Below are 58,102 nucleotides of genomic sequence, written 5' to 3'. Positions count from 1 at the left end.
TTAATCCCAGGAAATCTCATGTTTGAGCCCTTGTTCCTTTATGACTGGTCTCTGGGCTATACATAGCTGTAGTAGAGACTATTCTTAGCAATGGAGAGGCAGCTGTCGAGGCAGATTCTGACCAATTCCCACCACTATACATGCAATGCAACCTTGCTTGTGAAACTATGAGAATCTCAGAGATATTGTTCAGATATAATGCCTCAACTTTTGTTTGTCTCAAATTTTCTTAATGATAAGTTAGAATTTTTCAAATATATCATGAAATTGAGTGTCACTATTGTTAACTGATATGAGACTCCTTTCTTTGCTGATTTTTCTTTGAATATACAGAGTTGAGGAACTGTCTTTCAGGATCTACACTTGGGTTAGATTTCCATTCCTATGACACTCTGTAGGAAGAGATCTCACAACACAGATCAAAATCTATTGGTGCAAGGGGAGGTGTATCTGCATGCATAATTTTCAGTTCTCCTCTAGGTAGGAATTGGAATCTTCTTTTATACAATTAAAACATATTATCAGTGTGTACAGTTGAGTATTCATTTTGTATGTTGTTTTTAATCATGATACCAAATTATGTCTTTTCTTTTACAAACCATTCATTCCATCTGTAGGAGACATTAACTCTTAACTGTAGAGTTCTTGTACCACAGCCATACACATGTGACTCCAGGAACTACACTGATGTGCAGTGAGGTGTAGGTAATGTACCTGCAGTGATGTGTGTATACCTTGTCACTCTATGTCTGATTCCCTACACATCACGAATGAGGATGTGGACAATCAAATGTGAAATTCAAATTTTAATGTGACAACTACTGCCATGCTGATATAAGTTGAGTTTCAGAAAGCATATTTCATGTATGTATGTATGTATGTATGTATGTATATGTATACATGTATATACATATATATATATACATATAATATATATATATATATATATATATATATATATATATATTCTTAGATCTATTTGCTGAAGAAAACTTTTATCCAAGACTTGGGAGGCAGAGACAGGTGGATATCTGTGAATTTGAGTCAGCCTGATATACAATGTTTTCAGGGCATCCAGGTCTGCCATACCTGGAAAGACTTTGTCAACAACTAGTCAAACTAGTAAAGTCACATGAACTGTGGACCAATAGCTGAGGAACACTCCTGGTAAGGAACTAGGCACTCTGGATAAGTAAGACTGTGGTTTAGCTTGGAATGTTTATTGGGCCTGAAGGCACTGGGAATGGGACACATCCCTAGGGCATGTACTGGCGTTTTACAGCCTAGTGCCTATATTAGGACACATGGGTATCCTTGGTGCAGGGAGGAAGGGGTTGGATCTGCCTCAAAGGAGAGTACCAGGCTCTGCTGACTCCCAATGCAAGAACTTGCCTTGGAGGAGGTGAGAATGAGGTGAGTGGTGGACGAGGTATGGGGGGGTGGGGAGGAAGGGCTGGGGGGTGGGAGGAGGAAAGGCAGGGGAGTCTGTGGTTGCTACAAAAAAACAATTGACAATCTAAATAAAAAAGAAATATTTGTGAAGAATGCATATATATATATATATATATATATATATAAGTCTTTACTTATTAATATATTAATAGAGTTTATTCATGAATAAAAAAGAAAGGCTGTCTTAAAAACCAATATATGGATCACCTAGTAAGAACTATGACCACAACTAAAGGACAAGAAATATTTCCATATACACCATCTTGAGAGGTATGAGAAATAAACTAATGTGACCTTACAAAACCTCAGCATTTCATTATCACCGAGAGAATTGACCCCAACACCTCTGTACTTAGACAGTAAGAAGCAAAGTCACAGAAAACCAGATGTTTTTCTTCCCCTACTCTGAAGTAGAGTTCCTGGGCTTGGTTAGGGATCCATGGCCCATGTTTGTCCAGGGCTTCTCTGCAAGGAGGTTTGTGTCTGAGCTCCTGCTGAAGTCCCCTCACTGTGTAACTGCCTAAAGCAAAGGAGAGAGACAAAAATGAGTCACAGGGAAATAATTAAAGAATTACCCATTATTTATTATATATTTGTGCTATACTTAAGTCTTATTTCATCGTGTGTGTGTGTGTGTGTGTGTGTGTGTGTGTTTTACCACTGACACACTTCGGCCTTATTTGCTCCACAATTATGATGAAATTTTGATAACATTAGAAGGACTAAAAAGTTTATGAATATTGAACCCCAATATTATATGGAAGAAATTTATTTCAAAGGTGTAGCTTAGTGGCGATTTATTCAAAAGTACTTGTGTTTGATAGCAAGTATTAAAAAACATTGGTATGTAAATTCTATAGTATTGTTTTTCCTGTAAAAAACACTCTAAAATTTGAACTTTTTGCATTTATTATTAGTCTTGTATAGGCTGCATTGGAAGTAGCACTCCTGTAACCAGGTCTCTATTTTTAAACATTTTCAAATTAATAGAGTAACCCAGTGTGTGAATACCAAAATGTGTAGAAAAATCTAGAGTTTCCACTCTGGGATCCTGATCAATGTCCCAGCATCTCTTCAGTCCTGTCACCTCACCAGGACATGACACTCTATACTGTATGGGAGTCGTCTCAGATGAAGAGCCTTGAAATTGCCTCTCTTGACTCAAGTTTGTCAGTTCTAGTTTTCCAATATTTGATTCATTCTATTATGAGATATACTGTCTTGAAGGTGATTGAGAGGGTCTTTGAATTGTGTAATTTCCACCTTTGTAGCATCCCAGGAGAGTGACGTAGAATCTAGTAACTAACTAAATTTTTCCATGTCAGGAAAGGTTAGCTATTATTGGCCATTCATGGTCAAAACTGTGCTCCTCTAGGAGGGAAGATAGGATTTATGACTATCAAACTAGAGATGGAATATTTATCAGCCAAATACAAATATTTTACATCACACCACTAACTAATCGTTGGATTCTTAATTAAAACACATTGACTTCTTCCACAGCTATGATTTTAAGAAAGAATCTACTCAATAATTATCACATTTACTACAGAAAACAGACTCATATTCTACCTGGAGGCGGCCATGCGGGAACCATGACAGACAATGGCAGCCCAGGGTTCTCTGGATGTGGTTCTTCATCGTCTGTTATCATTATACTGAAGTTTAACTGACTCTCTTGAAGAGGGACGTATGCCTGCAACTTCAGTGCTCACATAACTCAGTTACAAAGAAAAGGCCTTTTGTTTTTCTGGAAATAAAGAGCATGTGTCAAGGATTGATTGTAAGTTGTGCTTCTACTGTTATTAATATTTCTCACAATGTAAGGGTCTCCATGTTGGCAGGTAGATCCAGTTCCAGCACTATCCATTGGTATTCTACAGTCATTACAAAGAATTATAGCATGCCAAGTCACTGTGCCTAGGAAAAATTGGCATATTGCTTCTGCCTAGTCCCAGGAAATCATGGAGTTGATCTATTCTAGCTGCTTTGAAAGGCACGTCAGATGTTTTCAGGTTACAGTCCTTGGTTTCTGGGACACTGTGTGTCCTTCAGCTCCTTAATAATTGAGGCATTCCCTCAGTCAGTGAAGGTTTCAAGTTACCTCTGTTTCTCTATGTTTCTCAGAAGTCTTCAAAGCATATAGAAGATTTAAAGGGCAATTGGTCTTAGACATTCATCTTTTTTATCCTTTAAACTTGCAAATGTCATTTTATCTTGGAATAGACCATTGTATTGATTATGGCAAATGCCACTATACTCTGATTCTGATAAGAGTATAGCAAGTCCCATTTCTTGCAATAAAATTGTCACATGTCAGTGTTGATGTGACCCCTGTATCATGTCCTGGTTAAAATTCAGTTCTCACTGACCATAATCTGGCAAACTTGCCTTGGTAAGTAATGCCAGCATTTTACATAACAGACAGTGGATTCCTTGGTTTTCACGTTCCCACTCTACCATTTAATGAGTTGTGTTTGTTATGATCTCACTAATCTAACACTCTAAAATCCATTTGTTCTCCCAAACTTTTTCACATATAGTGGAGATCCTGATCATGGTATCCAGAGAAGGCTCAGCTCTGAACCAGTAGATTCTTTAATTCCTTGAACAGGTACTGAAATTGGGGACCATTAACACTGAACCCAAACCTACTAGCACTTCTCCTTGTGATGCTTCTTTAAGTCACAGGTAAAACATTCCAGCTTTGCTTCCTTGACCATCACCAGACATATCACAGTAAGTACCTAGCCAATGTTGACAAGAAAATACCAGCAAAGAGCAGAAACCCGTGATAAGGAACTTTGTTGCCAATGGGAAGACAGTTAGAACACAGTATGTAGATGACATCCACTGGCATGTGCAAAATGGTCACGAAGATGTTTTCACAAGCCAAAGGAACAAAAAAAACCTTCAAAGAATCATTATATAGGAAATTGAGTCAGAAAGTATTTATAAGGATGTAAAACTCAAATATTTATTGTGTGAAATATAATAGTTACATGTACCCTTTTAGAGACATTCAGACATTGGAACCCTGAAACATAGACAACTTATTTTCTCATCTATATGTGAAAAATATCATTAGTTCCTGTAAGATCTGGCTTCTCATCCCCATGGGAGAGAAATTCTTGGTACTGGTTTTCAGATGATTTAGAATTTCCTGAGATTTCCAACTTTGCTAATAACTATCTCCAACTCTTAGAATTATAAACATTGTTTGAAAAACATGGAATGTTTTATTCTCATGTTGTTTCTATTGGATAGAAAGTAGCAAATGGATATCTTAGATGCTCCATAGAGAAATAATGATATGCTTATGAGAAAGGAAAAAAATAGTAACTGTCATGGATTGTGACCTAGCAAAGGGTCTCTAGAGGATTGCTTGAGCAGGAAGGGGAAACCACAAAGTCTAACATTTAAACAGTAATAAACCTGTTTGTGAGGAAGAGCATGGGGCAGTCTTCAATGTCCTATAATCTAAGGGATATCTACTACTTGTGAGATGTCTTAATAGTTCCTAATTGTCTCTCTCTGTTTTTGTCTCAATTGACCCTGAATTCTCCTTCTGATATCTTTTGCAAAGTAAGGTGTGGCAGGTGGTTCAGAATTTAACAATTGGCTATTAGGGATATCACTATTAATACTGACTCAAGATATGAGGTTGTAATTAGAATCAGTGTCTCCCAGAAACAATACTATAACTCCAGAATATTATAATCCTGTCATTCCTGATTGGCCTGATTGGATGTCCATCCACTTCTTCTTCACTGAAAATCTCATGTTTGAGTCCTTGTTCCTTTATGTCTGATCTTTGGGCTATGCGCAGCTTAATAGAGACTTTCTTAGCAATGGGAAGGCAGCTATCCAGTGCAGGGTCAGAGGGACTCCCAACGCTATACATGCAATGCAACCTTGCCTGTGATACTGTGAGAATCTCAGAGATACTGATCAGACATTATGCCCCATCTTTCTTTGGTTTGTCTCAAATATTCTAAAATCAGTTAGAATTTTTCCATGGTATCATGGAATTGAGTGTCACTCTTGTTTACTGAATTTAGGGTGCTTGGTTTGAGAACTCTTACTCCTCTGATTTTACTTTGAATGTACATGGTTAAGGAACTGCCTTTCAGTATCTTCTCTTGGTTTACATTTAGATTCCTATGACACTCTGTAGGAAGAGATCAAATTTTCTTGCAGCAAATATTCCATCTGTAGGAGACAGTAACTACAGATTTCAGAGTTCTTGTTCCACAGACATAAACGTGTGACTCCAGGAAATACCCTGAATGTGCAGTGAAGGATAGATAATTCAACTACTGAGATGTGTGTTCCCCATGTCACTCTATGTCTCATTCCTAGATATCACACCAACTGCTTTGTATGAACAGTCTAGGATGTGATCCAAACTACAGATTTTACTGTTTGGAGAAGATGTGTACAATCAAATGTGCAATTCATATTTTAACATGACAACTACTGCCATGCTAATGTCAGCTGAATTTCAGAAAGTATATTTCACTAAAAAATATATTACTGGCTGGATTTGTTAGAGAAAGCCTTTAATCCAAGAACTTGGAAGGCATAGAGAGGTGGATATCTAAGAATTTTAGGGCATCCTGGTCTACAATGTGAGTTTCAAGGCAGTGAGGTCTGTGAAACCTAGAAAGGCTGTCTCAAAAACCAATATTGGCTCACGTACTAAGAGCTATGTCCACAACTAAAACGACAAAATAAGATACAGTGAACACCATCTTATGAGAAACAAACTAATGTGACTTTACAAAAACACAGATTTCATTACCACAGAGGGAAATGATCCAATGTCTCTCTGTACTTAGACATTGAGAGGCAAAGTCACAGAATGCCAAATGTTTTTCTTTCTCTCCTTTGAAGTAGAGTTCCTGGGCTTGGTTGGGCTCCGTGGCCCATGCTTGTCCAGAGCTCCTCTGCAGGGAGGTTTGTTTCTGAGCTCATGCTGAAGTCCCCTAACTGTGTCTTCTGCACAAAAATAAGAGGCTGTGTCCTCAGTAGTCACAAAGTTCAGCTGCAAGAAGAACATGTTCTTGGATGTTTCTTTAGTGATGGAGATGAGGTTCTTGAGACATGGGTTGTAGGCAGTTCCCCATGTGAGTTATGGTCCCCATCCACTCTACGTCCTTCTCTGGGGACTGCCTGATCCAGATCCAGTAGTAACCACTGGTGATGGAGAAACTGTGACAGAACAGGTGAGGGAAAGTGACAGTGAGGGCTTCACCTGGATGTGTCCTGACTCTTGTGGCTGCATCTGGGACAGGACACCTTCAGAAAGAGGGTCAATTCTATCACTCCCATGTTGTCACAATCCCTCATGCCCTCATACCCATGTCACACACTCCCATTTTAACAAAGTAAACAGAACTCAAACATCTCATTCCCAGCATCAGTCTGTCAATCCCAGGGAATGCTTATGATTTCTGCCATACACCATTCCATGACCCAATCGAGTTCCAGGGAAATTATCTGTTATTGGCCCCTATGGTCATAGCCTTGCTCTTCTAGGAAGGAGATAGGATTCATGACTATTGAAATAAAGATAGAATACTTAATAGCCCAATATAAAAATCACAAATCACTCCAAAAACTAATCTTTGGCTTCTTTATAACAACACATTGCCTTCTTCTGTAGCTGTGATATTGTTCTTATTTATTTTTATTAAGAGATTTTCTATTCATTTTACATATCAACCACAGAATGCCCTATCCTTCCTCTTCCCACTTCCAAGCCTATCCAAACAACCCATTCCTCATTCCCACATCCTCCAAGACAAGGTCTACCATGGACAGAAAGTGGTACAATCACTGGAGGTAGGTCCACCCTGCCTCCCTGCTCCAAGGCTGTGCAAAGTGTCTGACCATAGGCATTAAGTTCCAAAAAGCTGGCTCATGCATGAGGGACATTAATATTTCTCACAGTGAAGAGTATTCCATGATGTCAGATGGATCCAGCTCCAACACTGCCCACTGGTAGTACTGAGGGACTAAAGGATTACAGCATGCCAAATCACTGTGCCTAGGAAAAATAAGCATATTGCTGTTCCCTAGAGCCATCATGCTTTCCAGGGAATAATAGAGTTTACCTGGTCTTGCTGCTTTGAAAGGCAAAGGTCAGGTTTTCATGTTAGGGTTCTTGGCTCCTTGGGCACTGTGTGCCTTTCAGAGAAATTGAAGCATACCCTCATTAGTGAAGCTTTCCAGTCACCTCTGTTTCTCTATTTTCCCTAGAAGACTACAAAGCATATAAAGATAAAAAGGGCAATTGGTCTTAGACATCAGTATTTCATAATCTGTAAACTTGCAACTTGACCTCTGGAATATACCATTATATTTAACCTGGAAACTACTATTATACTCTGATCCTGATAAGAGTATAGCAAGTCCAATATCTTGCAATAAAGTTGTCACAGTGTTAGTGTTTAGGTTGTTCTGACATCATCAGGGTAGGAGGTCAGCCTTATCTACCTCATCAGACCACTCCACTTAATTGTATTTTCAGGGGAATCCCTCTCATCCACACTTTTTCAGTTGTGACAACCTGCCCTGTCCCCCTCATTGGAAGAGATTATTCAATTAGGGTATGAGCTATCATTCCATTTGCTCCCCCATTTGCCTTACTCCAGACTTGCCAGCAGTTCTTCTCCTCCTTCTAGTCACCCACACTACTAGTTCTAACAGTTCATTTTCCTTGCCAGCCTTTCAGGTTGACCCCAAACTCTGGCACACCCAGAAACATTCTATTGCTTGACACAATATCCCTGTTATTATCCAGTTGCAGGACCCTTCCAGATATATCACCCAAGGTCAGTACACCCTTACTCTGTCATCTTTATTCTCTCCTGTGGAATTTCATGCATCATTTCTTACCTCAGCCATGTGCTAATACATGCCCAGCCCCAATCGACATTGTGGATCAGGTCCTTCTTTCTCTTCCTGTTCAGTGCCCTTCACCGTTCTTCCTAAATGGCAGGGATCCTTCAAGTTAATTCTTGTAACCCCCATAGCTGCTAAGCTTAAGGGCTTTCTCACTGGATTCTCCTGACCAAACTGAAGCCTTTTATCTCTCCTTCACCCAAGAAAAGTTTCTCCCCATACACAGTGACACAGACAAGGCCCTGTTCTTTCAAGTTCCATAAGACACCAGGCTCCATGGCCTTGTTAACAATTCCAGGAGAGTCAACTATACCCCAAGCTCTGCTTTCCTGGTTCTGTTTCCTAATAAACTACACAGCTAATTGTTATAGGACCACTATAGATTTAGAGTGTAGATGTAACCGGCTTGTTTAATAAGAAACACAGAACCGATTGCAGAGTTAAAAATCACGAGGTTAGAGCAAGAGCGGAAAACCTTACCCTTCACTGCTTCTGCTGTTCTTCCTCTCCGCAAGAGACCTACCTCTGTGTGTCCTGTCTATTTAAAGACTTTCTGTTATGTTTTCTCATTGGTTGTAAACCCAGCCACATGACCTCCTCATTACTGCCTGTTTGTACAGACCTCCAGGTCTTCTATGGTTGGTATTGAGATTAAAGGTGTGTGTCTGCCACGCTAGCTGTGTCCTTGAACACACAAAGATCAGCCTAGCTCTGCCTCCCAAGTGCTGGGATTAAAGTCATGCCCCACTACTGCTCAGCTTCTGCTCTGGCTTGCTCTCACCTCAAGGCAACTTTATTGACATACAAATAAAATCATATTTCAATACAAATAAAATATCACTATATTTCCCCTATTCTATTTTAATGAAAAGAAAAAAAGGAAAAAGTTATAACTAATATAAGAAAAACTATATACAAAAGTAAAATAACTATATATACCATATATACAAACAAGAAGTACCTAAACAATGTCTAGTCCATTTGTATTTGACAAATTCAGAGAAAATAATTCCATTATCTATCCTATTTTGGTAAGTCCAGAATGTACCTGATTCACTTTTTATCCTACTTATATTGCCAACGGAACTGTCTTTTATAATGTCTTTCAAATTTATACACTTACAGCTCTTAGTGAGTTTTTCTGAAAACCTTAACAAAGATAATTATAACTATAACTAACTGATCTTCAACTCCCTCAGAGACCCAAGAAGGAAATAATACTACCTAATAAAAAATAAAAACAGGAAGCGCATGCAAGCAGCTTCCAAATAAAAAAAGTGATGTGACAGAAACAGCCAGCTATCTGGATAGTCACCTGAGGTTTCTCCACAGCATTGGGGCATCATCTTCAGCCTATAGGCTTAGCGTATCTGACAGACTCTTTTGTGAACTAGGATGTATACAAGGTCAACAGTTTGACCTCACATTTGGTGAGAGCAGTCCATGTACCAAAAACACCTGAATTCCATTAGTGTCATGTCATGATTCAGGATTTTAAATTCTGGAAATTATAGATGTTTTTTTTTCAATTCAGCTGTCCATTTTTCTTGGCTGTGTATATGTGGCTTCATCTGGGCATCCTGTTCTTCTCTAAATCCCTCTATTAAATGCCAGTCTACTATTGAGAGGGGTGAGCTTAGTTATTCTTCAAGAATAACTGTTTCATCTGCTGTTCCATTGCACATCAGAAGCCATTGGCCCACTCCCTGTTCAGCTGTCTTCGAAGAAAAGGGCACAGTACCTTTTACAGATTGCAAAGGTCACACACTTCAGGGATGGTGCCATATTGTCCTGGCTTCAGAAGATGCCTTTTATTAAAGCCACAACCACACTTGTTTTGGCAAGAATTGGTAGTCCTTGGTTTCATGTCCTGTCTGTCCTGTTTGTCAGCAGTTGATTAGAGGATACTTTGTTGTCTAGTGGCTAACTTTTGCCACAATGAAAGTTAACTCCATATGCAGTTTCTTCAATGCCCATATTTTGTAGATCTCTTAAGTGTTTGAAGATGACCTGTCTATCTAAAATATATCTGTTTGATATTGAAAACACACCTAATATGACTACAAGTTCAATTGTAATGTCTAACCACTAATTTTCATTTCTATATATCCTAATAGTTGGTAATAATAACATTCGAGGATTAGCAAATTGCATTACATTGTTAAATGAATGGTATAAATACAGTATCTCAAGCAAGATTAGAAATACGTGTATGGTATATTCTAACAATCTCAATAATAATAATTTGTATACACTATAAAACAATCCAATCGAGCATAAAGTATTTAAAACTAGTAATTGTCTTTTTCATTTTTCTTTTTTTTAACAAGCACCTTATGCCTAGCCCTTTTCCTAACCCTTAACAACTTGTAACCAACCCTCCTAACCAATGAAAACTATTCCAGACCCAATACCCATAAAAAGACCAAACAACCACCCACCCCACACCACCCCTTTGGGAATGTGGGCTTCCTATTCTTAAAATTGCTTCCTGCTGGGTATGAGCGAAGTTATCTTTATTCTGAAAAGAAAAATTTTGGGTTAATTGAAAAATTCTAGAAAAGGTAATTATATTCTTTGTTATCAATAATGCCAAAGTTCAGGGTTTATCTCAAGTCCTTATTCAAATAGTCTTTGAAACTGGATCAACTCAGCTAGACATCTCAGAATTGCTCTAAGCACTTTGTAGTCCAAAGCTGATCTGTAGAGGATGTTTGTCAGTTTAGTGATATTATTTTCCACATGGAATTGTTGTTGTGGGGCCCCATCAACTTCCTGGAGATTTCAATTGAAGTTAGGCCTGGCCGTGAATTCCCGCAGAAAACTGAAAAGAGACTTGAACACAAAGACATGTATAGGCAGCTAATTGAAGCCTTTTCTCTAGAATTAATTAGTACTCTATATGACCATTATTATCTTAACAAAGTTTAATATATATATATCTTGTAAATTTTGATATAAAATTCATACTTTAAGTTTCAAGAATCAGAATAGAATCAAAGAATTGAGATTAGTAATAGAATACTCCCCACTACTGCTCAGCTCTGCTCTGGCTTGCTCTGACCTCAAGGCAACTTTATTGACATACAAATAAAATCACATTTCATTACAAATAAAATATCACTATAGCTGGAGTACAAGGACCAACAAATAAACACAGGTGGTAAGGAACCGTAACAGTCCAGAGGTATTTACACCCCAGAACAAAAATTGTCTGGACTCTCCTAAAAACAGACTTCAATATAATAATCTGTTACTATTAAATGCCCTCCAGTAAGGCTTATCCAAGATAAAAATTAACAGCATGTTTCAAGTCTTTTACTCTTGCTGTCTCTAACAGTCACCAAAGAAATTTTCAATGCAGAGTATTAAATGTTATAATACAATGGCTATAAGCTCAAGATTTTTAAATGCCCTCTGACTTCTTGTTAATATGTTTAAAATGTTTTACTGAGCTCCATAACCAGCTTGAATCTACCTGGACAAGTCAGATCCACTTCAGCTTTACCAAAGATCCCTACTCACTGAAGGTATTGGACAATACCCAAAGGAGTGGGGGACATTCCACCACCTCAGGACATCAGGCTACCTCAAGAGCACCCTTCCCTACCCCCAATGGTTAACCAATGCCCATCAAATCAGCAGGAAGCAGTTTTGGGAGACATAGCACCCCCAATCATGTTTACCCACCATTTCTTATAATAAACAAAAAGTCTGAAATATTAGAATTCCTGGCACATACACCTGCTATGTGACAGCACATGTGCTGTCCAGTAGCCAGTCAAGAACTTTGTCATCCTGGGGCCTTACATCCTGCACTTCCTGATCACATAATTTGTGTGCAGTGTGATCATGTAATCTTGCACATGTTTGGCAAAGCTATGGGAGCCCATATGCACATGTGCAGGGGAATCCATAAAAAGTGGGTCACAGCTTCCTCCCGCCTCTATTTCTTCCTCTCTCTCCCTGCACAACCATTTACATAGGCCTAAGCACTCCCCTCTTTATAAACACTTATAATGGGTTTTGTTGTGCTTCCTGGCTTTTCTTAAAAGGTAAACAGCATCTCTCAATTAATAACACAGTACCTCATAATAATAATAACTAACAGTTGGATCAGGGAGAGCATTGAGCTCAGTTATGGCAGGGTTTTTAGGAGAAAAGGATTGGGGAGGGGTAGAGGAATTCCAGAATCAGATGGGGGTTGATCTTCTTATTGAGAAGATATGACGCAACAGAGGGAATTTGTACTGGCATTGATGCAAGGAATTGTCAATATGTGTGTGTGTATGTGTGTGTGTGTGTGTGTGTGTGTGTGTGTGTGTGTGTGTGTGTGTGTGTACAGATTATGTGAGCTATCCTTTATGTTTTAGAACATTTAGTACTAGTTTATCTTAATTCTGATTAGTGTCCTGCAATGTACAGCCTGTGGCTTTCCTGCTTATTGTAATGGTGAGACCTATTCCCAGTATTGTTAGTCTCAATCCTCTCATGGCTGCACTCATGGTAAGAAACTCCTCTGCAAGGAAAACTTTTCTCATGTAGGGATTTTTCACTTAGGAGATATAAAATAAATAAGAAATAGAGTACTTGAATGAAAACATCAGGGAAATTCTAGAAGAACAATTTGTAAGAAGAAGAGGAGAACAGCTGGGTGAAAGAACAGAACAGAGAGAACACAGTAGGAATGGCAGAAAGACAAAAATAAAATGAAGAATTAAGCTTTGCCCTCAGAAAATCTCCTGTATGTGTGCAGTTGTTCTGGCTCCACACCTCTTCAGTTCCTGACCTGCTGAGGGCTGGTTCCTTAGCAATTGGCCCCACCAGATTTCAAATTCATTGCTGACTGCTTCCGCAACTAGCTAGCTCTAGGTGTTTCCTCAAAAATTACATCCCAGAAACCTTCAAAGTGTCCCAGGTGGTTCACTTACAAACAGCTCCAAATGCTGTCTCCAAGCCGCTGGCCCAGAAGGTTCTATAGAGCCTGGCCAGCAAGTGCAACAGTCTGCTCCTCCCAGACTGGGCACATTCTTGTTTCTTCTCTTTTTTGTTTTCATTCACCAACAACCTTCCCCAGTCACCCCTCCTCACACAGAGTTACACCATGGGCCTCAGCTGAGTTTACAATCAATGGCTTATGTCTGTGTTTAGAACAAAGGCCAGGAGCTAGGAAATAAATGTAATGAAAGATAGGATGATGAAAGTTACAGATGGAGTAACTGAATCAACATCAATACAAACAGCTCAGATCTGTGCCTGAGGTGCACAGTTATCAGAGAAATAGGAAGACTTGAGTAATATTGAGGTGTTTGAATCACCTCCCTCATGACTCTCCTAATGTGAAACGCTGTCCTAATCAGAACAGCACTGAGGCTTTGCCCTGAATGTCCTGAGGGAGAAAAATCATGAATGCTGCAGAACTTCTGCGAATTTCACCTGGTGACTTCAGCAGCGTCATTTCTGCAATCAGAGGTGATTGTCCACACATAATTCATGTTCGACTGTGTAGTGTATGTATTTAAAACTTCAGAAGAGCAGAACTGTTTTCACAAACCATAACTGTAGAGGACATTCTGAGAAGTGAGAAGATGGAGGACAGCTGTGACCACATCAACCAGCAATCAGCTGTTTCTGCTCCTGATCCTGCACTGCCCCTCCTCTCCGTGTGCGCTCTGCGCCCCCTGCTGGTCCTGAGCACCGCTGCAGGGAGGTTTGTGTCAGGGTTCTCACTGAAGGTCCCTCACTGTGTCTGTAGTACAGTAATAAATGCTGGTGTCTTCAGGTGCTAAGCTGTTCATTTGCAGGTAGAGGCTGCTTTTGGGATCATCTCTTGATATGGCGAATCTGCCTTTCACAGACTGCGCATAGTTTGTTGCATAATTATTAGCTTTGTTTCCTATTTCAGCAACCCACTCCAGCCCCTTTCCTGGAGACTGGCGGATCCAGTTCATCCTGTAGTCACTGAATGGGAGTCCAGAGGTTTCACAGCAGAGTTTCACAGACTGTCCAGGCTGCACTAAGCCTCCCCCAGACTCCACCAGCTGCACCTCACACTGGACACCTGAAAGACAGAGAATCCTTTCAGTATGTTCTCACAAATGAACACTGTCCCTCACACTCATGTCCAGTATCTCTCCCTATCTATAAATTACCTTTGCAAAGAGCAAGAAGGAAAACCCAACTCAGTCTCAACTCCATGCTGGAAGGTCTGTGTTCAGTAAACACTGAGTGAGAGGACCTGTCAGTCCAGAGTTGGGTTCCTCTGTCAGAGCTGTAGGGTCAGGGCTGATTTTCATGAGCAGAAGAGAAAATCATTTGCATGACTATATTGTGCTCTGTAGTTCTGAAATTTTCTACTGTATTTTCATAAATTATTAAATTAATTCATAGAAAATGAAGACAAGGAAAAATAATATATAAACATTTAGGAAATGTTATATTAGTCAGGCATTGTTGGCCCACACCTTTAATCCCAGCGCATGGGAGGCAGTGGCTCATCGATTTCTATGAGTTCCAGACTATCCAGTTACACAGAGGGAATTCCAGGACAGGGTCCAAAGCTACACAGAGAATCCCTGTATCAAAAATAGAAAGAAATGTTTTAAAAGGTTTAATAAATATTGAATGTAGCTGGAGAGCTACTCTCCAGGTGCCACCAAGCCCCTGTGGTCCCACAACTCATGTATAAAATAATCACTCAAACGCTTATGTTACTTATCAACTGTATGGCAGTGGCAGGCTTCTTGTTATCTCCTTCCACTATCTTAGATTAACCCACTTCTATTAATCTATAACTTGCCATATGGCTCCTGGCTTACCTGAACCTTACATCTTGCTTGTTATGGTGGCGCTGGCTGCTCTTTCTGCCTCTGGCTTCCTTTTCCCAGAATGCTCTTCTCTGCTTGCCCCGCCTATTCTTCCTGCCTGGCTACTGGCCAATCAGCATTTATTTACACAGAGAGATATCCACAGCAAACTGAAATTAACCATCTCTGGTTGAGGCCATAGCTCAGTTGTACAGTATCATGTATAAAGCTCAAAGATTGATCTTCAAAAAACAACTATTATATAAATGTAAATTACATTTGAGATTATTTTTAATAATGATAAATACACATTTTGAAGACTTATCTTTACCATTTAGCCCCATTAGGGCTGATCTTCACTGTCTACCATGTAGATCTGCTCTTCCCTATCACAAAGGTGCTACCAGCTCTTCTGTGACCTTCCTGTAACATGCAGTAGGCCGATTTCCCTCCATGCCTTATTCTTCTGTTCCTCTGATCTCTAAGGACTTCCCTTCTCTCACTACCAGCCATATCTACTGTTTTCCACAGCAAAGATCCACCTGGACCTTGAGAGAGTTGCCTGACATGAACCATGAGGTAATGCATCTCCTTCCTCTCCCACAGGCTACTCCCTTCTTGTGACCTCCCACCTCATGCCATCATGTTATCATTGCTCTTTCCATTGTTTTAGGCAATCTGCACCATGGACTTGTTTGTCCAAAGTGATGTTTAGAGAGGAAAGGCCTGGGCGGCTCCCTCACTCAGCCTCCTCCCTGCCTGGCAGGTACCTAAACCCTCCTGCAAAGTTACATTTAACCATGGAACGCCTACACGGTTCCATTCCTGAAAAATGGAGAATCAACTCCAGAGGTATTCTCTGGAGAACTATGCCTGGTCCACCTCCAGCGTCCAGGGTTCCGGAAGCAAGAGAGCAAGAGTTATTGTTGTTTTAACAAAAATAGATTGTAGCCATGCTATGAATGGCAGAGTTATTTCTTTTCATGCCATTTAGCCTCTGCATAGCCCAATTGTGTGTTCTCCTAAATAAAGACAAACCCAAACAAAAACCAAAACAGAATATTTATACAGATATGAGTGGATTCATACATGTTAAAGATATAACAGAACCAAAATAAAAGGAGATCCTATGTTGCCTCTAACAATAAAATAAAGTATATTGAATTCATATATATATTCATGCACTATATACTAATGACTATTCAGTGTCAATCAGTGTCAATCTAGAACTTGTGACAAGGACAATACAATATTAGGAAACAGAGGAAAGATCACCCAGTGCTCTTGATGACATGAAGAAGGCTTTTACATTCCCAGCTGGAATCATACTGCTTTGGCCCCAATGTTATTTAAATAGGAGCCCAGCTTGTTGCCAAAGTAGCAATTTCCACACCTTGAGGACTCTACTCCATGACATTCAGCTCCATCCATAACTCTAAAATAATAAGAAATTTGATTACTACTACCAAAAGCAATTCAGGATTAGACTTAACTATAAATAAATATATAAAATGACATTTATTATGAAAGGAAAAGTGACCACTTACAAAACTCAGGAGAGAACTTTCAACAAACTATTTGATATGTCAGGTAAATGAAATTGAATTTTGAAAGGGGATTTTTGTTTGTGCTGATATGGTTGATTGATTTGTATTTTACTGGCCAAAAGTATATTATGGTTTATTCACAACTACTCCAAACTCAATAATCCTCCACTGAACCACTAATAGGTTAAGGAAGAAAGAAGGAAAGAAAGGAAGAAAGAAAGAAAGAAAGAAAGAAAGAAAGAAAGAAAGAAAAGCAAGAAAGCAAGAAAGAAAGAAAGAAAGAAAGAAAGAAGGGAGGGAAGGAGGAAGGGAGGGAAGGAAGGAAGGAAGGAAGGAAGGAAGGAAGAAAGAAAGAAAGAAAGAAAGAAAGAAAGAAAGAAAGAAAGGAAGAAAGGAAGGAAGGAAGAAAGAAAGAGAGAAAGAAGTAAAAGACTTCCTAGAATTCAATGAAGATATATGTACTACATACCCAAACTTATGGGACACTATGAAGGCAGTGCTAAGAAAAATTCATAGCACTAAATGCCTACATAAAGAAGATGGTGAAATTTCACACTAGTGACTTAACAACACACCTAAAAGCTCTAAAACAAGAAGCAAAGTCAGCCAGAAGGAATAGATGCCAGGAAACAATCAAACTGAGAACAAAAATTAATAAAATATAAAGAAAGAGAGCAATACAAAGAAGCAATGAAACAAAGAGTTGGTTCTTTGACAAAATCAACAAGATAGACAAGGCCTTATCCAAACTAACCAAAAGGCAGAGAGAAAGAGAGAGAGAGTCCAAATTAAGATAATCATAAAAAAACATGTAGGCCAATGGAATTGAATTGAAGACCCTGACATTAATCCACGCACATATGAACATATGATTTTTAACCATGAAGCCAAAACTGTACCATGGAAAAAAGAAAGCATCTTCAACAAATGGTGCTGGCACAACTGGATATCAACACATATAAGACTGCAAATAGATCCATATCTGTCACCATGCACAAAACTTAAATCCAAGAGGATCAAAGACCTCAACATGACCTGATGATTCTCTGGATTTCCTCATTGTCTGTTGTTATGTCCCCCTTTTCATTTCTGATTTTGTTAATTTGGAGGCTTTCTCTCTGTCTTTTGGTTAGTTTGGATAAGGCCTTGTCTATCTTGTTGATCTTGTCAAAGAACCAACTCTTTGTTTCATTAATCCTTTGTATTGTTCTCTTTATTTCTATTTTATTGATTTCAGCTCTCAATTTGATAATTTCCTGGCATCTGTTCCTCCTGGGAGACTTTGCTTCTTCCTGTTCAAGGGCTTTCAGGTGTGCTTTCAAGTCACTAGCGTGAGATTTCTCCAGATTCTTTATGTGAGCATTCAGTGCTATGAATTTCCTTCTTAGCACTGCTTTCATAGTATCCCATAAGATTGGGTATGTGGTGTATTAATTTTCATTGCTCTCTACGAAGTCTTTAATTTCTGTCTTTATTTCTTCCTTAACCCATTGGTGATTCAGTTGAGCATTATTCAGTTTCCATGAGATTGTAGGATTTCTGTAGTTTTTTGTTGTTGTTGTTGAAATCTAACTTTAAAACATGGTGGTCCAATAGAACACAGGAGGTTATTCCAATTGTTTTGTATCTGTTGGGATTTCCTTTGTGGTCAAGTATGTGGTCGATTTTAGAGAAGGTTCCATGGGGTGCTGAGAGGAAGGTATATTCTTTTTTGTTTGGGTGGAATGTTCTGTAGATATCGATTAAGTCCATTTGAGCCATAACATCAGTTAAGTCCATTATGTCTCTGTTAAGTTTCAATTTGGCCGATCTGTCCAGGGGTGAAAGTGGGGTGTTGAAGTCTCCCACTATTAATGTGTGGGGTTTTATATGTGATTTAAGCTTTAGTAATGTTTCTTTTACAAATGTGGGTGCCCTTGTGTTTGGGGCATAAAGGTTCAGAATTGAGACTTCATCTTGGTGGATCTTTCCTGTGATGAGTATGTAATGTCCTTCATAATCTCTTTTGATTGAATTTAGTTTGAAGTCTATTTTGCTGGATATTAGGATGGCTACACCAGCTTGCTTCTTAAGTCCATTTGATTGGAAAGTCTTTTCCCAGCCTTTTATTCTTAGGAGGTGTCTGTCTTTGAATTTGAGGTGTGTTTCTTGTATGCAGCAGAAAGATGTGTCCTGTTTTCATATCCATTCTGTTAGTCTGTGTCTTTTTTATAGGTGAATTAAGTCCATTGATATTAAGGGATATTAATGACCACTGATTGTTCATTCCTGTTGTTATTTTTATTTTTTGGTGGTAGTGTGTGTGTACTTCTCTTCTTTGGGGTTTATTGCTGTGGTGTTATCTATTGCCTGTGTTTTCATGGGAGTATCTGCCTTACTTAGGTTGGAATTTTCCTTCTAGTGCTTTCTGTATGGCTGCATTTGTGGATAAGTATTGTTTCAATCTGGTTTTGACTTGGAAGGTCTTGTTCACTCCATCTATGATGACTGAAAGTTTTGCTGGGTATATTAGTCTAGTCTGGCATCCATGGTCTCTTAGTGTTTGCATTATATCTGTCCAGGTCCTTCTGGCTTTCAAAGTCTCCATCGAGAAATCGAGTGTTATTCTGATGGGTTTGCCTTTATAAGTCACTTGGCCTTTTTCCTTTGCTGCCCTTAATATTCTTTCTTTATTCTGTATGTTTAGTTGTTTAATTATTATGTGGCGAGGGGACTTTTTTGTGGATCAAGTCTGTTTGGTGTTCTATAGGCTTCTTGTATCTTCATAGGCATTTCCTTCTTTAAGGTGTGAAAGTTTTCTTCTATGATCTTGTTAAATATATTTTATGTGCCTTTGAGTTGGTATTCTTCTCCTTCCTCTATCCCTATTATTCATAGGTTTGGTCTTTTCATGGTGTCCCAAATTTCTTGGACATTTTGGGTCATGACTTGGTTGGTTTTAGTGTTTTCTTTGACTGATGAATCTATTTCTTCTAACGTATCTTCAATACCAGAGATCCTCTCTTCCATCTCTTGCATTCTGTTGGTTATACTTGCCTCTGAAGTTCCTGTTTGTTTACTCAGATTTTCTATTTCCAACATTCCTTCTGCTAGTGTCTTCTTCATTTTTTTCTATTTCCCTCTTCAGGTCTTGGATTGTCTTCCTTGCTTTTTCATGATTTTCTTCCAGGGACTTATTGTTTTCTTCTGCTTTAATTGTCCTTTCCTCTACTTTTTTATAGCGTTCTTCCCTTTTTTTCTTTGTCTGTTCCTCTACTTTATTTTTTATTTCTTCTATATAAGGCTCTAGCCTCTTCATGATGTTACTTATAAGGTTGTTTTCTTCTTCTTCTTCCATTCCGTGATTTTCAGGTCTAGCTGTTGGAGAAGGGCTAGGTTCTGGTGATGCTGCATTGCTCCTTATTTTGTTGTATGTACTTCCGCCTTGACGTCTGCCCATCTCCTCTTGTGTTCCTTCTTGGTCTTATCAGTGTACTTGGTCCAGAGAGAGTTGACAGATTTAGGGAGCCTCTCTCTGGTCCAGATGGAAGCTCTGATCCAGATGGGAGCGCTGGTCCAGATGAGAGTGCTGGCCAGATAGGAGCTGGGGGGCTGGACTCTGAGTCTCGGGAAGTCCCTGGTTTCTCCTTATTTTGTCCAGATGTGAGCTCCTCTTGTCCAGATGAGAGTTCCTCTGGTCTCTGGTCTAGATGGGAGTTCCAGGGCAGGATGGAAGCTTGGGGCTGGTCTCTGAGTCTCAGGAAGTGGCTGAAGTCTCTAGCAGGTGGGTGTGGGGGCAGGATGTGGAGACTGCAGTGTCTGCCTGCAGTCTTGTAAAAGGGGAGCCTTCTGCAGGTCCCGCAGATTGGCAGGAAACTGGGGCCAAGTTGGTCAGGTCCTCCTGGGTGGCCTGTGTCCAGTGGTGGGACCCAGGTGCATTTGCCTCTCTGGCTATAACCCAGGCACTCACCTCTGGTCCAGATGGGAGTTCTTGGGAGGATGGAAGCTGTGGGCTGGTCTCTGAGTCTCAGGAAGTGGCCAGGACTGGGGCAAATGGGTGTGGGGGCAGGGTGTGGAGACTGCAGTGTCTGCCTGCAGTCTTGAAAAAGGGGAGCCTTCCTGCAGGGCCAACCGATTGGCAGGAAACTGGGGCCAAGTTAGTCAGGTCCTCTCTGGGTGGCCTGTGTCCAGCAGTGGGACCCAGGCACAGTTGCCTCTCTGACTATAACCCAGGCACTCCTGTTTTTAAATCTTTTCTTGTCTGTTTGTTTACATTCTCTATACTGATAAAAAGTTTATGGAGTTGAGTGGTAGGGAGGTGGAGAGGTAGGAACAATTATGGTGGAGCTGGGCAGGAAAACGATGGTCAGAATATATTGAATAATAAATGTTTTTCACATACAAAAATAAATAAATAAATCTTAATAAAATAAATGTGAAAATAAAAATTTGTGCACTGTTGAATAAAGCAATTTTATTATGTTTGAACATGGAGACTTAACATATCAACTGCAGCAGCTGTGGTTCAGCTAATAGACTTTAGGAAGGGGATCCACAGATGGTATGGAGTCCCCTCCACTCATTGCATTTCTTCCTATTAATTATTGGTTCAAGTATGCCTCCTGCTGGTCCTGAACTCCTCTGGATGTTGGTATGACTTATTTATACAGAAGTTTTTTCTTTGTTTTGTTTTTAATAAAGAAAATGGAAGTGTTTATCTAATTATTTTTACCAATAAAAAATAGGAAGTCAGATGTTGGTGTAAGAACCTGAAGGATTAGAGAAGAAGGAGAGCAGCCAACAGTTACTTCCTCACTCTTCTGATTCTTGTTCCAGAAGGGCTGAGATCCTCTTTCAGCCTCACCTTTTACTTCCTGTCTCCTATCTGCCCACAGTGCTCCAAACTTCTATGGTCAGTTTTGGTCAGCTAGTGGCTAGCTCTGACCTCTGACTCAAAGCAAGCTTCATTTTCACAATTAAATCAAAATATCACACCACAGGAAATAGATTTCTTTATTCTATAGGGAATAAAAAGCAGTAGGCATGTCAATAATAGAAAAAGCAGCGAGATTTACACTCTCCCTTCCTTCTGTAGTACTGGAAACAAATTATTTCCTTGCCCATGCTAATCAAGCTCTCTACCACTAAGCTGTATCTACACCTCATGTTTACACATTAAAGCAAATAGAGGCTAGGCGTAGTCTCATATACCTGTAACCCCAGCAGGTAAAGACAGGAGGGCAGAAGTTCAAGGTCTACCTCTACAAACTAGTGACTTCGAAGACTACATTAAATTCACTCACTTTCTCTCTATATGTATGTACATCAAAGAAGATGCTGGTTGTAGAGCATGATTCCCTGAGGTCTAGACCCAGAACCCACAAGATTGAAGGAGAGAAAGGTTGTATTCTGATTTCCAATATTATTACATGCATTTATGAGCACATAAACAATACAAAAAATAATTATCTTTATTAAAATTTGAAAAAATATATTAAGGTCTGGGATGTAGTTCAGTTGTTCATATGCTGTCTAGCTTGCATGAAGCCCTGCTTTAAATCTCTAGTACCACATAAAGTGCATGAACCCTAGCAATGGTTAGAAAGTGGACATAGGAGCATCAGAAGTCAAAGGTCATCCTTGACTCTACAATGAGGGTACACATCACAGTAAGCATGTGGGCAATATTAATAAGAAAACACCGCCAAAGAGCAGAAACCTGTGTTGAGGATCTTTGTTGCCAATGGGAAGAAAGTTAGAAAGGTATGTAGATAACAGCCACTGGAATGGGCAAAGTGGTCATTAAGACATTTCCACAAACCAAAGGTACACAAAACACCTTCAAAGGAATCATAACATGGGAAATTGGGTCAGAAAATATTCTTTATAAGACACAAATATCAAACATGCATTGTGTGAAAAGTGATAGTCACATGTACCCTACTAGAGACATTCACACGTCAGAAGCTTGAAACACAGACAACTTGTTTTATCATCTATATGTGAAAAATAACATTAATTCCTGGAAGATGTGCCTTCTCCTCACCATGGGAGAAAATAATCATAATGGATTTCAGATGATTTAGAATTTCCTGAGATATCAAACTTGGCTGATAACCATCACCAACCCTTAGAATTATAAACATTGGTTGAAAAATATGGAAAATTTTATTCTCATGTTCATTCTGTTGGATAGAAAGTGGCAAATGGATATCTTAGATATTCCATAGGGAAATAATGATATGCTTATGAGAAAGTACAAAAAAAGTACCTAAAAAAGTGACCTTAAAAAACCATAGCATTTCATTATCACAGAGAGAAATGACCCCAACACCTCTGTACTTAGACAGTAAGAAGCAAAGTCACAGAAAACCAGATGTTTTCCTTCCCCTACTCTGAAGTAGAGTTCCTGGGCTTGCAGGGAGGTTTGTGTCTGAGTTCCTGCTAAAGTCCCCTCACTGTGTAACTGCCTAAAGCAAAGGAGAGAGACAAAACTGAGTCACAAGGAAATAATTAAAGAATTACCCATTATTTATTATATATTTGTGCTATACTTCAGGCTTATTTCATCGTATGTGTGTGTATGTGTGTGTGTTACCACAGACACATTTCTGGATTATTTGCTCTGCAATTATGATGAAATTTTGATAACTTTAGAAGGACTAAAAACGTTTATGAATGTTGAACCCCAATATTAAATGGAAGAAATTTATTTCAAAGGTGTAACTTAGTGGCAATTTATTCAAAAGGACTTGTGTTTGATAGCGAGTATTGAAAAACATTGCTTTGTAAATTCTAGAGTATTTTTTTTCTGCAAAAAACACTCTAAAATTTGAACTTTTTGCATTTATTAGTAGTCTTGGGTAGGCTTAGTTGGAAGTATAAATATAAATATAAAATGTTATGTGCTTAATATAGATAGAATCTTAACGGAAATTTGTTGTGGCAAACATGAATGTCTCTATAGAATACATCTTACCACCAAGGGATTGCGAGAGTTAATGCTGTATCAGTGTAGGGCCATATCCTTAAAGGCATTTGAATATAGGTTAGAGCAATGAGGTTAGGAATGCATAAACTATGAGACCAGAGAAAAATGTATAATCTCAGAACTCATCTTAAATTAATATGTACGTGCATTGGAATGTTATGTGTGTTCTGTGAAAAATACTTTAACAGTACTTTTAAACAACTTACAAGAATTATACTTGCATGGAAATACATGATGGCTAAAAGTATGTCTTATATTCTAAGAGGCTAAAACCTTTATTGGATTTTCTAGACAGAGTTAATAATGTTTTTTTTTTTTTTGGTTACTTAAACCTTCAGTCTGCTATAGTACTATGTATTCAGCCAGTTTCTTTAACTTTCCTTTAAGAGAACATTATAACCAACTTTACTTGCCTTGGATTTCCCACATAATCAACATTTGCAACATAAGAAAATGCAAAGTTATAACCTAAATCTTGTGCTCTTCCATATTCCTGACTCAAGATTAATGCTTGTGTATTTTTACACAAGTTATGACAATCATTTGCTGAAAACAAATTATAGGATTGAATAAATCTTATAAAATGAATACCAAGAATAAATGAAGACAGCATACAGGCAATGCTTGATAAACAATAATGTTTGTTGTACTTTTTATTATTTAGGTTATTTGGAGTGATTTAACAAGGCATCACCCTCATACATGGAATGCTTTATTTGCTGTTCAATGCACATGGAAAATAACTTTGTTAATGATGCACATGCACTCATGAGAGAGAGAGAGAGAGAGAGAGAGAGAGAGAGATCGTCCTATTTTACTGGCAGACATGTGGGTTAACCCTCACCCTGTTGTTTACAAAGGGACAGTGGATCCTTTGATTTTCAACTTCACACTGTACTGTTCCTTGAGCTATGTTTATTTGTCCTAATCTCAGTACTTCAATATTCCATAGTCTGTTTGTTCTCCAAAAGTTCTTCACACATAGCCAAGGTGTTTGTGTGTGTGTGTGTGTGTGTGTGTGTGTGTGTGTGTGTGTGTTTCCTCTTACAGACACCTGAAATTGATCATTATTAACACTGAACCAACACCAAACATCACTTCTCCCCATGATGTTTTCCTAGCTCACAGATAAAATGTCCTACCTTTAGCAGAAAGAGAGAGATCCATAGCAGTAAATATGGAGACAATCTTAACAACAAAATACTAACAAAAAGCAGGAAACATTGACGAAGAATCTCTATTGCCAAAGGGAATGGCAATAAAACAGAGAATGTGGATGACATCAGCTGGCATGTGCACAATGGTCACTCAGACATTTCCACAAGCCAAGGGCACACAAAACATCTTCAAGGGAATCATTACATGGGACATTGGGATAGAAAGAAATCTCTACAAGAATGCAAATCTCAAGCATGCATTGTATGTTAAATGATAATTACTTGTTCCCTATTAGAGACATTCACACATTGGAAGCAAGAAATATAAACAACTTGCTTTCCCACCATCTGTGAAAATCACCTAAATTCATGGAGGACCTGGCTTCTCCTCCACATGTGAGAAAAATAACAAGAATGGTTTTCAGATGACTTAGAATCCCCCAAGATTTCCAACTGAACTAATAACCATCACCAACTCTTAGAACTACAGACATTCATTGAAAAACATGGAAAGTTTTATTCTTATTTATTCCATCTGATAGGGGACAAATGGGTATCTTAGATGATCCATAGTGAAACAATGATATGCTTATTAGAAAGTAAACAGCAGTAACTGTCATAGAATGTCAATAGCAAAGGTCTCTAGAGGACTGCTTGAGCAGAAGGAGGAAACTACACATTCTGACATCTAAACATGTATAAGCCTGTTTGGGATGAAGCACATGGTGCAGGACTGCACTTATTACAATTCGAGGGGCATATAGCAGTTCTGAGAAGGCTCAGCAGTTCTTCAGTATCTCTGATGGTTGTGAGCTCTTCTGCAGGGAGATGTGTCTGAGTTCACACTGAAGTCTCCTTCTCATTTCTCTGGCACAGTAAGACATGGTTGATAGTTCAGATTTTTGATGAAGTGGCTACTGGAGATGTCCATATTAATATTGACTCTGGATTTGAGGTTCCAAATAGAAGCTGTGTCTCCAAAAATCAATACTATAACACCAGCATATTCTAATCTTTTTTTTTTTTTTTGGTGCTGTTGTATCCCATTAAGGGGATAGTTGGTTACAGGGAATCTAGAGACAGAACATTTGAGGGACAGGGCCTGTGAGTGTTTCACCAGAACAGACAAGACTTCTGAAGCTACACCTGGAGAGGACACCCAAGAACACTGAACATTATCACTAGTCACACACACTATGAGACACATGCCCAGTTCCCCTTCCTTAAATCCTGTGACACTCACTTCAGAGAACAGACACCAGACAGAACAACAGTCCCAGGACATATATACTTTGATGCACCTTTGCATGAGAATGAGATTGGAACTCATCAGCGAGGGCTTCACTTTCAGCCTAGAACTGGGGGCTTCTCTAAATGAGGGCACCTATACAGGAGATAAGTGGGTAGCAGATTTCAGGTCAATTGTCCTTCTGAGACAGAGTAATTTACCTTCAGTTTCTTGAGGAACTAGAAGTACAGACCTCAGGAATATTTTCTTTATCCCAACCTTGTTTACCTACTCCCAGACAAATGAGAAATGGTGTGGATCCTGCCATCCAGATATTATTCTGTGAATACTAAGATGACCTCCTCTCCTTTGTTCATCCATCGGTCTATGCTACCCCCATGCCCACTTTGTACAGTTGAGTCTGAGGGGACTGGAGAAAACCCCAGCTACATGCATATTTATTTAATATGATGTTTTTAATCCTAATACAAGTGATGTATTTTCTTACACAAATTATTCAATCTTTAGGAGGCAGTAACCATCTTATAGCAGAATTTTTGCATCTTAGCCATACACACTTGACTTTAGAAAATCCCTTCCTGTGCATTACAGGGAAGGTAATGCAGCTTCAGTGATGTGTGGTTACCATGTCTTTCTATGTCTCATTCTCTAGGTATCACAGCAATTACTGTGAGTGAACAGTCTAGGATGTGCTCTGAAATACAGATGTTTCTGAAGGCGGAGTGTGTGGAAAATCAAAAGTGGGCTCACTTTTTTTATTATGAAAACTATAGCCATGTTGAGGCCAGCTGAGTTCCAAAAAGCTGTTTTCAATTAAAAAAAAATTCCCAAGACCAGATTGATCATTCAGCTTGTGACTAGGTACACAACCAAAAGTACAAGAAATATTACCATCTTGAGGGGTGCTGTGAGTGAGAAATAAACAATGTGACTTTACAAAAAAACACAGTATTTCAAAATCACAGAGAGAGAGAGAGAGATGACCGCCAAACCTCTCTGCCCTGAGGGAGTGAGAAGTCAAGTCAGAGAAAACCAGGTATTTTTATTTCTCTGCCCTGGAGTCCCTGTGGTCAGTTAGGACTGCGCGCCCCCTGCTGGTCCCGAGATCCTCTGCAGGGAGGTTTGTGTCTGGACTCCTGCTGAAGTCTCCTCACTGTGTCTCCTGCACAGTAATAAGTGGCTGTGTCCTCGGTGGTCACAGAGTTCAGCTGCAGGAAGAACTGATTTTTGGATGTTTCTCTAGTAATGGAAATGGGGCTCTTCAGGGATGGGTTGTAGACAGTGTCCCCCCTGTGAGTTATGTGCCCCATCCAGTCCAGGTTCTTCCCTGGGGACTGCCTCGTCCAGATCAAGTATTAACCACTGGTGATCGAGAAGCCAGTGACAGAGCAGGTGAGGAAGAGTGACTGGGAGGGCTTCACCAGGCCAGGTCCTGACTCCTGAAGCTGCATCTGGGACAGGAGTCCTTCAAACAAGAGGGTCAGTTCTGTCAATCACAGGTTCTCCCAAACCCTCGTTGGCACATGTATGAAATGGTAACACTCACCAGGTAGGGATGTCACCAGGCACAGAAGAGCCCATAGTCTCATCTTCTAGGATACAACTCCTTTTCCTAGGAGGAGGTCCTCCTCCTGTAGAGAGATGTGAGCTCCCACAGACCAGGAGGGGATTTAACTTAGAGCTAGGTCATTCATTTGCATGTGGGGAGCCAGCCTTGTCCTTATGGGGAGGGTGGATATTGACTCCTTTGATTATTACAGCAGTCATCACAGACTGTGGCTTCTGCTTCTGTGAGTCTGGGATTAGAAAGCATGAGAATTACAGGGATCATAGGAAACACATCTTGGCATGACCCCTCCTCCACTTCTTAGCCAAACCTCTACATCTACGTTCCTCTGCTCCTGTATTTTTAAGGTCTCAAGTCAGTGCCAACCTTCTTTTCATTCTTGGGTTCCTGAGTTCTTGCTTTCTGATTAGTAAGCCCACATTGCTTCTGATTTTCTTCCTTTCTCTCACCCATGAGATGTGTTTCCATCTTTCCTAAAACTGGGTACACTGCCATTTTGTTGTTGTACAGGATCCACACCTGCCTCTTGGTCCATCCTTTTTGTGAAATGTAGATGAAGCACAAGCTGAGAGAACCAGCTGGACCATCAACATCCCATGCCATCTCCCTTGAGGATCTAATTCATTTTTCACACACTGTCCTGGCTCACAGCTCACCGAAGGTAGACATGTGGCAATATCATGGTAGCATTCATTTGACAGGTCAAATACATGGGATAAAGGTAAACCCTGAGGATATCTATCCTCAGACTTCTGCACACACCAAGGATCCTCTTGGACTTTGTAACAGATATCTGGATTTGTCCACAATATGAGTTCTTCCCTCTTTTCTCACCATCTTAGTAGTTGCACCTGATGTCAGGTATAATGCTCTTCCAGGTGACTCCAGGTTTCAGTTCTGCTCTTGGGCAATTCCCTTCTCACAGGAAGCTACAGAATGAGAACAGGGTGTTTGTAGACTGAATCATGTAAAGTGACACAACAGTTCCATTGACAGAATAGGGATCATCAGTGCTTTCATCATCAATTTGAAATCTTAAAACAAAAGACTTGTCAGAAATAAAATGAGCTATTCTCTGTGCTTGTGGAAGCTGGCTAACAGGTTCAATGAAACAATTCCGATAGCTCTAACAAGTTCAATAAGAAGAGTAATTATCAGGATTACTATTGTTTTACTAAAACACCGTGACAAAAAAGCAAGTTGGAAAGGAAAGGGTTTATTCAGCTTATACATCCACATCACAGTTCATCATTAAGGGAAGTCAGAACAGGGACACAAGCAGGGCAGGAATTTGGAAGCAGGAGCAGATGCAGAAGCCATGGAGGAGTGCTGCATACTGTATTGATTCAACTGTCTAGTGTCTGGGTTTCATTCAGGATATCTGAACTTCTCCAAAGGACTTGGGTCACTTCTCTGACTACAGTCTCTGCAACACACACACAGCTTTTCTTCGAGGTTCCAACTGAGAAGGTTTGTCAAAATAATTGGGTAATATATATCAAAGGTCATTTTTGTCTTTTTCAGAAATAATTTACTTAATTATAAACAGCAAAAATAAAGTGTAATGAAGGTATTTTATATAATGAAAATATACACCAAAAGAGATTTTAGTATCCATACTGATTTTAGTTAAAGATAACAACATCCAAGAAAACCATTATCATATAACTTAGATTACTACATAGGATATAAAAATCTGCAAGCCCAGATAAAACTTCTTATAATGGTTCTTACACAGGTAATACTCTAACATCTCTGTAAGTGCTGAAAAGCATATGCACCGTAGTGTGTATAGGTGGCAGCCAGCCAGGCAGAGATCTCTTAGAAAGCCTTTGATTAGAATATGGCCACAAACATTGATGTGTGTCTAGGTGTACAGCTCTCAACTAATGCAGTAGAACACTAGGGTAGTATGCTGACCATGTATAGAGAGATGGGGGGGGTATTGGCTGGGAGACAGAATTTGGCATGGACCTGGTAACTTTCAAAAAGTCTGTAGTATAAAAAAGACGGAGATACAACCTTTATATATGTACTAAGCACCATGTGCATTTACTGAGATGGGAACACAGGGGAAACTTGGAGAGTTTGTGTGAAAAGGTGTTTCTCTTACATGTCTGCAAATATAAAATTATAAGTCTAGATCCAACAATAAGATCATGAGATCCTGTGAAGTAGATACCTGGTGAATTTATTGGAAACAAAGTTATAAATACTTACATTAGTAGATGTTATGCAATGACTATTTGGATTTAAAGCCTACTCAACAAAAAGGGAATCATACCTGGCACTAGAAATGTAGTCAACTACTCAGGGATACATAAATCATAGTTCTTTGAGGAGAGTCTAAACTGAAACTTTACTGAACAGTATAATCTCTTACTCCATTCTAAATATTTATCCTTTTCCACAGAGCTAGTTGATGCTATCTGCACTCATTAAGGAAACATCTGTTTGCAACATAAATTAAGTTAAAATAAAAGAGGCAATGAATTTTAAGAAGAGCAGGGGTCTATAAAGGAGGGTTTGTGGGAAGAAGAAGAAAGAGAAAATTATGAAAATATATCATAAACTTAAGTAATAAAAATATTTTAAAAATTATAATGGAAACTAAACTTTTGTTTCTTTATTTTATAAGATAGGCATAGTTAAAATACAAACTGCTTGGAATATAGATCAGTAGGCAGAGTGATTTCCTAGCATATATAAAACTCTGGAATCATTTTCTGACAGCAGAAATACCCCCTGTGGTAGTTTATTCCTAGGATCTCAAAAGTCAGGGGTGGTGCACAATAATCTGAAGTCAAAGACAATCCTTCTCCTTACAGTAAGATTGAGGGAATCCTAGGATATCTGTTGTGGTGTTCCCCTACACATAATAAAAATATAACTCTAGAGATAATTGTACAATGAATATTACAAAAAGAGATTTCCACACACAGCAAACTAGACTTCAGCTTCCCTCTGCAACTACTGCACAGGCTGTCTTTTCAGTGTGTGCTCCACAGTACTCAAAAGACTAGGCATCTTGTCCAACCCTTTGCATCTAAGAAGGCATTGGGCACTGCATTCACCAGAATGCTTCCTTCTGATCTGTTATGCCTCCTCTCTGCCTTCCTTCCTCTTGCCCAGTCATAAACAGTTCATGGTCATGTGTAATTATTGTAGTTTACAGTAAATTTGAAATGTTAAGAAAATACAAAATATTAAATTCAGTGTACATGACAATTGCTTTGCAGTGCATTTTACAGGCTGGATGTAAGCTTCTCCCCCCTTCTTTGTGATGAGCTGAAGCCCCAGATACTCTGAGTCTGAGAGAATCCAAGCTCTCCTATTGCTTATATCAGAAAAATTTTAGAGGAATACAAAATCCAACACTAATGGTTAATAATATACACACTAAACACCCTAACAGTTGTCTTGGAACTCTCATCCAATAACTGATGGAAGTGGATGCAGATATCCTCAGCCAGGCCCCAGGTGGAGCTCAAGGTGTCCAACTGTCAAGAAAGAGGAGGGACAGCAAGAGCGTGAATTGCTGAATCCCAGTTTGCAAAAAGCACAGGGACAAGTAGCCAATCTAACGGAAGCACATGAATTATGAACCAACAGCTGAGGAGCCCCCAGCTAGATAAGTGAGACAATTCAATAGCTTGATCTGTTTGGGAGGCACCCAGTCTGTGGGACCAGGACCTGTCCTTAGTGCATGAGCTGGCTGTTTGGAACCTTGGGCTTACACAGGGACACATGCTCAGTCTGGAAGGAGGGGACAGGACCTGCCTGTACTGAATCCACCAGGTTTAAATGAGTCCCCAGGGGTGTCTTGGTTCTGGAGGACATGGGAATGGAGGGGAAGAGCGTGAGGAAGGTGGGGGTGGAGGCAGGAGGGGGAAGGACAGGGGAACCCTTGGCTGATGTATGAAATTAAAACACATAAAAATAATAAAAAATTATAAAAAATAAATAACATGTTTTTGAAAATAGATTAAAGCCTTCAAAATTCAATAAAAGAGCCATTTTAACTAAAAAATAATAATAATATACACACAATATACTATCTCATATATAAATGAGGTTTTAAGCAACAAACATGAGGAAATCATGGTATTTATGGAAAATTTGAAAGAATTATAGATCATCAAGTTTTGTGATGTGAGGCAGTATCACAACACAGGTCATGCATTTTTTCTTGCATGGCATACTTTTGAACAAGAAGACACAGATGTTACATGAGACTATGTGGATGTATTAGGAGAAGAAGAAAAACAGGTAAGAGATAATAGACAAGAAAGGGTGATGAAGAAATACTCATGATTTCAAAGTACAGTAAATACATACTATTGGAAATGTCACACTTAAGCCTCAAACTTTGCTTGATTAATGTATGCTAATGAAAGTGAAACATATATTACAATATTTTCAGCTAAACTATGACAAATACATCCATAGGCATCAAACACAGCTCATAATAAAAACCCCATATACACATATTCATCACAGCTCTGTTCACTATGTATTAGTAGTAAAGCCTAGCATGCTGTCAGTAACTGACGGATGGTGAAAGAAAATGTGATCAATATGCCTGATCAAATTTCTATACCAAAAGTAGATTAAAATCTTTATGGTTGTACAAAATTATATAATTGGTTATCTACATATTAAGGAAAATAATCCAGCTTCTGAAAGACAATACTGCAAGATAATTACATGCATCAGACTAAGCAAGAAGTAGAATATGGCATTTAAGTGGAATCTATTTGAAATACCAACAGGGAAAATGGCAAGGAAAGGGAGATTTCCAAGGTAATGAAAGAGAATATGTAACCAAAGTTAAGTTATACATGTATGAAAGCATCATAAGAAATTCACTGATTTTTAAGAATGATATATGAGTATATGGGAAGAAAATTATAGCATCAAAATTTATGCATTGGAATGCAAAATCCTCTAAAACATCCTAAGAAATTCCATATAGTTTCCCTTCAAACATATAATTCACCACAGTCAACAGAGTAATCCCAAAGTTGTATAGATGATTAAATATGGACGTCAATAAATGTGATACAGTAACATACACAAAATAAAAGTTGATGCCATTTTATAATGATGATAAAATACACAATTAAATGAATTTAATAATACTCATAAATTAGAATAGAAAAAATATATCAACTTAAACTGAGGCAGGAAAGTTTCCTCAGTGTGTAAAATTGCTTCCTCTCCAAGTGTAAGGTCCTGAATTTGTTTGCTAGAACCTGTGTAAAGATAGAGTGGTGGTCTGTATCTGTAGCCTCAGTGCTTTTATAGGGAATAGGAGGTGAAACAGCAAATACCCGGAAGTCCATGGGTCAGCTACAACACTTGACCCTACCTCAAAGAAGGTAGAAAGTCCTCTGACCACAACATGTGCTCTGTGGTAGATTTTTGCCCACCCTCACAAGGACACAGACACACATACACATACCATACACACTCAAATACACAAAGATTAATGTAACTTAAAATAAAATGTAAAAGTCATCCAAATTAGAAAACTGAGGCCAGTTAACCCCTTCATATGACATGAATTTATATCCTGAAAACAAATATTCCATAAAATTAGAACCTATAAACGCTAATAATGATGGTGAGATAGACCATAGCTATATTTGTATAAATCAATATTGGCTTTACTAAAAGAATCCACCAGGTTTAAATGAATCCCCAGGGGAGTCTTGGCCCTGGAGGAGATGGGAATGAAGGGGAGGTACTGGGGGAAAGGTGAGGGCGGGGGCAGGAGGGGGGAGGACAGGGCAATCCATGGCTGATGTGTAAAATTAAAACACAAATATAATAAATTTAAAAAAACTAAAAATAAGAAATCTAGAAAGGAAAAATGAACAAACAACATGCCACCTCACCTCTTACTCTCAAACTGTTGGCCTCCTCTGTATTAGCTATTACACACACACACACACACACACACACACACACACACACACATTGATGCATAAATATATACATATGATCTGCTCAGTTAGTTCACTGTTGCATGTACATGTTTTTAGAGCTGAACAATTAGCATTGGGAATCTGAAAATATTTACCCAGCACAAATATCATTATGAGACTATAAACAAATATGAAGGTAACTCAGTCACAATTAAATATTCAAACATAGTAGATTAGAAATTTTTGTAATTGTGTATGTTCATAGCTATGCAAACAATTTCCATTTTTGAATCCTTATTAAAATGCAAGTTAAATACACACAGGATGTCCATTACACATGTGAGGACAGCTGTTCAGAAAGGAGATAACAAGTGCTAACAACTATGCCCAGATTGAACATTTCATTAGTTTGTGTGTAGATGGGAATGTGCACTCTTCAACAAAGGACAGCATCACCACAAATTCTCCCAATCGGTAGCAGGCTATGTATAAGAGACAGTAACGCGCGCCAATGAAATGTCTATACCACCAAGTGCAACCACTACAGGTTTATTCTAAAGGGGCAGAAATAAGAATGCCCCTCGTTCTGAAGTTGAGAGTGCTTTGTGGGGTATGGGAACTAACCAGTAAATGAGAGGTATTGCTTATGAATATCATCACAATAAGGTATAGATGTATAATAGGATCAAAGATACAACAAAAATAATTAGGAAGGAAATCATCAGAGTGTCTGTGGGAAAAGGAATGGACAAAGAAAGAATGGACACAGAGAATTTATGAAATGCTGTTACGTGGTCTTGAGATGAGGAAAATGCTGTCCTGTGAGCAAAAAAGTGTCACAAAATGGTGGAACCGAACACGGTGATTCCTTCATCCACAGAAGTTTTGATTGTTCAGCTTTATACCCACATTTATAACATCTTATTCATTTTCCAAGATTCTTTGATGAGACAGATGAAGGAACCAGGGAAACTGGTTCCACCCATTTTCTAACAACCTTTCCCAAGTCCCCACAGAGCTACAGTCTGGGGCTCATCTGAGTTTAAGGCAAGTGCCTCAGGTCTGGGGCAAGATCTCTTGGTTTTCGCACATACAATTGTTAACAATGAATGAAGAGGTTTTTCTCTTACTAAGCTCTGTGCTAGTACAAGGCTAAGAAGTTTCTCTAGGTGAACAAAACATAACTGGAGACATTATGATGAAATTTAAAGACTAAGTAGCTGACTCAGGTAGAAGTACAAATGCACCTTTCTCAGGGAAAGCAGAAGGATTGGAGACTGTCTGAGTGCATGAGTCACTTAGTGTGGCCTCACCTCCCCATGGGTCTCCTAATTGCAAACACTGTCCTACTTGGAATACCATTGAGGTTTTGCCCTGAATCTCATGAGGGAGAAACATCACTAATACTGTGGACTTTCCTAAACATTTGATCCTGGTAACCTCAGTGGAGACATTTCTACCCCCAGTGATGATTTAAGGCACTCAGTTCATGTTAGACAATGGTGTATATATTTTATATTATGACAAACAGAGACCTGTTTTCACAGTTGTCACAGAACATAATGTACAGAGCATTCTGAGAAATCATTAGTTGGAGTGACAACTGAGTTCTAAGAAACCAGCACTCCATTATGTCTGCACCTGTTCCCACAACGCCCCTGTTTCCATGTGTGCTCTGAGCCCCCTGTTGGTTTTTAGCACCCCTAAAGGGAGGTTTATGAATGGGTTCACACTGAAGATCATTCACAGTGTCTTGCACAGTAGTAAATGGCGGTGTCTTCAGCTCTTAAACTGCTCATTTGCAGGTAGAGACTGCTTTTGGAATCATCTCTTGAGATAGTGAATCTGCCTTTCACAGACTCTGCATAGTATGTTGCATAATTATAACCTTTGTTTCTAATTTGAGCAACCCACTCCAGCCCCTTCCCTGGAGCCTGGCGGACCCAGTTCATGAAATAGCCACTGAAAGTAAATCCAGAGGCTGCACAGGAGAGTTTTAGTGAACTTCCAGGCTGTACCAAGCCTCCCCCAGACTCCACCAGCTGCACCTCACACTGGACACCTGCAAAATACAGAGAATCCCCTCATCAGTAAACTGCCACACATGTCCACTGTCCCTCTCACTCATGTCCACTCACACACTGAGTATCCTTCCTTATCAATAAATTTCCTTTGAAAAGAGCAACAAGGAAAACCCAGCTCAGTTTCAACTCCATGCTATATATTCTGGGCTCAGTAATGATCACAGAATGGAAGGACCTGTGAGTCCAGATCTGGGTGCCTCTGTTAGAGCTGTAGGGTCAGGGCAGGTTTTCATGAGCAGAGGGGAACATTATTTGCATATCTTCCTGCTATATCATGACCTCAGGGGTAGGAGCCTAAGAAGAAATGAAATAAGGGCCAATGTCGATTTATAGCATCAAAGTATCACTTATTGTCCTTTTCACTGTCACTAATGGGACATAGCTCAATTGATAAGAGTACTCTTTTGCACACCTTAAGTGTTCATGTATTCCATCCTCAGCACTGAACAATAGGCAAGAGATGGGAGCAGGAGAATCATATGTTTGAGCTCTGATTTGGCTACATGAGTTGTGTCTGAAAAAGGAAAAGAGAAGAGAAGAGGAGAGAAGAGAACAGAAGAAAGCAATGAGGGAAGGGAGGAAGGAAGGAACGAAGGAAATCAAAAGAAGGAATGGAGTGGGTGGCAATGCTTTAGCCACATGTATGTTGTCAGGCCCACAGGCCTCTTCCATCCTTGTCAAGGGGAGCGCTAACGTTCTCTCCTTTCTTTCTTTTCTTTTTTTTGGAAAGAGATACCTTGATATTGAGAGACATTATGGAGTAAGGGAGAAACCTGGTGCTAGGGAAATTCCCAGTAACCCACAAGGATGACCCCAGATTAGACTACTATCTATAATGATGAGGGAGCCTGAACTGGCCTACCCTGGCAATTGGTGAATACCCTAACTATCATCATAGAGCCTTCATCCAGTAACTGATGGAAGCAGATGCAAAGATCTACAACCAAAGCCAAGATGTGGGAGACTTTCTCTCCTTTCAACCCTCTCCATAAGCTAGACAGTTGTGTAGCTTGGTCTGTTTAAGGTCCCCCTGGCAGTGGGATTAGGATCTATCCCTGATGCAAGAACTGGCCTTTTGGAGCCCATTAGCTATGGTGAGTCACTTTGCACAACGTTGATGCAGGGGAGGGGCTTGGACCTGCTTCAACTGAATGTACCAGGCTTTGCTAATTCCCCATGGGAAGCCATGCCTTTATTGCTCTTTGTATGTGTAAACTCCTCTGATGTCTTAGCAGAACTTATCAAATTAATTCACAGAAAATTAAAAGAAAAACTAAAATATTACAATTTAAGCAATGTTATATAAGGTTATGTCTATAGTGAATTCATACATAAAACTGAATTACAAAATGTGGATGAAGCAGAAACAGCTCAGTATAGCAGGCAAAAAGAATAAAAATTGATGCTTGAAAAATAAAAGAACTATAATACAGATATAACTATTATCTGAGTTGATTCTTTGGTCAATAATTAAAACACATTGAAGACTTATGTTTACCATTCAGATCCTCCAGGGCTGACCTGCCCCACCCACAGTGCAGGCCTCCTCCTGCCCATCCCAAAGGCACTCCCAGTTCTTCTGTGACTTCCCTAAGACACCAGGTGGGCTCATTTCTTTCCCTGCCACATTCTCCTGCTCTCCAGAACCTTTATGATTTGACTTTCTCTCCCCAGGAGCTAGGTCTGCTCTTACAGAAAAGTACCACATGGCACTATAGAGACTTCCCCTTCCTGCACTACTAGGGAGTCCAGCCCCTTCCTTTCTTCTCTCAAATGCTGAGTAGACTTTGCTATTTCCTACCTGATAGGCCTCCCCCTCCTCAAGATTCTTGCATCCAAGTGTTGCCAGACTGCCTGGCATTGCAGAATCTTTCATCCCCATCCCTCCTTTAGCAGAACAGTAGTACTTGGTTTTCCCATAGTTTACCTAGTCTCAGGTTCGTGGCCACCTGAGCAGTGCTGGGAATGGATTCAATCTTAGTCAGTCAGTCAGAATTACAATTGGTTGGTTGCTCTGACAAAAGATACTCTGCGTGCTACCAAAGGAGAAATGCAAACAGCAAACCAACTACAACCACTTTGACCTACAATTGTGACCAGCCTGCAAGACACAAATATATTTTCTAACTGTGCTCTAAAAATTTATCCTTATACCCTCATATAAAAGCTTCCACTCCCTCCTCAAAGAAGCTTTTGTTTTCTAATTGCATATAGAGGTTATTACAGAGATTTATATCAGGTAAGCATGCAAAGAACAAGTGACCCTGGGATGCCCAAATACAGTTGCCACAACTTCAATGCAAACCCTTCACCTAAGGCTCAGTGAAAATCATGGAAAGAGGGGACAGAAAGATTGTAAATCTAAAGGACCAGGATGTCACTGTGAGATTGTATCTTCTAGAAAGGACATGGATGCTGTAACCATGAAATCTTGACAATATTGTTGCTTAAACTAGATGTCCACAGTATAGTAACTTCACAGTTCTCCACACTTAAATAAAGAGCTTCAGGTAATCAATGACTGCTTAGAGAGGGAGAACCTGTTTTCTCCAAGAACAAACTCCCTAATAGATTATTCAATCCCAATGGTCAGCTCTAAACACATGTACATATACATGTCATTATCTGAGCTCAAATCTTACACACACACATAGAAAAACATACACACATGTAAAAGTATAAGTTAAATGTGAAGAAGTAATGAACTTGAGATGGAGTGAGGGAGTGATATGAGTGTGGATATTGATGATTACAGTACTGAGGTAAAAAAAAATTCTCAGAAAAAAAGCCATTTTAATTAAATATTTTACAAATCAACAAGGAGATCTCAGCTCAGACCCGATGCTATGGTGAGTGGTGTGGGTTCAGTGTTCATCACTAAATGAAAAGACTTGGGGATCCAAGGGCTGGGCTCGTCTCCAGGAGCTGCAGGGTCAGGGATGGGCTGGTTTTCAAGAGCACAGGGAGGCCTTGTATGCATTTCCTGCTATTCTATTATGAATTCTGCATTAGGAGGATTAAATATGTGAATGCCTAGAGCAGATGAAGGAGACAAAACTAAGTAATAGGAAAATAATTAAAGAATTATCAATTATTTATTATGCATTTATGATAGAATTCAAAGTCCTATCTTATCATGTTTTTTAACATAGTCACCCCATACCTTATGTGCTCCACAGAGAACATCATAATACAATGTTGATAACTTTAGACAGAGTAACAAAGCTTATGAATGTTGAATCCAGATATTAAAACTGAAGTAATTTGTTTCACAGATGTAGCTTAGTGCTGATTCATGAAAAACAACAGGTGTGTGATACCCAGTGTTGAAAAATAAAGCTGCGCAAATTCTATAGACCGTATTTCTGTGTAAATAATGTTTTAAATTTTTGAACTTTTGTGTTCGTATTTATTGTTTATCTGCTGTGGGCTGTGTTTCATGTAGCCCTCCTGTAATAAAGGACCCATGCCTGTGAATACTCAAAGACAAACAGAAATCTAGACCCGTCATTCTAGGGCCCCACTTTCATGTCCTTCCATCCCTCCATTCCTGCCTCTTCCCAAGGACGTGTCACTCTACACTGATTTGGGGTGAGACTCAGAATGAAGAGCTGAAACAGCCTCCCATGAGAAAAGATTGTTAGGTCCCATATTTCAATTGAGGAACTATTTCTTTTATGAGATAAACTGTCTTCAGGGTGACTTAAGAGGGACTTCAAATTGTGTCATTTCTGTTTCTGAGACATTTGCAGGAAAGTGATATAGATGTGAGGAACTAACTGCAGTGAGCTCTGTCAGATCTTGTATCCTTCAAAGAAAGGGTTCTAACTGACCTAAGATAAGGTCTCCTGGAAGTGGAGATGAGGCTGAACAGAAAGGGGTTTTGTTTTCTGACTCCACAATAATTTAATTCCCCAACAGTATATCCCCTTTTCTGAATCTTGGAGAATCCAGTGCCAGTAGGTATCAGCTTGTGGTAGAATAGTCACAGTCAGCTCAGGTGAAGATGGTCTCTGTGATAGGGTTCAGCAAGCCATGTCCAATTGCCTTGACAGTCACCACACTGAAAACTAATCAAGGACCTGTGGGTGACAGACAGGAATCCTGACTTTGGGAAGCTGAAACAGAAAGAAAAGCATTCCTGTCCCGGCCCTGGTTGCTCTGCCCTATGTAAGCAGAGACGTGTGCACTTCCCTCTACCAAGAATGCATTTCCCCATCTTGAGAATAGAATAATATTTGAGTTTTGAGACCTCTGTAATTACAGACAGAGATTTCAGAGATCAGGGTATCCTGATTCCTCCATGAGGTCTGCTAGAAATGTCTTCATGAACTCACAGAGAATGTAAATCTGTGATTGGATATCATTTGCCCTTTGATACATAAAATTCGCTATTTAATATGAAATAATGCTGCTGATAATCAGATTTTACCAAATGAAAATTTGAAATGGATATTCTTTATACCACAAATATTGTTATTGCTTAAAACAAACAAGAAAATGAAATTAATGTTCTTCCTTGAATCCCCAGTATAAAGTACTTCACATATATTTTTAGGGAGTAGTGTGATTTACATAGCACCCCTGAATGATAACTATGCAAAAAGGTATCTTTTGCTTCTTCTGAGCAGAAAGTAAAGGAGAATCTGTGATTTCAAAGGAAATTTTCCACAGCATATCTCAGTCTCAAGGATTCACTTTTTGATCTTTCAGACATTCAGAAATCTTTCTGGAGATCTCTCCCACATGCAGTATGAGGTGCCTTGGTACTTTAAATTGCTTCACCCCACAGGTATCAGAGATGTCCTTGAATCAAGGTCTTACACTCACTTGACAGATGCCTCCCCAGTACATTGGAGGGTCCCATTCAATACAGAAGCCTGAAGTGGAAGATTCCCCTGCCACCTGATCAATCCCTGCATAGTAGTTGGAGGAGGAAAGAAGGATGTTTTATGAAATCACTTGTATTTGAAATAGTGTTCAAAACTTAATATAGGTTTGCATAATCTTTAACATAGAATTTTCCTATTGGTTTCTTGCCTACCACAATGTATTCCCCACATGGTTGCATGCATAGTTGCAGAGGACAATTTTAAGAGCCATGCCATATTACCTACCTGAGTTAAGTTTCTGTTGTCCAGTATTAATCTTCTAAACAGAAACTTTTGACATGCCTGGACAAGTCTTGAGTTATTAGAAAATAACTTAACATTTCCTTATCTTTCTGCTACAGTGACCTTTAGTAACAATGTTTTGTGGTTAGGTTGCTTGGTTGGGTTGCTTGGCAACTCAACAGTCCCCTGATCTTTTCCCAAAGAAGAGGACAGAGGACACCTAGGTTAGGCAGCAAGAAGCTGAGGGCCAGTTCTGTATCCTTTCTGAGGAAGTGTATAACATGCTCCTTCCCTGAGCCCTGTGCAGATGCTGAGGATATGACATCAGAACTTAAGCTCTCAGTAGATTTCAGGCATGAGAAAGTTGCTCCGCTTTGTGACGAGGTTATAAGATTGAAGTACATACAGATGGTGGCTGTGATGACAATGATAGTGATGGGAAATTTAAGATCTGCTGAGTTTGAACTTTATAGCCTCCGTCAGATGTATGCAATTATATTTGCCTTTCCAACAGATTATATTCTAAGAAACTCACCCATATGACCAAAAGAAAATATACTACAGAAATATTTGCACAGCAATGGTTATTGCAGCAATACCACAATGATTATATTATGAAAATAAACTATGTGTTTGCCAAATATGAAAACATGTTTATATAAACAACACAACAAAAGTTTTTCATCTGCAAGGAATATGGAACTTACATCAGTTATAGAAAAAGGGATACAACTAGAGATAAATGTATTAGTTAGATCATCTCAGAAACACAGACATTAAATCATTAGTAGTTCTTAGATATTTCACACTCACATACAACTGTGAATACAAATACATGATGAAGTGTAAGTGAAATTTTCTAGTAGAATAAAGTAAAGTAGGAGGGGAAAAAAATGAAAGGTAGAGGTTATGGGGGAAATTTATATAGTGTACAAAATACACTTATATGAAATTTCTAAACAATTATAAAATTGTTATTTTTTTACATTTCATTTTTTTATTCTTTGAAATTTTAATCCATGTATAAAATATACTATAATTACATCTATACCCACTATGTCCCTTTGATTCTTCTTGGGACCTTCCTATAAGTCTCTCTCCCAAATCCCTGACCTCTTTTGTTTCATTAACTAATAACACAACAAATCCAATCAGTGCTATTTATATACACATAGCTGGGGTTACTCACTAGTACATGGGAAGCCTCCAGAGATGTTCCAGAGAAAATTGATTATATTTTCCTTTATCAGTCATCAAATGCCAATAGAACCCCAGCTTGGTATGGATACTCAGGAATTTCTCTCCATCCATTTAATAGTTTTTTTTTAATAGTTATAGTATCTTTAGTGGTGATAACAGGACACACATGCACCAAGGTGTATGTGAGGTCCTCGGAGGACAATTCATGGAATTCAGTTCTTCTATCCTAAGACATCAAACTGGTATTGGCAGTAGACACCTTTACTGGCTCAGCTACTTCACAGGCTCTCATGCTGTAATTTTAATGGCTTGTCCTGTTTAGGTCTTGTTCTGGTAACTATAGCTGCTGTGAGTTCCTATGGACCATGGCCATGTGTATTCCTAAAGATAGAATTCCATGCCTAGCAAACTCTTATTCTGTTCCTTACATTCTTTCCAATCTTTCTTATATTATAGTCCTTCCACTTTGTTGGGAGGTTGATACAGACGACTCATCTGTGGCTGAGTACTCAGTTATTCATTTTCAGAATTCTGATGGGTCATTAATGTCTACATTAATCATTACACAGCACACAGATGCTTCTGTGATCAAGACTGAGAGCAGCACTCATTTATTTGGTATAAACATAAGTAATATAAGGAAGTTTGACAACTTAACCTTTAGCAATACAGCTAGGATCTAAAAGGGCTATGCATATCCATGGATTTTTGAACGTGTTTACCTGATATTTGACTGACTGTCAAGTATACTGACCTGATGATACTTGAATCTGCAATGTGTAAGATCATTGGTTCTTTTCTCTCCCTGCAGGCTGCAGAGCACCTTCCTGCCCTAGGAAATGTAGCCAGCAGGGAGAATTTCTTGTTCAGTTAATGGTTGGTTTCTCTGTGTCCTGCAACCAAAGTCCTTAGATAACAGTGAAATGCAGAATAAAACATCTTTAATGTTAAAATTTTACCCCACTTAGAATAAATATGATCAGTTAAATAAAAGAACAGCAAATGCAGGCATGGATGTGAGGAAGGGTAATCCCTATTCACCCTTGATGGGATTGTAAATTAGTGTAGTAACTATGGAAATAAGTTTGGAGTTTCTACCAAAAAACAAAAAATAAAATCATGCCTTGTCCCAGTTATCCCCCCAAGTGTGTACTTAAATGACTCGACATCTTATTATAGAGACACTTGTAAATCCATGTGTGTCACTGCTCTCTTCACAGAAGCTGGGAAATGGAAAAAAAAACTATGTTCCCAACACAGGATATGCAGGTAATGGGAATGTGGGATATATAAATAACAGAATATGATTCTGTGTTAAAGGATAAATCGTGAAATCTAGAGAAAGTGAATGGATCTGGAAAAATATGCAGATTGAGATCACTCAGGTACAGAAAGACAAATGCTACATATTTTCTATCATGTGTAATTGTCAATTAGAATATTTAGTTTTGTTGGTTTAATTTGTAGAAATCAAGAGTATAGAAACATGTCATTATGGTCTTGGGAATTAAGGGAAAAGATATATTAAAAAAAATAGATAAATGCAAACATATAGGGTAGATACTGGAGACCTAGATATTCAAACTTGAAGTGGTGTTGGGAAATGTAGAAATGAGGGTTGGAGTCAGGTGAATCAAAATTAAGGTTAAAAGAAAGCTATGTTGAATATCTAGGATCTTGCAATGTAAGTAATAAATATGACTGCAGAGGACATAAAATGCATGTGGCACAGAAAAACAAAGGGCGGCCCTGGGAACCAAGGAAAGAGCACTGTGGAGTAAAGAGACACTAAATTACAATTTTGTTTCTGTAACAAAAAGTTGAGAAATGATGAACGGGTCATAGTTCTCTATTTTTATATTTTGGATTGTATTTGTGTTGATGGAATAATTTTGTGTTCAGGTTATTGTTCAATTTTATGCATCTGCGGATACAACATGTTTATGAAAAATAATAACTTTAAGAAAAGACTATGCAAAGCTGGAAAGATAGCTATATAAGAATTGCAGTGTAGTTATTAGTACTGTTTGATAGTGATCACTGTCTGATAGTGATCATTCTCTATGGTTATATGAGATTATGCTTACAGAAAGCTGAGTAGAAAGTACATGGATGTGATTTGTATTTTAGTTTAACCTCACAGTCTTTGAAGTCCTGCATAGGTGGACAGAGCTATTTCCCAAAGAAAGGAGTTATTAATTGTACATCTCAGTTCCAGGCACAAGACAACTGCATATGATTTTGTGTGGCCCCACAGGGGCTGAAAACAGTACAAGATATTGCCATTGCTCTTGGTTGCCCATAATAACTGAATAGTTAGTCCTTGTTTCTAAGAAAGTATTTAAAATCTGACTAGATTGTAATAGCCAGAAGATTGTTTATGACTCCAAGGAAACAGTCTTCTAGACACAACAGGACTAACACAATTGTGAGTTCAACGAAACTTTGACAGGATGTACAGCACCTAAACCAAGTCAAGCCAGATGGAGGCCCATTGTCAGAGAGGAACATGGACACAGGCTCTCACCTTTAATAAAGAAGTTTCTACAAGTGACACTCTCTTGAAAAGGAAAATGTTATTAATTAATGGAGCCTGATTTGGTATATTGACAACACTAAAGGGATGACACATTCCCATGTGTAAAAGGCCAACACTAAATGAACACAATGGTATTTTATAGGTATTTTCTCTCATACTACATTGTGCATTTTTGTCCCACTTGCATTTTGCATATATAAGATGGTTACAAAGTTGTGTTTGGGGGCTTTTGTTTTGTTTTTGTTTTAATCCCATTTTAATCTTGTTTTTGCCCATTTTTTTCTTACAGAGAAAAGAAGTGATATGGAGTTGGGTAGGAGGGGACATAGGAAGGATCTGAGAGGAGAGGTGGGAAGAGAATCAGTGATCAGAATACATTGCATATTTTTGGTTGTGAGCCTATCCTTTAATGGCTGAGCCATCTCTCCAGCCTGAATGCATAAAATTTTTCAAGAAAATTGTAGAAAGGAAATGAAAATTGAATAAAATAAATAAGCAACTATAAATCTGTGAAGTGTTTAACCAAAAAAAATTACTATGTTTGAGCAGGGAAACATGACTTGTTGATCCCAGCAGGTGCAGGGCAGCTAGTAGACTTTGAGGAAGGAAACCACAGAGGATACAGAGTCCCCTCCACACCAACCTCATCTCTCTACTGGGGATTAATGGCTCTATTGTGCCCCCTGCTAGTCAGGAGCTTCCCTGAAGGTTGGTTTATCATGACTTACACTGAACTTGCAGAGTCTGGCTTGAGCAGTAAAACTTCCCTGAGACTTCAATGCTCACAGATCTCAACTGTAGGGAGAAATGGATCCTGTTTATCTGGAGTTGCTGACTGAATGTTTCAGATTTTGATTTTAAGTTGTCTATATACTTTCACTAATGCCCCCCTTGATGACAGCCTCTTCCCTGAGGACAGTTGGATCCAGCTCTAGCAGTTCCCCCTTGCAGTAAGGTGACAACAGGAGAGAACAGAGTCTTGACTACCTTCTTCAGACTGTACCTGTGCAGAGCACCTGATGTCAGAGAACCATGGTGAGTCTTAAGCTTAGATGCAGTCCTAAACATACCCATGTACGGATTCCTGAGACATACAGATACAAGAATCAACAGAAAGGGGTGACCACTGTGGTATTCACAGAAAAGTTAACAATTCCAGAAAAATATATTCACATTGTGAAGGAAATAGAAATCAAGCAAATATATACTGTGACTCAATCTGTTTCCCATACTGCATCGTCATGCATTTAAAGGAATGAGGTGAGAGAGGAGATCTCCTTGACAAAGATCCTTGCCGGTAGTGGTTATGTGTACTTACACAGCTTTATCTCTCCATGTCTACCTTTACATACCAGAGTTCTCTCATTTATGGACAGGGAATGTGTTAGTTAAACTTTTCAGAAGCTGAACATTTTCATAGAAGAAGACAGATTTGGAATATAGTCCAAGAAATGAGACAAGCAGATAGCACTACCTAGGGATATGTATTTATATGTGTTTAAATGTCTGAAGTAGAGCCTCAATATTAAAACAAAAATACATGATACATAAATTCAGGGTATTCATGTATATTTTCTTCTAATACCAGGTCATGAATCAGATGCACCTATTGTTGCATGATAGAAGGAACTGGGACCAGTCTAATGCATGTCTTCTCTTCTATCACTGGTTAGAATTGATAGGATGTCTTGTGGACTTTCAGTTCACAAGTCAATACCCTACTCTCTTAATAGAAGAACACTTATCTCTACAATTCAAGGCACTGGATGATTTTTTCTTGGCATTTCAGAATCTCTGTTAGGCTAAGTAATGTTTATAAATCCACATTTCATACTTCAGTACATGGGATGCTTACGGCTATCATAGGTTACAATGGACAGGGGTGCTTGTCTACTTAAATAGTGTGGAGACATTCTCCTCTTACAATGCAATCCAGTCACAAAAGTCTGGGCTCTGTGAGAATATAAATAGATACAATGAGCTTATTCTCCTGAATTACAGTAATATCAGGATTATAATGTGGGCAGATCTGATGCAACAAATGTGAAAGTGAGCAGGAGTTTTCCTTAAATACATCACATATAGATTTCTAGCTCTTCTTATGATTCTCCCTTTGTTCTGTGGAATATGTTCCCTTCTTCTGTGGCTCATCCCTGAACATAGACACTCCCCGTAGTTTCTTCTGTAACTGCACAGTAATGGATATCAGAGTTCTCAGATGTCAGACTACTGAGCTCAATGTAGACTGAGTTGAATAGTGTGTCTGCATCTAGGTTGCCTCTGTTCTGAAATTTCTGTCTGTAGTTGGTTTGGCCAATAGTTGGGAGTATCCATCCAATCATTTCTGGCTCAGGTCTAGGTTCGGCTTCACCCAATTCATGTGGTAAATGGTGAAGCTATCTGAGTAAAAGTCCTTGCAGGAAAACTTTATTGAATCTCCAGGAATCCTCAGTCTAATTCCAGGCTGCTACATCTGTGTAGCTGAAGTTTTCCTGGTCCTGCCTCCTCTTCCCAGAATTCTCCTCTCAATTTGTCCTTCCTATACTTCCTGCCTCACTACTGGCCAATCAGCATTTTATTTATTAATCAATCATAACAACAAATTCACAGCATATAAAGCAATATCCACAGAACATCTGAATCTAGGAGTGGACATCACATATATAAAGATGCCATGATCACTTCAGTCCCTGGCTCCCCATCAGCCCTGCTCCTAGTAAAGCACTTATCATTAGCTGATGCCACCCTATAGAGGATGATCTGCTTCAGTCCACAGTGAGAAACTATGTGTACTGTGGACAAATAAGAATCAATGTGATACAGTTTGTTGTGTGAATATCACTGAAATTTATAATCACAAACTCTGTAATTTGCAAAATAATGATGTATAGTATATTTTAGATCAAGACCTTATCCTTTTTGAGAAAGAACAAGTAGAGTTTTTCCATGTTAGTTAGTTGGAGGGTGAGATTCAAGAATTAAACCTGTTTACAGATATCCATCCCCTGATTCATCCTGGCATATATGTGGATAGAGATCTTCCATCCCAGTAAGATTCTAGTCACTACATCAGAGTTCAAAAAGTGAAGCACTCTTCAAGGGTTCTAAGATCTTGTTTCTCTTCTTTGTAATGTACCTGGTGATTCTGAGTAAATATTTCAAGGATGGATAATGAGCTATCATTCGAAGGTTTTCTCCTTGAACCACAGTCTTTTATCCATGGGATGTTAGATCAAGCTTTGGCAGTGACCACTGGTGATGAAGTGAGTTAGTTAGGAGGGACAGCACAAGTGATGGCCAACATCCACAACTGTTATACAATTGAATTTTCCAAATCATCAGCTTGATGCACTTGAGACAGAAAACTCACAGCACCAGGAGGAGAAACAAATGTGACACTTACAGAAAAATTCCCACCTACATGAAGTATTGTCACATTTGAGAAGTGAACAGAATTTAAGGGAAATTTGGACTATGATTCAAAATAATGTTTTGCTAATTCAGCATTTGTATCTTGGAGGAGCTGTAAATTTGTATGTAAATACTTAAAAGGTGTTATTTGTCCCTTTGCCATGCATCTTTGTAGGTGGAAAATTCTGTCTGTGTCCTTAGGCATCTTTCTTCTCTGTTTGGATCTAGATTCCATGCGCACAGCATCCTCTTATTTATGTAATGTCATGGATAATGCTTTACAAAGACTTAAATTTATTTACTAAAAGCTTAGTTAATGACAGCTAGATAACACACCTCCAGCTCCAAAGAGTTGTTGGAGCTAATATCAATGTATATGACCCATGTATACTTGCACAGAAATACATGTGGATGTAGGCACATGTGTTAACCCATAAGTAAATGCTGCATATCAGGTTGAATAAGTGTCAGCATATATGAGTGCGTTTCACTCATATATATTTTTGTCCTATATTGAAAACTTTTCAGTGCATCATGGCGCTTGAGTTTGCCTTTCTGTATGTAAGTGATTTAACTATGTTCTATATCAAAGGCTTGCTATAAGGGGGGATTGTTGAAGCCAAGCTCACATACACATATGTTATAACTTTTAGATGCTTTGTGTGTGTGATGTTTCTTCTTATCATTGTTGAAATAGTCTTCTGTTATTGATTCTACCTAAAGAAAGCCTTGCATTTACAATATAACCTAAGCCCTTGGATTCTTCCTTAGATAAAAAAAACTTTGAGGAACTTGAACCTGTTTATGAGGAAAAGTATCTGGTTAGAGGCCTTTGGTGTAGTGGTAAGATTCAATGAGAATTAGCTACAAGCATTTATATCATATTGATCACAACTCTTGTTCACTATTGGTATATTTAAAATTCACTGAAAAGACTTACTATGTTAGAAGAACAACCTAAATGCTTATTAGCAATTGTATTGCATGCTGAATGTTTTGCACAAGCAATGACATCATCGCTAATTCTATGCCACATGGCAGCCATGAATGCAGGGGACAGAACCAAGGGAGCAGGAAATAAAATTGAGTCATTCATGAAAGTTATACTGGGCCTGAAAGAATCCTTCATGGATTTCTTACAAAGACTGTCTTCAGAAGTATATAGAATGGTACTGGATTCAGAAGACAGACATATAATAATTGAATCTTTGCCTTTTGAGAACATGAATGCAGCATGCATGAGAATAATCAGGCCATTAAAGGCAAGATCTGCACCCTTGGAGTATTGGATCAGTGACACAATTAATGTTGAGTTTCACAATCAAGATAATATGTGGATAGGAGAAGCAATTTCAAAAGTTTTGATGAATGTCAGATGTTTGGGGTGTGGAAAGCAAGGTCATTTGTAAAGGGAATGTAAACAGGGATTTCCTAGAAAATGTTTATTCCAGAAACAGCAACAGAATGCCCCTCCCTTCTGGAGTATGCAGGAGGTGGGGTAAGAGTAAACATTGGACCAATGAATATAGACCAACAAGGGAAAAATCTATCCTTGGGAAAATCCTCATGCAGGCCCTAACAGCAAATCCAGTACAGACCTTTCCTGCCGTCATAGAAAAAAACCCCTACTCATAGCAATTAAATAACCAACTGCCTATTGAAATGAACCAGGCTGATTGGGTTCATAGAACAGATGAGGCAGAGAGAGTAAAAATATTCAGAAGATACCATAAAGCAATTTTTGGGAAAATATTATACATGAACAAAGATCAAAATTAAAAATACAAATAAATGATGTTTTGTTGGATGGTTTAGTAGACATAGGAGCAGACGTGACAATAATGTTACCAGAATTTTGAACATCCAAATTGGTTTCTTCCGGAGGTAAATGTTCAGCTATTAGGGATTGCAACATTACTCAAATGAAACAGTGCAAGATGGCTCAAATGTATAAGTATAAAAGGACAGAGAGGAAAATTATAGCCATATGTAGCTAACATAGGTATGAAATTATGGGGCTGTGATCTATTAAAACAAGGGAATACTCAGATAAACATTCCTCCAACCTCAGAAACAAATCATAAACTAACACATATTTCTGAGAGAAATATTAGAAGGTATTATTCTAAGAGTGTTCACCAGCCATCCAGATTGTACAAGAACAGGGCATAACAGATGATCTTTCAAAGACACCAACAGCTCTACCTTTAAAATGGTTAACAGACAAGTCTGTATGGGTTCAGGAATGGCATTTAACAACAGAGAAACTGCAGGCTTTAGAAGAGCTGGTACAAGAGTAGGTAAATGCTCAGCATATTGAAGAATCAACCAGACCTTGGAATTCTCCTGTATTTGTTATTAAAAAGAAATCTGGTAAAAAGAGAATGGTAACATACCTAAGAGCAATTAATAAAATAATTCAGCCAATAGGCTCTCTAAAATCTGGGATGCCTACTCTGTTACCTAAAGGATGGCCTCTTATAGTTATTGATTTAAAAGATTGTTTCCTTTCAATACCCTTACAAGAAAAAGAAAGAGAGAGATTTGCCTTCACTGTGCCTACTTAAAATAATTCTCAACCAGTTCAGAGATATCAATGGAGGGTTCTCCCACAGGGAATGTTGAATATCCCAACTCTGTGCCAATATTTTGTAAAACAGCCATTGGAAGTGATACATAAAAATTTTCCTAAATCTATAATTTATCATTATGTGGATGGAGATTTTACTAGCAGACGCAAATACAGATACCTTAGAAAGAATATTTGAAAAAGTAAAGAAAATTTTACCTTGCTGTGGATTACAAATTGCTCCTGAAAAGACACAAAGAGGAGATTCTATTAATTATTTAGGACATAAAATATGTCTACAAAATATTAGACCCCAAAAGGTACAAATTAGAAGAGATCAACTACAGACTCTTAAAGACTTTCAAAGATTGTTTGGAGACATTTTTCACCTATGAAATATGGTTGGGGTAAAAAAATGATGAACTGAGGAATTTGTTAAAAACTTTAGGAAGTGACGAGGGCTTAAATAATACAGGAGAATTATCACCTGAAGCTAAGAGAGAACTAGCCTTCATTGAAAAGAAAGTAAATGAAGGATGTGTGGGTTCTGTAGATCCAAAGCTTGATTGCATTTTGGTTATTTTATGCTCTAGGCATTCTCCTACAGGAATATTAATGCAGAGGAAACATAATGTATTGGAATTGATATTTCTACTAAATGAACAGAGTAAAAAAATTAAAAGCCTATGTGGAAAATATCTCTGACTTGATTTAAAAAGGAAAATTGAGACTCTGTCAATTAACAGAAATAGATCCAGCAGAAATTGTCATAACTTTAACTAAGGAAGACATTGAAAAATGGGCAGAAAATGAACCTTGGCAAAGAGCTTGCAATAGTGGTTTGGAAGAAATTAACAACAAATATCCCAAAAGTGATAGAAATGAATTTATAAAGAGAGCTGATTGGATTTTGCCTCACATTGTATGGGAAACACCCATATCTGGAGTTCATACATTTTACACAGATGCAAACAAACAAGGAAAGGCAGGTTACAAAACAGAAATTTTAAGTAAAGTGGTTCAAAGTCCTTATAATTCAGTTCAAAATTTGGAATTGTATGCTATTATATTGATATTAATGGATTTCTTAAAACCTCTCAACATAGATACTTTTTCTCAGTGTGCTGAAAGAGTGGTATTACATATTGAGACTGCAGAATTTATCCCTGATGAGTCAGAATTAACTTCACTATTTATTCAGTTACAAGATATAATCAGGAATAGGAAGCATCCCTTATAAATAACTGACATCCAATCCCATACAGTTCTACCAGGCCCTCTTGCACAAGGTCATGTTAAGGTTGATATATTATTAATAGGAAATGTGCTGGAGGCCACAGAATTTCATTTAAAAAACATTATGTCAACAGTAAAGTTTTAAAGAAGGATTTTTCTATAACCTTACAACAAGCCAAGGAAATTGTAAGGAAATGTTCTACTTGTTTCTTTTGCGATCAGACTCCAATACCAGCAGGATGTAACCCAAAGAGTACTCACAGGAATGAAATATGGCAGATGGGTATGTTTCACTTTGCAGAATTTGTAAAATTAAATATGTACACCATACCATTGATACTTATTCAGAATTTCAATGGGAAATTGCTTTGAGTTCTCAAAAAGCTGATTCTGTTATTGCTCATTTGCTATAAGTTATGCCCATCATGTTTATACCTGCAAAAATTAAAACTGACAATGCTCCAGTATATGTCTCTGGTAAAATGAAACACTTTTTTGCTTGTGTATACCACATAATCCTGCAGGCCAAGCAGTCATAGAAAGATCAAACAGAACTCCAAAGGATATGCTAAATAAACAGAAAGGGGTAACAAAAAAAACAGAAATAGATTACATAATTCTCTATTAATTTTAAATTTTCTCAGTGCTAATGAGAAAGGAACAACAGCTGCAGAGACACATTGGATAATAGGAAAAAAACCCTACAGAATTAAATCAGCCTATATACTTTAAGAATGTGCTGACTTCAGAATGGAAACCAGCATATGTGTTATATTGGGGATGAGGTTTTGCTTTTGTTTCTATAGGAGATGATATGCTGTGGGTACCATCAAAATTGCTAAAGGTTAGATTTGAACAATAGAGTCCTCTTAATCAGAAGAGGGTGATAGTTTATTAACCAGCGTGACCATACAATTGAAACTAACTTATAACACTAACAAATGTTTTTAATTTAATCAGATAAAACTTGTCAAAAGGGAACTGCCCCAAAAGTTAGGCTTTGGTAAGGTTATTTGTCTTTGTCTTTCAGAAGAATGAAGGCTAAGGAATCTGAAGAACCCTGGACAAATAAGATATCTGAAGAAAAAGGACAAATAGAAAAAAAAGTCCCAAGAAAAAGAGCAAATTGGCCTATTGGTATATCATCTATAAAATTTCATAAGTCTTCCTAAACATTTGTTTCTGCTCTTCTCTAAAGACTCTTAACATAAATGGTACCAGTTCAATAAAAAATTAAAGCTGTCTTTGGAGTTGGAGAATGGCTCTCTCCTTCTTTAAATGTACTTATGTTGTTGAAAAGAAAATACAAAATCTCTGTATCATGTCAGAAGAAAGAGCCATGTTCTGACATGGGACAGAAGAAAACAAACAAAAAAATTAAGGGACTATTGTATTGCTATTAATTTCAATTTTTTGATTCTATTTTGGTTCTTTAAACTTTTCTTAAGGTATGAATTTTATATCAAAATTTATAAGTTTTATATATATTAAAATTTTGTTATGATATTAATGGTCATAGAGAGTAATAACTAATTCTAGAAAAAAGGCTTCATATAGCTTCCTATACATGTTTTTGTGTTCAAGTCTCTATTAGTTTTCTGTAGGGGATCATGACCAAGCCAAACACTGAACTTAAAGTCTCCAAAAAAATGATGGGGCTGCACAACAACAATTCCAAGTGGACAATAATAATATCACCACGCTGACAAACATCACCCATAGGTCAGCTTTGGACTACAAACTGTTCAGAACTATTTTGAGAAGGCCAGCTAAGATGATCCATTTTCACAGACTACTTGAACAAGGAGTTGAGATAAGCCCTGAACTTTGGCATTATACAGAGACTTGACAACAAATGATATAGCTACCTCTCCTGGAACTTGACAATTAACCCAAAAAATTTCTCTTCAGACTAAAGATGCCTTTGCCCACAACCAGCAGGAAGCAATTTTAAGAAAACAACACCCACATTCCCAAAGAGATGGTGTAGGGTGGGTGGTTTTTGGTCTTTCAATGGGTTTTAGGTCTGGGATAATTTTCATTGTTTAGGCTGGTTGGTTACAAGTTGTTCTTGTTAATGGTTAGGAAAAGGGCTGGGCAAGGAGGTTAGATTTAAGGTTCTTGTTTGAAAAAAAAGATATATAGAAATGATAGAACACAGGGTAGATTATTGAATCTACTCTGAAAAGAAAAGAGAAGATATAGATATGACATAGATAAAAAGGTAGATTGCTGAATCCACTTTTAAAACACAATTACTAGTTTTATATACTTTACATTAGATTGGATTTTTATATATGTATACAAATTTTATATATTGAGATTGATATTGCTAGAACATGCTGTATGTATTTTTTCTAATGTTGTTCAGGATATTATACTTATGTAGTTTATTTAACAATGTAATGCAATTTGCTAAAACTTGGATGTTATTATTACCAAATATTTGTATATAAAGAAATGAAAGTTAGTAGTTAGACATTACAATCAAACTTGTAGTCATACTAGGTTTGCAAGGCTAAGCAGAGTTATAGTTTAGATAGATAGAATTAGATAGATCCATCTTCAAACCCTTCAGAGATCACAGAAGATGGCATTTAAAATGTTTAATGCCTTAGAATTTTTTTATAACTATGAGACTTGTCAGCTCCTGGCAGCACCAATCTACTTCAGAGAAGATATGGGCATTGAAGACTACCCATCATTGCCAAGACAAGTTAGGTTGTGGCTTTAGCAACAGGCATCTTCTGAGACCAGGACAATATGACACCATCGCTGAAGTGACCTTTGTAATTTGGAAAAGGTACAGTGCCGCTTTCTTAAAAGGCAGTTGAACAGGCAATGGACAGATGGCTTCTGGTGTGCTGTTGAACAGTTGTTGAAACAATCATTCTTGAAATAGTAACTAGGCAGATGGAGTCTAACCTCTCAATGTTAGACTGGCATTTAGTAAAAGAGATGAAGCCACCCACAAGCCAAGAAGAATGGGATGCAGAGAAGAACAGGATGCCCAGATGAAGCCTCTCATATGTCAAGAATAATGAATAGCAGAATTCCAAAAGCATCAGCAATTTCCAGAATTTTAAATCCTGAATCCACAGGACACTGGTGGAATTCAGGTTTATTGGGTACACGGACTACTCTCACCAAATGTGAAGTCAAACTGTAGGCCACAATTGTGTACATCCTACTTCACAAATTAGTCTGTCAGATATGCTAAACCTATAGGCTGAAGTTGATGCCCCAACATTGCACAGGAACCTCTGGTGACTGTCCAGGTAGCTGGCTGTTTCGGTCGAATCACATTTTTTTGGTTGCTGCTTGTTTGTACTTCCTGTTTTACTAGGTAATATTATTTTCTTCTTGGGTCTCTGAGGGAGTCGAAGATTAGACAGTTATAGTTAGTTGAAGATTAGTTATAGTTAGTTGAAGATTAGTTATAGTTATGGTTAGTTGAAGCTCAGATAGTAATAATTTTTCTTGTTAAGAATTTCAGAAAAGAAACTCACTAAAGAGGTGTAAAATGTGTAAATTTGAAAGACATTATAAGATATGTTTCTGTTTGTAATATAAGTTAGGATAAAAAGTGAATCAGGTACATTTTGGACTTACCAAAATAGGATACATAATAGAATATTTTTTTCTGGGTTTTTCAAGTGCAAATGGACTAGACGTTGTTGAGGTTTTTATTGCTTGTATGTATTGTATAGAAATAAAAGTACCTAAAATGTATGGTAAGTAGTTTGTATTAGGAATTCAAGGAAGAAATATATTTTTCATTTTCTTGTTTTCTTTTGCACAAAAACATTATCTTACTATGTGCTATAAACATTGTCTCCTTTTCAAACTTTCATTTGGTTATCTGGTAATTAGTAGCATTATCTCTTACTAAACAAGGCATTTTACATTGGGCATATGATAACCCATCACAGATTTACAATCTATGTGAGATTAAGCATAAATTTCTAACATACCTCATGGAAAACCCAGAAGAACCTGAGCTCTGGCATCTCTGCCTATAAGTACAGAGGTCTCAAAACTCAATCATTCTTCTAATCTCCAGGGAAAATTTGCATGCTCAGTGGATGGTCACACAGGGCTGAGGTACCAGGATAAGGGAAAGATTGGTCTTGAAGATTGTTGTGGAGGTTTGAAAGAAAATGGCCACAAAAGGAAGTGGATTATTAAGAGGTATAGCTGTGTTGTAGTTTGTGTGGCATTCTTGGGAAAAAATGCCCCACCATGGGCAAAGACTTTGAGCTCTCCAATGTTTAAGATAAGACCAGTGTCACAATTAATTTTCTGTTGTCTGCAGATCAAGATACAGAACTTACAGCTTCTTCTCTAGGACCTTTTCTATTTTATGTTGATAAAAAATTACACCTCTTAAAATTAAAACTAACCACTTCCAAACAGTAGCCCAGCAGCTTACCAGCTCTCAAGTGTTTCACAGCCAAAGCAGCCAAGCTTCTATAAGATTTGGAATAAAATTCCTGATATTAACACTCCACAGGCATCTTTCCCATTATAGACAGAAATCTACAAATCCCTTATGAATTTATCTTATCATCTGCAACAAACTATAGATTGGCAGGCAGATAAAAAAGAAGCAGTTTCCACCTTGTCTCATATATCTGCTTACTAAAATTAACTGTAAAAAGCTTAATTGTGCAGTTGCTAATTCTCACATAATTGCTAATTTTATAAAAGCAGGTCAAAATGATTGTCCAGAGAAACAAAAGGCTCAGATTCTGGCTCTATCCTTGTGGCCTACTATATGTTTCAAATGGGGAAGGAAAAGTTCATTTGCAAAACTAATATAAACTAAAACTTGCTAATCAGCCTCAGTATCGTAAACCTCCTTCTAAAACACCTGCAAAAGATGCATTTTCACTGGTCCAGTCAATGTGGATAGTGGTGAAAAAGAAAATTCATTTTCAGGAAATGGGAATGAGCACCCAGGGCTGCTGATGACAGGATCAGGTCTCTTCATTGCCAACTTGGAATCCACTGCTCCTTTCCCCAGTGCTGTGTGAGCAGGAGCCCAGCTTGTTGCAAATGTAGCAGACTCCACAGCCTGGGGACTCCACAATGACACTCAGCTCCATCCCTAATCCAAAAACAATAAGATATTTGATTATTACTTCCAAAAGCAATTCATGATCAGATGTATCAATAACTAAAGACATAAAATTAGATTTCATAGAAGAGATTAAAACACCTAGCCCAAAATCTATGGGGATCCCTTCCAACAAACTGTCTGTGCATGTTTTAGGCAAACCAAACTGGACTGTGAAAGGGGCTCTGTTTGTGCACATGCTGTTAGTTTGTTTTTTGCTGGCCTGATTCATATTGTAGATTATTCTCACCTACTCCAACAATGGTTACTTTCCCTTTGATTTAAGGGGTAGTCATATCATAATATATTGCCACAGTTTGTCCTATTTTAGTTTATTAAAAATTAATCATGTGAATGGAGGTTATCCCTGGTAAACAGCTAGTCAAAATACAGTGTACTCTAAGGGCATCCTGAATCAGCATCACTTTATTCCCTGAAATTTCCCTTTTTAAATGTTGACGAAGATTCTATAATACTGTGAATTCACAAACAAAGGACACTCAGAATAATTATTTTTAAGGAAGTCTTCAGTCTAATCTTCCCTGTCATCTCAATCCCAGGGCAGCTTCCTGCTCCTCCACGGTTTCTGACACACTCAGGATGTGGGTTGCAGCACTGTGTTTCTTTTGCAGTGATAGACCACAGAGTCCTCAGATATCAGGTTGCTGAGCTCCATGTAGGCTGTGCTGGAGACTTTGTCTGCAGTCAGTTTGGCCTTGTCCTTGAACTTCTGAGTGTAGCCAGTATCAGCATCTCCAGCATAAATCCATCAAATCCACTCCAGGCCCTTTCCAGGCCTCTCTTTCACCCAGTTCATACTGTAGTTAGTGAATGTGAAGCCAGAAGCCTTGCAGGACAATGTCACTGAGGAACCAGGTTTCCACAGTCCAGGACCCAACTGCTACAGCTGGACCTGGGAGTGGACTCCTGTAGAGAGAAAGGCAGAGTGGATGTCATTGTCACCTCAGATCCTGTTCCTTCTTCAGGTTTGGAACAAGAAATCCTCTTACCTGTAGTTACTGACATGAAGAAGAGAATGATCCAGCTCCATCCCATAGCGAGAACCCATGTATTCAGTGACTATGGAGAGAACACTGATCATATGTTGTCCTGGGGATGTGGACATCTCTGTATTTACCACTATAGATTCATGTAATTTGAATATTCATGAGCAGGTACTTCTTACATAAGTATCTAGTCTAGCTGGAGAAGAAGGAGTGAGAGAACACTTGGTTCAGCAGCA

The 58,102-nt window shown here is 38.4% G+C and overlaps 1 pseudogene and 2 gene segments (V, D, J or C); all 3 read right to left on the bottom strand.

Annotated features, from left to right (window-relative positions):
- Positions 1 to 14,087: 14,087 nt before the first annotated feature.
- Positions 14,088 to 14,559, bottom strand: LOC118576533. The segment is given in 2 exon segments: positions 14,088 to 14,422; positions 14,514 to 14,559. Coding segments are annotated over 2 exon segments (381 nt in total).
- A 20,767-nt stretch (positions 14,560 to 35,326) lies between these two features.
- LOC118576532 lies at positions 35,327 to 35,803 on the bottom strand. The segment is given in 2 exon segments: positions 35,327 to 35,651; positions 35,760 to 35,803. Coding segments are annotated over 2 exon segments (369 nt in total).
- Positions 35,804 to 36,275: 472 nt separating this feature from the next.
- On the bottom strand, positions 36,276 to 36,387 carry LOC118576534 (annotated as a pseudogene).
- Between the last annotated feature and the right edge of the window lie 21,715 nt (positions 36,388 to 58,102).

This window comes from Onychomys torridus, unplaced genomic scaffold, assembly GCF_903995425.1.
Source record: "Onychomys torridus unplaced genomic scaffold, mOncTor1.1, whole genome shotgun sequence".
Classification (NCBI taxonomy): Eukaryota; Metazoa; Chordata; class Mammalia; order Rodentia; family Cricetidae; genus Onychomys; species Onychomys torridus.
The sequence above is the reverse complement of the archived record's forward strand: the minus strand, read 5'-3'. Positions and strand labels throughout refer to the sequence as shown.